Source organism: Brugia malayi (genome assembly GCF_000002995.4).
Source record: "Brugia malayi strain FR3 genome assembly, contig: Bm_v4_Chr4_scaffold_001, whole genome shotgun sequence".
Lineage (NCBI taxonomy): Eukaryota > Metazoa > Nematoda > Chromadorea > Rhabditida > Onchocercidae > Brugia > Brugia malayi.
This window is the reverse complement of record NW_025062478.1, coordinates 11,736,154-11,808,242: the sequence shown is the minus strand read 5'-3', so window position 1 is coordinate 11,808,242 and position 72,089 is coordinate 11,736,154. Positions and strand designations below refer to the sequence as shown.

Genomic DNA, 72,089 nt, shown 5'->3' with positions numbered 1-72,089 from the left:
ATAATAATAGTAATAATAATAAAATAATAAATGATAATAATATTAATAATAATAATTAACAGTGACAAATTATTTTCCCAACATTTTTCCATACTTTTCTCTCATTTTATTTGAAAAATTTGTGATAAATCTAATAAAAAAAAATTGTTAAATTTGTATTTAGAAAATTAAACTTCACCTAAGAAAGTTTTTAAAAAATCATTAATCATTTAAAAATTAATTAATGAATTTTTTTTTTTTTTTTTTAGGTGCATAGAAAAAGAAATTCAAATAAATTACACATCTGTTTCATAAAAAAAAAAATAGTTAATTTTTTTTTTTCTTTTTTTTTTTTTAGCAGCAATTATGAGAAAGTAAAACAAAAATGCATAAATTTTTTTCTTCGTTAAATCTTCAAATTTAATGAAAAATTATTTTCTTAGATAATTATTTTCAATTATTAATGGAATTTAAAAAAAAAAATTTTTGCTTTCGTTTTAAAGAAAAATAAAACGAACAAAAATTTAGTTCAAACATAAATGTGAAATTTTTGCTTTTTTTGTGTTTTTTTTTTTTTTATTTTTGGCATTTTGAAAAATGTTTTTATTTTCTTTAAAAGAGAGAAAAAAAGAAAAAAGAAACTAAAAGAAATAATATATTTTATTAGAAATGTTTGCATTGAATGAATACATTTTTTTTTTTTTTTTTAAAAAAAATTGATTTTTGCAAAAAATTTTCTAAACTATAAATTTAAAAAGTAAATTATAATTTAAAATTCTTTTGCGATCTATGAGTACAATATGAATAAGCCAGATGGCATTCAGGAAGTAAATTGTTAATAAAGGTTAGACAAATATTTAAACATTTCAAAAAAAAAAATAACACATACCACAAACAAATAGTATGTTCTTTTTCAGAAATTAAATTTTAATTTAAAAATAGTTTTATTAACTGAAAAAAGAAAATTATGACATAAAAATTAATTACACAATAATCATTACTACTTTTTTTTTTACTAAAAAAAAAAAAAAAAAGAAAAAGAAAAATAAAAATATGTTCAAACTAAAATTAAAATTCGAAATTAGCGAATTAATCATTTTATATAATTCATAAAAAAATAAATAAATATTGTAATTAATGACTGAGCATAAGAAATGATAAATAAATATGAAATTATATTAATGAATGTAATATGAGTAATCATTTCATAAATATTTGTTGAGTAATAATGATTGAAATAGGCAAGCATTTCATCTTAACTTTCATAATTTTTTAATTAAATAATAAATTTAATAATAAATCGATATTAGAAAAAACGATTATTGGAAAGAATTCGATTTTTAATTTAATTGCTAATTTCTTTTCTTATTTTTATTACTGATTTAAATTATTATCATCACTTAATTAAATATGAAACCAATCAATTAAGCAATCGATCAATCAATCAATCAATCAATCAACCGATCAATTCTGAACTATGTGTGATCTTTAATCATATTTACAATTTAACATTACTAAGTTATCAACGTAAATAATTTACAAAAATTTTCATTCTTTTCACTAAATTTCGAATTATTTTCGGATTAAATAATTTCACGCATAATTTTATCATTTTAATTGTTAAATATAATAGAAAGAAATTTATTTTCACATTTTTTTTTCCTTAATTAAATTAATTAACAGCATATATATATTATTAAATAAACATATTTAACTTATTTGGATAAATTTTTTTTCAATTTATTATACTATAAAATTTTATTTTATAATATTTCGAATAAACTTTTTTCTTTGTTATTTTAATATTTTGGTTTTTTTTTTTTTTTTTTCAATTTTTTCTCTATTATTTTCATAATTTCATATGAATATTTTATTTTAGTTAACTTATTTTAGTCTTTTCTCCTCCAATTTATTTGTTTCTTCTTTATAGTTTCACGTAAACGTGATTGCGCTGACGTGAAACCGAGTAATTTATATTAATAATACGCACTAATTTTTGTTTTGCCTCATCCTTTTTTGTCATTAATTTATTTTTAATTTCACATAAGTATGTGAATTTATTGAAAAAAAAATCATTTACAAAATTCTCATCGTAATTTTTATATAAATATGATAAGTAGTTGATAGTTTTATCAGTTTTTATCATTAAATCTTCTAACAGAACGTAAGAAATCTTTCCTCTAACACGTCTGACACGTGACGTCTGACGTGACGTAAACAACCATAATTTTTGAATTAATTTAAGATAATAATTGATATGAATTTATGCATGAAATTATTAAATAAATGAAAAAAAAAAAAAAAAATGCTATAATTACATTGTTGACAGAGGAAAAAAAAAAAAAACAAAAACAAAACAAAACAAAACAAAATGAATAAATTATTTCGAGAAATTGAATGAATGTGTTATATTTTTAATCAAAAATGGAAATAGAAATGAATTAAATTTCAAATATTTGAATTAAAATAAAATAAATGAAATGTTATCGATGACTTACTTATCATTGTCGTGTTTTTTTCTTTTTTTTTTTTTTTTTACTCTTTATTCAATTAAAATTAGCCATTATTTTAATTAATGATTTTGTAGCTTTTTTAAATTAAAATTTTCCACTCGTAATTTCGACGCTGCATCAACTAATCAACATAAAATTTAATTAAAAATAGGAATTACACTAATTACCATTCGTTTGTTATTGACATAATTATGACTTGAAGAAAAAAAAAAAAAAATGGAAAGCTAAGTGAAATATTGAAATTATTCAAAAAATATTATAGTTAAAAAAAAAAAGATTTTTTTTTTTGAAAATTCTAGAAAATAGAAAAAAAAAAAAAAACAAATAAACTAAAAATAGAATTAATAAAAATGACAAGAATATATATATTGATTATTTATTTATTTATTTAACTATTTGATTTATATACAATAAAAATTTGTATAATTTTTGATATTTTTATAATGATTAACAATAATTCTTATTGCTTAAATGCAAATATATAATTTACAAATTAAAATTTTTTATTTTTCAAATTTTATATTATATTTTCTTTTTCATTAAAAAAGAAAATAGAACGAAAGAATTACTTTTTTCGAAGACCATTCTCGTTTGTAATATTCAAAAAATAGTTACTTTCATTGTCAACTTCAATTTCTGCTCCAATACTATGATATGAATCAGTTGTAATAAGCCATTGACAACTAAGGAAGAAAAAAATTTTAATTTACAATAATTTCAAACTTTTTACACAAAAATTAGAGAAGGAATTGTTAAATTCATAAATAAGTAATTAGTATTGTTTAAAAAATGAAAAGTATTAATTATCAATTGAAAAATACCTTATAATTATATTATTTATTATTTATTAGTTGTTTTCTATCAGAAATTAAAATCTATTAATTAACCTTATTAATCATTCATTGATATTCTTTAGCTAACATTACATTTTCACAATTTTTTTAACAAAAAGAAAAAAGAAAAATTAATTAATTAATTAATTAATATTTGATAATATAAACACGCAGTAAATGTTTTTTTTTTTTTTTTTGTTTAAAAAACAAAAAAAAAATGTGAAATTAATTTATCTAATTCATATTAAACTAATTAATTACTAAAATTAAATAATTTATATTTTAAAAGGTTTGAAAAACAAAAAGTAACAAAGAAAATGTTTAACTTACTGAGACATTGAAATATCATTGTTAATATACAAATGCAATGGATAAGGAAGTTGAAATTGTTCGTTTTGCTTTTCCTCTGATACTAAATTGCTTCCTTTTGAATGCTTATAATCCGTATTATCAGAGGTTGATGCAGCCGGAAAACTGATTACGTATTCCGGATGCTTATAATCCAATATTATATGTCGTTTTCCGCACTGATTCGTTATTGTTTGATGATTTATTGACTGGGATGATGATGGTGATGATGTTGACGTCAATGATGATGATGATAAGGATGATGATGATGATAATGGCAGTGAAAGTGATAATGGTGAGGAAACGAGTGAAGATAGGATTAATGGTGATAGTGATAAGGATGGTGATGAAGTGATAATATTCATATTGTTGATTATCATCAAGAAATGAATGATAATGTTAATTTTGTTAGGAAATAAAAATTCAAACATCAATTTGATTTCTCAGAATAGCAATAATAGCTTTATCAGTAAATAATAGTAATTAAAAATACAATTTCCTTTTCTCTTTTTTTTTTTTCTCCTTTGATTTGATTTGTTTTTTTTTTTTCTTTTTAAATTAAAATGAAATAATTTTACAGAATAAATAATTAATTAATTAGTAATAATTGATAATAATTTATATTTCAAAATATAAACAATTCATAATACAGTTTTGCTAAGATAATTTTTTTTTATTGCTTAGCAAATTAATTAAAGAATAAGAAAGAAAATTGAGAAAATTTTTTTTGGAATAATTTCAGAATTTAATTAATTGAATAATTACAAAATTCTTTTCTCTTTTCTGTTTTAACGTAATAAAATTTAATTTTTTCGTTTTCCTTCCAGCATTTTCATTCAGAATTTCATTAATACCAATTAAATATCACATCGTTTCTGAAATTTTATAAATTCAAAACAAAAAAGAAAAAAAATATTTTTTAAAAAAAAAAATATTTTGTTAGAATGAAGAAAGAATGAAAATATCGATTAAAACATATAAAACTCATTCGTTATGGGCGGTAATTACTGAAATTTTTAGAATAAGCAAAATCAGGAGAGAGAGAGAGAGAGGGAGAGGGAGAGGGAGAGGGAGAGAGAGAGAAAGAGAGAGAGGGGAAAAGAAAGAATATATTTGAAAAGGAAATAAAAACATCTGCGATGATAAATTTAAAATTCAAATTATTATTTTTTGGTGTAAAAAAAAAAAAAAAAAAAAAAATTTTTTTTTTTTTATTGTTTATATGTAAGAATAAATTACATTGAAATAATTTAGAATGAAAAAAATATTAGCGAAAAGCTAAAATTGAATAAACAAAAAGAATAAATTTTAAAAAATTTAACTTTTGAAATATTACTAAAAGATTAATTTTATTAATAACTATTCATTTGATCCGAAAAAAGAGCGAAAAAAAAAAAAAAACGATGAAATGATCGTTTTAAAATTTAGAGAAAAAAAAATGGAATTTATAAAATTAATTATAAAAAAAAAAAAAATGGAAAGATAAAATTACCAAATTATGATAATCCCTTAAAAAATGTCAAATTGATCATTTTATGAGTCATTAATTCAATAGCAATTCAAAATTATTTAAAAGCAAATGAATAGTATTTGTTTTCTTTTCTTTTCTTTTTTTTTGAAATTAGTAAAAAATAAGTTATTATAAATTAATTATTCAATTTTAATCCAATCAATTATACGAATAATTATATCATTATGTTATTTTTTTTTTTTATTTTTAAATAAAAATTGGAGGAAAAAAAAAATTGATTACTACAAATATTTATTTTTGATAAATTTTTTAATGATATGTAAATTTAAAATTATATATTGCATAATATAATATTGTTAATATAAAAATTTCTAAAGAAAATTTTATTTGAAAAAAAAAAAAAAAAAAATAAAAAATAAAAATTTATTAAAAATATAAATTTATCAACAGACCAAAAAGTTATTTATTTGAGTGTTACAATGCTTTTCCTTATTTTTCATACTTTTCATAGATTAATTGATTAATTAATTAATTAATTATTTTTTGGTAATACTATCAATTTAACAAACATTTTTTTTTTTCTAATTGAATTTCTTCAATTAATAATATATAGTAGCTTAGCTACTATTTGTGTTATTTTTTAAAATTTTTAAATAAAAAAAAAAAAAAAAAAAAAGTGAAAAGCTAAGTTCAATATTTGTGGAAAAATGCTTGATTGATTACATAATTTATGATAGAAATTTCATTAAATTAATAAATTTTTAAAAAAATAAAAAAAATGTAATTTTTAATAAATAATTAAAATATAATTAAAAATAACATAAGATTGCATATAAATTGCAAGGAAAAAGTTTGGATAAATCCTTGGTAATTGTTAAATTTTTTTTTTTTTTTTTTTTAAATTTTAGTTAAAAGTTACTGTAATATTTCTTTTAAAAAAAAAAAAAAAAAAATTAAATTAAATTTTTTTTTTTTTTTTGCATCTCTCTTCTTCATTTCAAAAATTGTAATAATGATTTTCATGAAAGTTTAAATGTGACAATGATTGTCATAAAAACTTGAATATTATGATAATGTTTATCATAAAATAAAAAATATGATAGAAGGAAAGAAGGGAAAAGCACAAAAAAGCAAAAACGAAAAAAAAAAAATAAAATAAAATAAAAAGTAAATAAAGATGGAAAATAAAGATAAATGTATGTATGTATGTATATTGATTCATCATTTAAGAATAATAAACATTACAATAAAAAAAAAAAATAAACAAAAACTGAATTTTTTCATTTTTTTTTTTTAATTAAAAATTTAAAATCAAAAGAGGAAAGTAAGAAATAAAAATGAAATTAATGAATTTTCATGGCATCAATGAGAGAAAAATTTTAAATTTTACTATCATTTGAAGTCAAAATAATTTATTTATAATGAAACAATGCTGTTCGAAATTTTATGTTTCTTTCTTTTTTTTTTTATTAAAAAAAAGATACAATAGAGGAAAAATATTTGTAAATTTTATTTTGTTACTAATAGTTTCAATGTTTTTTTTTTTTTTATTATTATTATTAGTAATTTAATTCAATCGTATTTATTTAAATAATAATTCTTATATTTTCAAAATTTTAAATGCCTAGAATTTTTCAAAAAAAAGATTTTTTTTTTTTTTTTTCAAGCTGATCATTACCCATCATTGTTAATTTTGCTAATTTGTGCAAAAAATTTGTGTCGAGAACGATGTCGAGAATTGATATCTTTTTTTTTTTTTTTTTTCTTTTGCATTTTCTGCTTGTTTAAAAGGGAAAACAATCCTCTAAATTGCTTATATCTACTTGACTAATTTAATATTTCACTTTTTTTTTTTTTTTGAATAAACTTTTCTAACACTTACCATTTTGTCACTTTGCTTTAATATTTTATTTATACAATTGCTAAAAGTAAATGAAAATCAATTTATTATTAATTAAGTTAAGCACATTTCTACTTCAATTTAGCAAATGCATATTTAAATTTCTTTTAATGTCTAATTTTAAACTAAAAATTCAGACATCCAAATTCTCTGCTAACTTCATTTTTCAACCTTTTTTTTCATAAAACCTGGCAAATTTAATGATTTACTTAGTTGCAATTTACTTCACAGCAAATTTTTACACCAAAAACTTTTTTTTTTTTTTTTTTTTGTCAGTCAGAAAAAAAAAAAAGAAATGACACAAAGTCAAAAAATAAACATAACAATATCTTTTTCTACTATCATTCACTCTTTTATCATTTCATTTTATCACTTCTAAAAATGAAATTCATTGGTAAAAAAAAACAAAAACAAAAACGAAAAAAAAAAAATGACAAATGACGTCAAAAACAAAAAGAAAAAATAAAAATTTTTAAAAAATATTCAAAAGAAAAAGTTTTCATTTTTTTTTTTTCTTCGTTTTTATTGAATAAAAATTAACAAACAAACAAACAAACAAACAATTCTTTTTGTAAATTTTCTTTTTTTTTTTGTTAGTTTTAAGTGAAATTATAAAAATTTTCGCCTTGAAATGATAATAAAAACGATGGATGCGCGCAATGATAAAAATGAAAAAATGCGCAAAAATTTCACTGATAACAACAATATTTTGAAACAGAAATTCTTTTTCAAAAAAATTTTTTCTCCATTTTTTGTAATTTGCGCAATCTTATCGAAATCTTTTTTTTTTTGAAAGAAAAAGTTATTTGTCAATGTTTGAAAAAAATTTTTTTTTCATTTTTTTCTTTTTTTTTTTTTTTTTTATCATTAAGAGATAATTATTATTGATTATATCGATGATATCATTAAAATATATCAAATGGAATGCAATTGGCATATTTATTTAATAATAATAATAATAAAGTTTGTGGGATATGAATTATTTTTATTGTAAAAATAATTGATTCTCATGAAAATAAGATTTATTTTTATTCGAAAGATGCATATTTTATGCATGCGAAAAAAAAAAATATATTTTAATTAGTTTAATTAACAATTTTTTTTTTTTTAAATTCTATTAAAAAAATTACAAACTCGAATAATGATTCAAATTTTATAACAAATTCATTCTTTTTTTTTTTTTTTTTTCTTTTGTTTGTTTAAAATATATTTATTAGAAATAGTAATTTTTCTTACTTTTTTGTCTTATTCTTTAGAACATTACTTATTGTTGTAAAATTTAAAAATGAAAAAAAAAATTTTTTTTGTAAAAGTAGAAAAAATCGAATATTTTAGTAAAACGTTAATTAACAATTTAGTGCATTTGTTGTGAAGAAACAAAGTGGATAAATTTTTCAAAGTTTAATTTTTTTAAATACTTGAAAAAAAAGAATGTATTATTAAAATATATTACCAAAACAAGTATATTATTAAAATATAATATAATACAAAAATTTTATTCTATATTTTTTGGTATAATTATAAAAAATACAAATTATTGATTGATTGATTTATTGGAAGTTTACTGATTTGTTTTAGTTAAATCAGTAATTTTATAATTTAATAATTGATGAACATTCATTCTATCATCATATCATTACACATAGACAATTAATATTAATTTTAATTATTATAATTAATTGGAAAAATATACGATAAAATTTTATGAAATGAAATGAAATGAAATAATTGCAAATTATTAGATTCATATATTTTCATTATTTTAATTATATCTAATTAATTTTATTCAAGTTTATTTTTATTATTTCAAACATTAATTTTTCCACTTTTATTTCGAACATTTTTTTTTTAAGTGTACGAATTTACTATATGATAATCATATCATATCATAATCATAATCATACAATTTTAAGGAATTAATTGAACTTAATTAGTAACTGATATATTCCTTTTCAAATTTCTATTAAAAACAAAATTAAAATCAATGAAGGTGAAACGAAAGGAAGAGAGAAAATGAAATGGAATGAATTATTGAATGCTATTAAAACATCGAAAATGATGATCATTTCGCCGAGAAAATATTTCAACGGTCAAATTTACAAAATAATAAAAATATTTTGCAATTAATCAAAAATTAAACTTTTATTGATGCTTATCACAGCTGACGCTAACATTTATCATTTTGCATTAAATGCAGCATGCAAATAATAACAATAATCTATCAGATTTTTCGAATAAAAAATTTTAAATTTAAAATGCTTTAAAGCAAACAATGAGATAAACATATAATCGTCAAAACTTGGTGAAATGGAAAAAAAAAAAATAAGAAAGAGAAAGAAAAAATATTAAATAAATATGAATTAATCAATTTTAATCAAACTTATGATTCAGATGTCAATGAAAGTTTTTTTTTTTTTTTCTTGAATTTTTGATAATTTATTTTATTTTCTAATCATTTAACAAAAAAAAAAAAAAAAAAAAAACAATAAACAAAAGTTTACAAAAAAAAAAAAATGGATTATTCATAAAAAACATTGAAATTTTTTGATTGCTAATAAAATTAGAATATTTTAAAACTTTTTTATCTTCTTTACTCGAAAAAAAATCAAATTTCAATTCATGAAATAATGAAAAAATTTCACTCGTTACTTATTTAAATATTATTTAATACACATTACAAATGTTCAAGAGATGTTTTTTTTTTTTTTTTTTTTTTTTTTTTTTTTTTTTTTTTTTTTTTTTACTTTCTTTGAAATGATTTGAAAAAAAGAAAAACGAAATAAATTTCAATTTACTGAAAATTTGTAGTATCATTTACAAAATTAAATAATAGAGTAATAATAGATTTTTATTATAATAATAGCAAATTTTCCATCAAAATATTTTTGAAAAATCAAAAACAATTTTGAATTAATTAATTTCAAATTTAAACATTGTACGTTTATTTACTTACATACAAAAGTAATTGGATAATGTATGATAATGTTTATTGATAATATTAAAATCTTGAATTAAATTTTTTTTTTTTTAAAAAAAATGAGAAACTTTATAATTTACATTTTACATTGTAGGGTAGAAAAGCAACGGAAAGGATAAAAATTTTTTTCATCTTTAATCAGTGCACTTTTTTTTTTTTTAAGTTAATTATTTGAGAATATTTATTTAATGTATTATTGCTGAAGAAAGAGTAATTGAAAATTTGACAGAGTAATAATAAATTCAGTAGCTGTTTAATTAAATTTAATAATAACAGTTTAAAAAAAGATTGAGAGCTAAATTCCGATATGCTAGAAAATTCTACGAAAGTAACAAATTTATAATTCAAATAAATTACCAAATAAGGAAAGCAAATTGATGAATTAAATTTTTAATTAGTTGATGGTTAATTATAAAATAAAAATCATCAAATATTAACAATATACTACATCATATATGCTTGATTTTTTTTTCTTGAAAAAAAAAAAAAGTTTGGTAAAAATGAAAATTGAAAATTTTATTTATAATGAAAATAATTTCCGTTCTGTTAATGTGTTGTGTAAGAAATTTTTCCAAAAACTAATTATTTCTAAGATTATTTTCTAAAAGTTAAAAAAAAAAAAACATAGCATAATGCAATCCCTTAACTGAATTTTTTTCTTGAGAAAATCATTTCTGAATTTTTTTTCACTTATTTTTTTAAAAATTTTATTAAATTTCAAAATTACATTAATTAATGAAATGAGAGTAGGAGTAAAAAAGGATGATGTATGACATATATTTAAATATCTGATAATTAAATACTTAAATTGAATAAACTTTGGATTAATTTTGCTAATAATTACGAAATAAAATAAAACATAATAGAGCAAATAATTAGTATTTGAATTAAACTTTTGATATTTAGATCATTTCAACAAACAGATAACACTCATTTGTTTAACAAAATTTTTGAGTAGAAAATGAAATGGTTTGTTTGATCAATCATTTCCGATATATTAGTAAGTTCTGAAAGAATTAATTGTGCATTATGTATAATTACATTTTAATGAAATACTTATTATGAAAATAATAAAGTTAATAATAAAAATATGCATATGCCACATTTCTTTTATATCAATTAAATCTACGACGACTAATTTTTAAAATCATTTAAATTTACTTAAAAGTAAGAAAATTATTATGCATAATTGCGTATTATAGTTCATATAATAAATATAGTAAATATTCATCTAATCTGAAATTTGAAATAAACGTTTTACATTTTACAAATTTAAAATTAAAATTGAAATAAAATTGCAATACTATCGTGAACGTCAACTGTTTTAAATTATCTGTTACTTACATCATTTCATGTTAACAACTTCAATTAGTTTCTTAAGATGCTTTAAGCAACTAAATATCATTTAATTAGATGCTAATAGTAATTATATTTTGTTGATATTAAAGCGAATTTTGTTTATTCATCAAAGAATTCATCGATTTCACATTAAACAAACAAACATCCAATTCCAAATATAATTTTTAATTGCCAACTTTTGTCATGCATATTCAAAATACAAATACATCAAATCTATATATTCTCAACAAATCGTTGCCATATTTTAAAAAATAATTTAACTTAAATTTAAAGCAAAGAAAAAAGGTCAATTTAAAAGAAAATTTTTTGAAAGATAAAAACAAAAACAAAAATATAAATGAAATGTGGGATTTAAATTTTTTAAAAAATAAAAGATAAAAAGGAACAAGTGGTATCATACAAATTTGAATTGAAAAGTTAATGTAGCAGAAGTTGTTAGGGGAACAAAAAAAAAAAAAAAATGATTTATTGTTTATGCAAGATTTCTTTTCATTTGTTAAGTTTTTAATAAATTTTAATAAATTTTTAATTTTGGTGATTATGAAATTTTATGATAAGTTAATTTAACTGATACTGTTAAGGTTAATTGTTTGAGAAATTGACATTGAATAAAATTATCATTGGGAGAAAACACATATTATTATGATAACAGTGCAGGAGGAAATCTTTATCAATTTGAATATCAAGCGGGTTGAATTGAAATTTCAGAAAATTTCTAAAATTTATTAAAAAACATTTCACTTGAAGTAACAAAAATTTTAATCAAAAAAATAATGAATAAATAAATAAATAAATAGATAAATAAAAATGAAATGAAGTAAACAATTCAGACAAATATTAATAAGCAAACGAACGCATAAATAAGTAAACAAGGAAATAAATGAACAAATAAACAAATAAATAAGCAAACAATCAAATAAATAAAATGTAATCAATCCTATAGAGTAAATTTAGATTGTCATAAAAAAACATTTACTTTTGTACTATTCACATCAAAGGTAAAATAGCAGATTTTTTTTAATTGAATTGCAAATTGATTAAATAAAAATTTTTTACAAAACATTAAAAAATGTTTGAATTCAATTCTTATGCATACAATAATGAGAGACAAACGTAATAAATTTGATAAAAATTGCACTATAAAACTGAAATAGTTTAACAAATATCGGAAATCATTTTTGAGTGATACAAATCGAACAGTGTCACCGTCGTGTCACAGATGAAAAGTTAAACTGATAATGCATAAGGTTTCATTTATATTTAATCGAATTTCACAATTAATCAGTTTTTTTTTTTTTTTTTGCTTTCATTTCATCAAATTTAAATTTCAATACAAAATTATAATTATATGTGGCTAACAATAAATTCATTTATTACATTTATTTGATACATTCATTCAAATATTTGTTTGCAATAAATGAATGAAAAAAGAATAATTGTATTATAAACTTGAAGTAATATTCATCTGTTCCTTTTAATTTAAATTTTTAATTGTTATTATTAATTTTTCGTTTTATTTTTCTTGCATTCTTAATTAGTAATTTAACTTTATCTCTTCGTTTTCTACACTCGTCAATTCTAATTAAATTGCTCTCTGAAGTTTGATTACTTTCTGAATTTTTAATTATCAAATGTTATTTATAAAATTTTTCAAAAACTTTTAAATAATTCAAATTTTCAATGAACTGCCTTTCTTTCTTTGATCGCCTTTCTTTTTATTTCTTGAATTCTTCATTTCAAAAACTTGTCCTACCTTATAATAATCTTAATAATAATACAGGACAAATTTTTAGGTTTCTAAATAATCACTATAAAATGCTGAAATTAATTATGCGAAATGGAATTAAGCTTACCTTTTGGCGCAAAAATTTAAAACCAAAAAAAAAAAAAAACTAAAATATATTTCACTTTTTGCCAACATTTGGCTAAACTGATACTACTAATTACTAATAAAAATTTTTGCCTCCAATCAGTCAATCAATCAATCAATCAATCAATCGATAAATCAATAATTGATATCAAATCAATTCATACAATAGAAGATATTCCCTCACTGAATTATTTCAATCGATAGCAAATGACAAAATCAATTTGACAATTCAAATATTCTCTAATCAATCGATAATCAATATCCACGACAACCAAATGCTCCGCCAACCAATCGATAATTCACATTGCATTGGCACGTTTCCAGCATTTGTTCTGCATCTCTCATATTCTCTTCCATCGTATACTCACAATACTATTTCGCCATTGCTCTCATTCTATGCTGTTAAAATTGAGTTGAAAACGAAATGTCTCATTTCCAATATGAACAAGACATCTTTCGACCGATACTAACAAATTTTCAATCAATTTCCCTATTTTCTTCCTCTTTTTTCAATTTTAAATTTCAAATTTAAATTTTTTTTAAATTCGAACTCTCAATAGATGGAAGTTAGAGTTAATTTGATAAGAAAATTTAGATTCCATAGTCTAAATTTTGAATTAAAAGACTTGAATAAAAATTTGAAACTTCCTTTCTAAACTAGAATTTTGATGGATTTCATCTGAGACAATTTTATTCATTCACTGAAATGAGATTTGAGTGGTAAAGACGGTAAGCAAATACAAAGAGTACGATGTGACAACGTGAGAAAGCACTTATTTACCCGCGGGAAAAGACGATAAAAATAAGTGTGGGAGAGATATTTCAAACATACAGAGGAAGAAATGTGTCTAATTGATACAAAGGGATGAAAAAGCCCGAATACAGTAAGATTACGAGTTCATTTATGCGGGGTGTTATGAAGTTGGCCATTTCTACCGTAGCTGTCAAATTTTTATCATGAATTTGCTAGCTTGTGGGTTTTCATTATGAAATATTATAATTTTAAAATTTAAATTCATTATGAAATATTATAATTTTAAAATTTAAATAAAATTTCAAGTCTGGCTTCTTTTCTTTTTTTTTTTTCTGTTTTGATTAAAACATCTTATTGTTAAGTATAAACTGATGAATTCTGATTTTGATTTTTTATTTTAAAAAATTCTAATTTTGATTCTTTTGTTATAGGTATGGAAACAAAAAATGCTTCACAGCAGAAAATTTGTCGAAAGCGTGTGGTGACAAAGAATGAATTGAAAAGGGTTAGTGAAATAATTTTATGGTAAATTTCTATTCAAAGCATTACTTAGTTTTTTTGTGTTACATTTGCATATGTAAATTAGGTTTTCATATATTACATAACGTGTGAATAGGCTATAATTCAATAAATTAGGATAAATTTGTAAGCTGCAATTTTATATATTGATTGCATATGCCTTTCAAATTTTTGTATGCTTTGTGAGCAGTTCCATTTATATATTGTTACCAGATTTTTTCACATATACATATGGATATATATGGAATTCATACGTGATGAAATTTCCTTTGTGCTTTTATTTATTTAAACTTTTCTTAGAACTGTAATGCAAAGGAAACAAAAATTTTGTTAGGGTGAAAAAATATTTCTGTTGATTGTATTTCAGATTTTGACATATTATACCTCGCAGCTACCATGTGTCACTGAAGCTTGTAAAGTGGAAAAACGTGAATTAAATTCCTTGGTTAAAAACCTTCAGGAGGAGATCCGCGCTAAGGTCCAAATTTGACTGAATTTCGAAAAAAATTTCGTATCATTATTTCGAAAAAAAAAAAAAAAAAAAACTTTTGCCTAATCAAAAGCAAGTGTGAATGATTACAGGAAAGCAACGGCAAAATTTTCGCCATAAATTCGTTGTAATAACTAATTTACGCTTTAATTTACTGTCAGTTTCAAAGTTATCTTCAAATTACAGGATGCATCAATTAAAACTTTACGTGAAAATTTATCAACATTAAGGCTTGCAATTCGAGAATTCAGTTGCTTCATCGCTAGCAATCATCCCGGAACAAAGGTAAATCTTTCTATTGAATTAAAATATCTTTCTTTTATTGGTTATTCCTAATCCTCGATAGTTTTTTTACTCTATCATAATGTGATAGCAATAAAAACAAAGTGTTAAGTGCATATTATAGATGTTAAAATGAGCGGTTTCATATTATATCGTGCAAAATATCTCAGCATATATCGTAATCAATGAGCACGTAATGCTTATATTCTAAGATTTTCGTAGTTATGTCTTCAGAATCGTAAACTGATCGACACTGATGTTGTATATTATCATTCTCAGTTGTACTAACCCGCAATTGTTTAATGAACTTCGATGTAAGGACAAACAATAATTTCATCAGTGATAATTAAAAAGTTTACTTTTGTTGATATTCCTGTACCATTGTTCATTTCATTGTTTCACTAGCAGTTAACATTTTAGATTGCTATAGCAGCTCGAACATGGGAAAAACGGTGGAAAGCGGAAGATGAAGAGGGATTATGGAATATAGCAAAGTCACCAATAGTACAATCGGCAATGAATCGCCATCGGTCTACTAAACTGAATGCATCATCTGTTGAAAACATTTCCACTGCCAATACTACACAGCCTGAAAAGGCACAGTTTGTTTCATTGCAGCAGAATAATACATTTCATGAATTTGCACGGAAGAATGGTTAGTTTTGTTTTTAGATTTAAATATTAAAGCAAAATAAATAAAATGAGTAATAAAAAAAAAATTTGAAAAAATTTTCTTACATAATTTTCTTAACATTTTCTCTTTATTTAGTGTCAAGGAAAAAATATAATTGTTTTTTTACTGTATAATTTCATCATAATCTGTTTTGATTCCGAATGAATTCTAAAAATTCTTGTAAGAAAATGTCATCGTGTTAAATCTTTTCATTTCAGCGACAGCAGTATCACGTGTAACTAATTCGAGCATTTCACGTAAATCGTCAACAAATTTAAAGCAGGTTATTTCATCATCTCTTTCAACTTCAACTAATAAGGGTAATTCTTCAACGCCAAAAAATCACTCAGTGGCAACAGCTAAGGATAATTCTTCAACGCCAAAAAATCAGTCAGTGGCAACAGCTAAGGATAATTCTTCAACGCCAAAAAATCAGTCAGTGCCAACAGCTAAGGATAATTCTTCAACGCCAAAAAATCAGTCAGTGGCAACAGCTAAGGATAATTCTTCAACGCCAAAAAATCAGTCAGTGGCAACAGCTAAGGATAATTCTTCAACGCCAAAAAATCAGTCAGTGGCAACAGCTCATGTTTTAATTACTGTGAATCAGCCGTTGAATTTGGCTGTGTCATCGGTTGCTAATAATCGTATTTTGATGCTAACGAACTCCCAGTGTAAAACTACAGAGACTAACAATTCATTACAAATAAATGGACAAGGTATGACTTTTTTATTAACTGATTTGCTTGTATATATTAATCAAACTTTTGCTGGAATCATTTTCTTGTATTTCCTTCTGGAGTCTTTCAAATTTAGCTTAATTAAGTTTACCTGATATTATTAAATTTCATTTTTTTGTAAGCTCTCATTGATTTTCTATGCTGAACTGTATAAGAAAGGAATAGGAAATGAAAACGACGTTCTGGACACTGTTTAATTTAGTAGTAATCTTGCATAACTTTTTTGAAATCCTATTCTATAAATGATCGATGATATAAGAAAAAGTAATTAAAGCATAGTATTTTGATCTGAAGTTTTACTACTTTGTATTTAGTCCCCTACTAATAATAGGCGAAAACTTAGTTACAGGAGCCTAATTACAGTATATTTTTTATCGTAATAGGATAGAGGTTGATTATTTGCATTTTCAAAATTATTCAAAGTGTCTCAGCATTGTTATTTGGGAGATTATTTATTTTCATTTTTATTATTTTTATTTCTTAATGATAAATTGATGAGCGAATGTGAGGTTTAAAATTGCTTCTTGATTTGATAAATAGATGATAAATTCAGACAAATGCAAGTGAAATTATCGATTTAATTCCAGCAAGTATTTTATTACCAGAGTTATTTAGAAATTGATTCGATGATGTTTCTTTGTAATACCTTGGTGAATTATAGCTTGAAACAAAGTACTAAGCTACAATTCATCTAATTTTTACATAGGGACATTACTGATCATACTTGCTGCCAGATCGAGAATAAGAGTATCTTTGATGAGCGCTGCTTTGTTGCTACAGTCTTACTTCATTTCGTGGCTTTTATTTTGTATTTTGTAGTTTTATCATTAGTATCGTGTTATTTGAGTTGAATTATAGAGATAATAGAAAATGTTTTATATCAGTAACCAATCTTGAAACTAAAAACGCTAATTGCTAGAATTTTTGCCTCAAAAGTATCCTATTTTTTAGATATCGGTCATTCCTCGACAGTTAGATATTTAAGATTGAGTAGTGCGAAAACAAAGCGTAAAAATCCTAGTGAACCAGTTGGCATTAAAAAAATTCAAAGAAGTGAAACTGTTAGTGATGTGATTGTACTTAGCGATGATGAAAGTGATGAAATAGTGGATATTATTCCAGTAAGTTTTTAAATAGTTTTACTAATTTTTCAGATAAAATCTTAATCGTTTCATTAGGAAAAGCAATTGTTAATTTATCACGGTTTTTATGAGTTTCGAAAAAGATTCCTTAATGTTTTGATTAGGCTTTTTCATATTTGAATAATGTTTGTGATTTTTCTCATTGTCGGTTTATGTGAGTTGTTGAAATTACTTGCTAAACTGTTTGAGATAATTTATGTGCATACATAGTTGCGAATAAAGCTCAATTAGAGTTGAAGGAAAATGGAAACAAATGACACTGTAAATTATCTAGGAAAAGTATTTTCCTTAGTGAGGGAAAAAAAAATGATTTGGAAACGAGTAACTGTTAAGATTATATTTTGAAAATTTGCAGAGAGTTGCATTACTAAAAACGAATATAAAAATCTAAAAGAAACGAATCAAAATCATGCATATTGTAGAATACTAAAAAATTTTTTTAGGAAGATATAGTTACAATACCTCGTTATGATTCAATAAATTCATTACGTTGCAAAAAATCTCATCCATTAGTATATCCTAGGCTAAGGATTTATCCAGGTTTACGTATATCACGCCTTCATATTACATGGTTAAATTCATTTGAAGGTTTGTTTTTTTTTCAACATTTATTCACTCACTTTAGCAATGATTATAAAAGCGAATTTGATAATGACAATAAGTTCAATCATCTTTATATTTTATAATCACTATAATGTCAATGAATACTTTTTTTTCTCCAATTATTAACAAAATTTAGCAAATAATGATAGTGATTATCATCCAGTTACAGATATAACAAAGACAAAACATATTATACTAAATGTTCAATATGCTGGTGAATACTCGAAACAGGTTGTTAAATTACATCATAACATATCATAGACTTTTGTATATATCTTGGACTATATATGTAATATCATTGAATTTTATTTAAATAGTTCATTATGACCGCTAATGTAGATCTTCCTTGGGTTTTCTATGAAAACATTTTCAATGAATCAGTTAACATCCCCGTGTAATCCGCTTATTAAAAGAATTAACGTTAGGGTGAATTTTTCCTGCAAAAAAGTGATGGTGATTAATTCCGCCATATTTAGTTCTGTTATTCACCATTTTTCCCAAAGAAGGTGTTTCTTCATTCTTGTTTAAAGTACGTACACTAAATAAATGCTCAAAATTAGGACTTATTTGTAATTTGTTTAATTTATTAATTTTAGAAGTCGCTCTTCAAATTATTTCAGTTTGTTTTATGAGTTTTATGAATTATCTTCTTTAAGTTTCAGATTTTTCATATTTTGTATTATATACGATCGATGGTTGAAAGAGAGGAAGCTAAAGGATGGATAAGGATTTATTCAAAGGAATGTGTTGCTAGCGGGAAGAGTCGATTACGGATTCAATTTGATCATGGTAAATTTTTGAGATGCTTAGTTTTTTTTTTTTTTTTTTTTCTGATGAAGTTGGTATTTCAAACTAAAGTAGTATAATCGGCAAATATCTTTTCCCTCATACCGATATAAATCTTTGATTAAGATACATTTGGAATTTTGCTGAAGATTTATAAACTGAAAGAAGTTTTCTGTTTTTTAGATCAGACTTGGTTCAATGATGCAATCTATTTTACTGGATTTATCGAGTGTGGTTTGGAGAGATATGGTGCATATGCGGATGTATGCAAAGTGGAATTGGGTTCACAGAATAAACAGGTACTTATTTTTTCATTCAAATCATTATCGTTTTTCATTATCGCACTAACATTTAAAATTATTTTTTGTTCTTTTAAATTATTTTTGTTTTATTGGTGCATATGCGAGATATGGTTTAGATAATTGAATTGATTTAATTAATTGAAATAATCAAATTGTTAGTATTACGATTATTTCATTTTTTTTAATTTTTCCAGGTACCAAATAATTTTACAAGACGTCACTGGCCATAGTCTACGACATATCACTGCCACAGTTACATTTTGAGAAGTTTACTGGCTATCATTCGATTAGATGTCAGATATTTTTTTTTTTCTAATCTCCAAGATACCTGCTAAATAATATATATACTTAGGTTTCATTGATGTTTATAACTTTTTAACGATGCGTATAGTGAGTGAATCAGTCATTCAAATTTTTAAACTTTAGATATATATTTTTGACATTCACTTCTTTCTAAGCTAGTAAGTATTTGCATTCAGCATATTGCATGCTGCTAATTTTTAACTTCTCCAGTTCATTAGAAGCTTCCACAGATGTTTTTTTTTTTTTTTTTTCTTTTTAATGTATACTTAAAATCATCTTTATGATGAATTAACTGCTAATGAAATTTGTCGGTTTTTTCATTTTTAAGCTTCTAATAGAACCACTAATTGGATACATTAATGGACAAAGTTAATGATTTCCTGAAATCCTTATCTATGTACTATTGAGAAGATGCATTGATGCGTTACTGATTATGTTCAATCAATAGGAGTCAATTTGTATAAGCATGTATTTGTAAATTTATAGTTTATTTTTTAATTTTATAGTTTATATGAATGCTTATTGCTATTTTTCTATAGCAAATTTTTGCTCAAAAAGAAGTTTTTTTTTTTTTTTTTTTTTTATGAGTGATGAGAGTTCATTTGCTTTCAAATAGGTGACAGAAGCATTAACAAATGATAGTCACCTTTATAAAATTAGAAAAAAATTGTTTTATTATTATTAGAAAATTAAAAAAAGTGTTGTTAGTAAAATTATTAGAAAATTATTTATTGTTTATAAAATTATTGTACATTTTATGGTGCAAAATTTTTTCAGTCTTATTTTCTCAAACTTTTCATTGTGTTAAATTTGTAGAAAGGACTGATATGTGTGTTTATTCATGATAGTGATTGAGATAAACTGTAAGTAATTGTAATATTGCTAAAAAAACAAGAGTAATTGGTGCAATTTCATTTCTAATATGGACATGAAGTTTTATTTTCACTATAAATATAGAAAAAAAAAAAGAGAAAAAAGGAATGAAATAGGGAAGTTATAATTTTAGATGCTGTTAGATAATTTAATTGAATTCGACTAGAAAAAGACTATCAAACAATTTTGGTGCTAATTTTTAAAGTCTTTCGCTTTCAGTTTTAATTACTATTTGTATTAGAGTGGGCTTTCCTCTTTTTTTTTTGTTATTGATGGCAAAAGTGGTCAATATTGTTGCAATAAACTTTGATTCATATTTTTTGTTAGGTAAATTCATAATTTTCATAACTTATTAAAGATAAATCATTTAAACTTCGTGCCTTACTGAATCGCATGAAATTAAGTAATTGCATAAAGTTAAGGATGCTAAATTAAATCTTTACTTGTTTTAACTCTAAAATCAACATTGATTAAAAGTTTTAATTAGCGAAAAAGGAAAGAAGTTTGCTGCCTTATATAGTATTATAATTTTTGATGAAACTTTTCATAAAAATATACGTCTAAATTTAAACCAAAACAAAGTCATAATAATGATAAATTGAATATCATTCTCGATTTGCATATCTTTTAGATGTTGAAAAAGGCATAAGTTGTTGAGAATACAATGCTTAAAGATAAGAATGCAATTAAGTTTTCACTGAAGTAAGACGAATTATGATTACTTCTACATTTCTTTTCGTTTTTCTTTCGAGTATTAAATGAAAATTGGTATGAAAGTGATGAAAATTTAAAAGTTTTTTAATAAATCTTGCATGATTTTTCATTTTTCTTTTTTTCTTTTTTTGTCAAATTCTAATGTTATGTTATCTCTATTTAAAGATTTAAATTCTTTTTATTGAACTTGAATAAATTTAATTATCGAAATTTGAATTAGCCAATGACCAAATGAATCGTAAAACAAAATACATTAATTTTAGTGTTATAAATTATTGATACTATCTTTTTTTATTCTTGATAAATCTTGAACAAAATTATTCTATAATTTTAATCCAGAAATTTTGAAAAAGGTTGAAAATTTACAAATTTTTGCTCAAAAATTTTTCAAAAATGTTGGCATAAATTAAAAGGATATCTGATTAGTGACGAATGTTGAATGAGAAATTTTTTTTTTTACTTTTTTTTTTTGCATTATTTTTTTTAGAGAACAGATTGATATATTTCATAACTATTACTCTTACTTATTGAATTCATATTTAAGTTAAATTCCAAAAATTTCGGAATATCTTCCAGAATAAATTTCTTCCAATGTTAAAATATTGTCAAAATTTAAATTTTTTGTTTCTGAAAATTTTTTAAATTAATTAGAATCATAAGTTTGAATTCAAAAATTTCTTCTACATGCAAAATTTTCATATAGCCATCAATAACGACTATTCATTCAAAGTGTGGAAGTAATTATTTTAATTTTAGTACAATTAATACTTTTGATGGAACAATAACAAATGTAGTAGTAAATGGATAATGTTCAGCAATTATTATTGATAATTCATTTCAGTTAACTGAATTATAAACTTATCAGATATTTGTGTGGTAGTTTTGTTTAATATTAAAAAAAGAGAAAAAAAAAAAAAACAAAAACAATAATTGTACTAATAACAATTTCATTAAGGAACAAAAACTAATATTATAATTGTTGAATGATATAAATTTATAAAAATATTAAGCAAATAATTGTTTACTATATCAATAAATTAGTTCATAGATAATTTTTTATTAAACTAACTCAAATTCTCAAATAATCTTCTCTCATTTTAATTTATAATTGATCAAAGTATCAAATGATAATTATTTTTTTTTATTAATTATTTCACAATAAATGTTATAATTTGATTTTTCTTTTTTTTTTTAACCAACATTTTAAATTGCTTAAAATAAAATTAGCAAATTTAATTGGTGGCAGATAAAAAAAAAAATTGTTAATTAAATTTATTTACTTATTTTGCTATTTTGTTAAAGAAATCTTTAATTCATTACAATGAATGAAATCTCAGGAGATTTTAATGCTTTCTATAATAATAATAAAATGAATAAAATTGGAAAATGAAACTATTATTGCAACATATTATATTATTTAGTATTAGTAAGTAATTAATTTTATAATTTTATTGAAAAAAAAAAAACAAATTTAAATTAGCAAAATGTTAAACATTTTGTTATAAGCAATAAATGGTCACATTTGATAGATTTTTTTTTTTTTTTAATAAAATTATAAAATTAATAATTACTTATTAATATTATTATTATTACTAATTAATAACACTATTAAATTCAAAAATGCTTTTTACATTCTTATTTTTTTCTTTTTTAATATTATATATGTACATATATGTTAAATACTAAATTTGATAAATTAAAATTAATTTGTTATTTTTGCTTTTTTTTAAAAAAAAAAAAAAACCAAAAATAATTTTTTTTTTTTTTTTTTTTCTCTTATAAAAGTGATTAGCTAATTTTTTTTTTACTTTTAAATTTTTTCTCATTTTTAAGTAAAATTTTTGATTGAACAATTTTATTTTTAGCCCATTTAATAGATATTGTCATATTTACACAGCCAAATGCAGCAAATAAAACACATTAAATATGTTTTGCTGAAAATAAAAAGCCTTAACAAGTAACTAAGCCTTAAATATCATTTTTTTTTTCTTTTCTTTTCTTCTTTGTAAATGCTTACAATTTAATTTTTTTTTTTCTCTTTTCTTATTCCAAATAATAGGCCTAGGCCTAGTAATATTATACGAAATCATTTAATTCACTTCTTCTAGTTCACATGCATGCACATACACACATACACACACATACACACACATACATACATACATATAATTGTATTAAATTAATAATTTTGATATATTATTAAATATGAATGAATAAATTATATTGTTGATATAATAATTTTTTCCAAATTACATACATACATACATACATGTATGTACACAAATGTGTAAATATTCAATTATATAAAATATCTTTTTTAATTTTTCTAACAAATTTAACTAACTTTTCATTATTATTATTATTTTTTTTTTGATACTTAAAATTTTTATACTTTTCAATAAATTGATGCTTTTTTTTTTCTTCTTTTTTACACTTAATAAAAATGAAATTTTAAAAATGTAAATAAATAAAAGAAAAACAAAACTTTTATTTTTTTTTTTTTTCACAAAACGAATAAAAAATTTAATGATATCACTGAGTAAATATTTAATTTCTTGTCTTCACTAATCATTTATTCGAAGGCAATACTCTCTATAAGATATTTTCATTTTCTTTCTTCATTTTTTCTCTTTTAGCTTTTAGAAGCATTTTTATGCTTTCATTATTTTCCTTTTTTCTTTTTACAAACTATTTTTTCAGTTGTGTCAACCATTTTCCTAAAAATTCTATTTTCATAATTTGATTGATTGATGCTATCATTGAAATACTTAAGTTAATGCCTTTTTAGATTCGATATCATCAGATTAAATCATTCGATAAACAAAGCTGGAATAATTAAATTAGCTTAAGAAACTTGCTTATGATTTAATAAATCATGACAAATCATAGTGATAACGATAGCAGACAACTGATAATAATGATAATAAAATGTTGAAGATAATGATACTGAAAAATTACTTTAATTTTGGGTTTTCTTTTTTTTTTTTTTAATAAATCAAATGATTTAAAAGACAAATTTTAAAAATTTTAATTTTTGCGTTTTAAAATAGTAAGCTATTGCTACTTCCTTTTTTTTTTTTAATTAATTTATATTTTTATATGTTTTTTCTATATTTTTCCTGCATCACTGACATCTTTTTTCAACGTTTTTTTCCTTTTTTTTTTTTTTTTTTTTGATGATAATTTTTGATAATAATAAATAGAAAATTTACTTCTATTATCATAAAAAATTTTTCAAAAAAATTTTAATCATTTAATTTTTCCAGTGAAAAAAAAAAAAAAAAGAAAAAAAAAAACATAAAAAAATTCCTTCATTTTTATGCTAAAAATAATTCAAAACATTTTTTGCAAAAATTTATTTCAAATGAACAGAAACTTTTTTTTTTAAATGAAACTGAAATTTGCATCTAAACTTTTGCAATGTTAATAATTTAATCAAATTTCTCTTACATCGTGAAAATCAATGTTTGTTAGCTAAATTCTCTATGACGAAAAAAAAAAAAAAGAAAAGAAAAGAAAAGAAGCGTAAAGTTAAAATTCAATCAAAATTACTTAAATGATAATGTCAATTCCTTTTTCTAAAATATCTTAATTTATCTAAAAGTAATATGAGGCATTTTATTTTATTAAGTGAATATCACACTGTTATGTAATATAAATTTATATTTTAAATCAAAACTTATTAAATTTTTCACTAGAGTAAATTTTATAATTTTTTATAAAATCTTCCAAAACTTTTTTTTTTTTTTTTTGCAAATGATACTTATCTTATTTGAAGAATGAAATAATAAAGACTAAAAATAATCAATAAACTTTAACAAATTGAAAGGAAAACGATTAATCTAATATTTAATTAGCATTTAAGAAAACAAATATTGTTGTAGTAATTGAATATTTAACTGTTTATTTTCTTGTTTTTTTTTTTTTTTTGTTAAAATGAAAAATAATTTGTTTTATATCATTAAAGCGCTATTTATGAAAAGAATATTATTAATTGTAATACTTGTAGACTTATTTTCTACTATTATTGAAACCAAAAATTTAATAAGTAATTAAAATGTATCAAAACAAAACAAAAAAAAAAATAAATAAAATAGTTTAATCATTTTACTTAGCTTTTTTTTTTTCCGTTTATTCAAAGCAAAAGAGTAATATTTTCCGCTAAGCTATATCATTAAAAGCGCTATTTGTTAAAAAAGCTTAACAAAAAAAAAACAAAAAAGAAAGAAAGAAGGAGGGAAGCAAAAGATTACAATAAGATTTTTCTTGAAAAGAAATAAAAAAAAAAAGATAGAAAAAGCTTTTCTTGTTTAATTATCCTATCATTTTTCATTTAATTTCATTCTTCTCTCTCTCTCTCTCTCCCTCTCTCTCTCCCTCTCTCTATCTTCCTCTCTTTTAATGTAATGAATGAAAAAAAGAAAGATAACTCAAATATGATTTTCTTTCTTTTATGTAATATGCTAAAAAAATTCCTATTATTATTATTATTATTATTATTATTATTATTATTATTATTATTATCATTATTATTATTATCATTATTATTATTATTATTATTTATTATTATTATTATTATTATTATTATTATTATCATTATTATTATTATTATTATTATTATTATTATTATTATTATTATTATTATTATTATTATTATTATTGCTTGATAAGTTAAACTGTTATTATTGAAAAATTTAATAATTTATAAAATTTAGAAAATACAATTTTTTAAATACGCACTGAAAAGTTTCATAAATTATTAATTGTTGATTGTTGGCATATTTTTATCAATAATTTGCAAAATTTTCCTTTCATTTATTTATATATTTTAATAAGTTTTGCATTTAAATTGGAAAAAAAAAAAAAAAAAATGAAAGAAAGAAAGAAAAACTGTAAATAAATACAATGCAATCTTTGATTTTCTTTTTTTCATTTATTTATTTTATGGAATATTTCACACATATTTGTTTCATTTTTAATTTCTAATCGCTATTTTCATTTTATTAAATTTTTTTTTAAATATTATTTAATAATTGTATAAGAAACAAAAAATTAAAAATAAAAAAGTGAAAAAAAAAAACAAAAAACAAAATAGTCCTTTGAAAAAAAGAAAAGGAAGAAGAAAGGAATAAAAAAAAAAAACAAATCAATAATTAATATTAATTGCTAAAATGCAAAAAGCTTACATAATTAAATGACAGTTTTTTTTTTTTTTTAAGAAAAAACAAAATATTTGTGTGTTTTCTTTAAGAAAAAAGCGATGATTATTTTTTATGTATAATAAAAAATAATAATAATAATAATAATAATAATAATAATAATAATAATAATAATAATAATAATAATAATAATAATAATAATAATAATAATAATAATAGTGATAATAATAATTAATGTTAAATAAAAAATCAAATAATTTTTTATTAATTGATGAAAGTTATTTCTCTTTTTTTTTTCATACCTTTCCATTTTGTCTTTTTTTGTTTTTTGTTTTTTTCAGAAAAACAATTTTTTTTTTTTCACAGCATACGTTTATATTTCAAATTATTTAATACTGATAGAATTTTTCTTTTAAACGTAATAAATTATAATTTTAATAAGCTTTTTAGGCGTACATTTAAAAAAATGCAACTTGGAAATGTTTAAGCATCAATTTGCTCTTTTACGATTCGTCGTTTTTTCTTTTTAAATTTATTTTTTTTAATAATAATTAAAAATCAATTTCAAAATTTTTAAGTTTTAAAATAAATTAAAAGCAATATCATGAATTCTTTTACATGCTACACAGCAATCTTGATATCATAAATATTGATGTATTATCATTATTATTATTTTATTATTATTATTATTGTTTACAATTGTTACTATTTATTTTTATTTTTTACTATTGACATTTGAATTATTATTATTATTATTATTATCATCATCATTTTTCTAGAAAGTGCTGTGTAATTGAATGGTAGCTAAATAATTTTTATTATAATTCAAACTTCTATCTGAAACATTTAGTAAATTTAATTACTTATTCAATAAATTGAATGAATTTAATTACTTAAATTATTAGAATGATTTATTGTACGGTTATTACCATTTAGTAATTCAGTTCTCGAATAAATTAATTCTCACAACACTGTTCAGTTTTAATTCTCTCTTAACAGTTTCGAATTATATTCATATATTAAAATTAAAAATTGCAGTTGCGACAAATTTTATAAAAAAAAGAAAATATTGAAAAAAAATTAAACTTTTAAGATTCTTCGATTGAATTCTCATAATTTTTCATTTAATTATCATTTAAATAATAAATTGTAAATGTTTTGCTCATTAACGATATCACAAATAAATTTAAAACAAAAAAAAAAACTTAAAATTCTAAAAGACCATTGCATTTATTTATTTATTCAATATTTATTAAATTTTTTCGATTATTTTTACCAATTAAATTTCAACTAAATTAAGCGCACATATCGAAATTCAAAATTGTTGCTGATAACAACTTTTGAGAAGAAAAATAGCACAGAGATTTGTTATTTTTTGAGTTAATTTTTTCTTAAAAAAAAAAAGACTAATTTTAAAATAGCTGTAAAAAAAATAAATTTATCAATTTTTTAACAGTTTATTTAATCAAAAAAAATTTTTTTTTAAAAAAAAATAAGAAAACAAGGAATGCTCAAGTTTGAAAAATTAAAAAGCTAAAAATTTTAAATATTTTAGAATTTTAAATAATATTTGAGCATTCTTTTTAAGTTATTAATGCTCTGTTTCACAATAATATTAATAATAAATCAAAAAACATTTAAAGCATAAGCATTCTTTGCTGTTAAAACAAATTCCTTTCAATTAATTTATGATTTTATTTATAAATTTCTATTTTGCTTGCACTTTGCTTATTGTACCATTTTGTGATTATTTTCTTAGCAAAAAAAGAAAACAAAAACAAAAACAAATAGTATTTCATTTTGCTAATAAATATTGAAACATATTATAATAAGTGTTCAATACTTTTTTTTTTTTTTTTATAAAAACATTAAAAGCAATAAAACTTAATTTTCCAGCGTGAATAAAACAATAGTAACAATAGCATACAATAGCAAAAAGCAGAAACAATAATAGCAACAACAGTAAAATCAAAATAGAAACAACAAAAGTAAACAACAACAAACACAATAAACAACAACAACGAATAAAAACAAAATTAATTGGTTTTATCCATTTGTAATTGTTATTTTATTTAGATGAAATAATGTTTATTTATCAATTTCTGACCAAACTTTTGAAAATTTTTTTAAATAATTTTATTTCAAATTTTCAAGTTTTTTTTTTTTTTGAAATTGTTAATCTTTTTTTTCATACTCTTTTAATTCTTTTGGAATGCTTTTGATTGAAATTCACTTATCACATTGTAATTTAACTTTTTATTAGCATTAAGGAATCGAAAAGAAAATTGAAACTTTGCTTCCTTCATTAAATTTAACAGTTTTAAACTATTCACTCGAAACAAATTGTTCGAATTAAAAAGTTTTGTCAGACAATATTATCAGATATAATTTATATTATATATTTATTGCAAAATATTACAGCAAAATTTGAAATATTTTCACGCAACCATCATTTTATACATTTTCACGTATTACGTATTACGTATACATTTATGTATTTTAAATTATTTTACTATAAATGAAAATTACATTTCCAAAAGTTTGTTTTTCCGTATATTTTTTAATGTTTCAACAAAAAAAAAAGGCAGAACTTTAAACGCTTTTTATTATTACAAAGTTAAGTTAATAATTTTTTTTTTCTTTTTTTTATTGAAATTTCAAAATTTATTCAAAGAAAAAAAAAAACTATTTTTAATTTTACATATAGAATTTAGGAATCGAATTACATCCAATGATTAAATGTATTTGATTAATTGGAATATACCAGCACATAAATCAATGCTATCACTTTTATTGAGTACAATTATTTTTACTTTTATTCTATTTGATAAAGTAAGTGAAAGCTTATTAATTAATGTATTTTTTTTTCCCTTTCAATTATTTAAATAATAAAAGTTTTGCCAATATAATGTGTATTTTTTTTTTTTTTTTTGCTAATTAATCGAAAATTAATTGCTAAGCTAATGCTAACACTATGATTATTTATATTTTCTAATAACATTTCTTTTTTTTTTTTTAATTTTAAATGAGCACAAAAAAAAAAAATTTAAAAATTTTAGTTTTATTTCAGGCAACTGCTCGACGTCGAAAATGCCCAGATGGATTTTGGAAGGAAGATGCTATTATACAAGCGCTAATGGAAAATTATACTAAAATATTACCTGAAATTGAAGATGCTGTACAAGTAGATGTTGAAATACATGTACAGGTATCGAATAAATTTAATCAACATTTTGTAATTATAATTTTTAATTTGATTAAAATATTTGACAAAAAGGAAAAATGAAATTTTTATTTGAGATATTAATATTCATTCATTGTTAATTATTAGTATAACAAATCAATTAATTTATTTTTTATGACTTTTTTTTTAAAATGCAAATTGAAATTACTTAGTATTTATTAAAATTCATATAATTTCACCTCAAAAAAAGGAGTGCAAAAAAAAAAAAAAAAAAAAAAAACGAAGAAAAAAGGAAGAAAATTTGTTTAATAATTTACTTGATGAATCTCTCTCTCTCTCTCTCTCTCTCTCTCTCTCTCTTTCTCTCTATCAAAATATTTAATGTTTTATTTATTAAATATTTTAATAATTAAATTACATATTGTATTTAATACATATGCATTTTTATGAAATAAATATTTTTTCTTAATTCTTAATTACAATTAATTACTAACAGATAAGAATTAAACATTTGAAAAAAAAAAAAAAAAAAAAAAAAAAAAAAAAAAAAAAAAAAAAAAAAAAGAAAATGGCAAAAAGAAAAATTTTTTTTCAGGATGTTTCAGCATTGAATGAAATTACCGCTGATTTTAACGTTGACATTTTATACACACAATTATGGAATGATCAATCATTAAGTTTTGCTAATTATAATGCTTGCAAGCGAAATATAACAATGGAATCAAAGTAAATTAATTAATTAATTAATTAAATAAACAAAAATAAAAATTTATAAAATAATTTTTAATTATAAATCCAATTTTTCAATGCAATATTGTATTACATTTTGGAGAAAAAAAAAAAAAAAAAAAAAAACGAATTAAAAAAAGACATAACATTATTGTTTGTTTGTTTTTTTTTTTTCGATTTTATTTAAATTTTGTTTTTATTTTACATTTAATCACTAAAATTTTTACTTTATTAATTAAAGTTAATTTTTAGAAACTTTTCAATGATTTGCTTAATTTTAGAAAGAATAAAAAAAAAAAAAAAAAACTAATGCATAAAGGAAAAAAGAAACAGTCAATTAAAATATTAACATTTCTTAGTTATGAATTTTTTCTAAATTCAAAAAAAAAAAATAAATAAATAAAATTTTTAATTGAAATATTAAAATTAATTGAGCAGGTTTATAACACATATTTGGACACCAAATACATGTATAATTAATGCAAAACGAACAATGATACATGCTTCACCAACTGATAATATTATGGTTATCTTATATGAAGTAAGTAAATAATATTTATTAATTACTTTGTTTATTTATTATTTCTAATTTTAATAATCAATTTTGTATAAAAATAAAATGAATTATGATATGTGATATAAAACTTTTTAAAAATATTACAAATATATGATTGAATTTTTTCATTAGTGCAAATTAATTCAATGAATTATGCTAAAAATTAAAAAATAAATGATTGATTATCTTTCCCAATGATAAAGTAGTGATAAGGTTGAAAAATAAGGCAAAAAAAAAAAAAAGAAGAAACAATTTTTTAAATTTTTTAAAATTAAAAATGATTCATTTTTATTGATAAGCATTTTTGAAGTAGTAATTATTAATTTACATTATTCAAAAATGATTTAGACCTAATTTATTTGTATGATTTAAGCCAGATTGTCTATTAGTGTGAATAAATTTCATTGATTGCAGTATTTCATTCAATTATTTTAGAATTACTTTTAAAAATGTGTTTTTAACTTAAGCTTTGATGAAAATTTTCAAGAAGCAATAAAGTTTTGGAAAAAATAAAAAATTATTTTTTTGAGAGTAATTATTTTTTTTTTACATTGTTTTTTTTTTTTTTTTACATTAATTTTTTTTTTTTTTCATTTTATTTCAAATATTTTTTTTTTCTCCTCTTTTAAAATTTTTCTCCTTATATCCATTTCTAGTCAACATTTTATTATTTCAAAAAGAAAAAAGAAAAAGATTTATTTTGAGATTTTAATGGCATTAAGAAACTTTCAATCGCCTAAATATGAAAATCATGAAATATTACAAATGTTTTATAATAAATTTTGCTTAAAAAATGAAAAAAAAAAAAAAAAAAAAAATTTTTTTTTTTAAAAATTCCATTGCTTAGGTAAAATTTTTTATATGCAATTTATTATCCATTATCAAATTCCTTGAATTTTATCATTAAATTTAAAATATTTTTTGGTTTTTTCATTTTATTTCAAATCAAATATCACTACGGGTATATTTCTCAAACTATTTGTTTAACATTTATTAATCTTTTTTTTTTTTTTTTTTATGTCAAACATAAATTTAATCACATTTTGATTACTAATTTTTTCTTAAAAGTTTTCTTCTAAAATGTTTTTTCTTTTTTTTTTAGAAAAATTAATGTTGCTAAAAATACAAAAGAATTGATCTCTCAGTTAAAATTCATTATTTTCATTGTTTTTACAAAAAAATTTCTTTATATAAAAAATAGAGTAATATAAAGTTTGATTTAAAATGAGAAAATAAATCTCTTAGAATTTAATTACTGGAATTTGAATGATAGAAAAAAAAAAAAACATCCATTAAACAAACTTTGTATTTAAAAAAAGTGCTAACAAATTTGAAATGCATTTTTAAAAATAAAAAATAAAAACTAAATGCATTTTTTTAAAATTACTTCAAAATGAAAAAATCTTAGAATTTAATTTTAAATTGTGAAATTTTTAGAATGGTACTATATGGGTTAATTATCGAATGTCTGTCAAAGCACCTTGTGATCTTGACCTGAGAATATTTCCTTTTGATACTCAATCTTGGTAATAAAAAAATTTTACACTAATCATCTGAAAATATTTGAAATTCCTTATGAAAAAAAAAAAAAGAAGATTTTTTAACCTAAAAAAATTTTTTAATTTCAACTTTTTTTTTTTTTTCATTAAAAAATAAAGCTAAAAACAAAAGTGAATTTAAAAAAAAAAAAAGACAAATTAAATTTAATACTGAAATGTATTTTCTGTTCCTTTTTTTTTAAACATATAGCAAATAATTAATATAAATTTGAAATAATAAAATTTGTTTATTTTGTTTTTTGTTTTTTTTTTTTTTTGTTTTTTTTTGCAGTACTTTAAGATTTGAATCATATTCGCATAATAAAGATGAAGTAACATTACGATGGATGAAAAATGCGATTACATTAATGAAACCGGTTCAGTTACCGGATTTCGATTTAGTATGTTATAGGACAAATAATGAGACAATACTTTATCCAAATGGTTATTGGGATCAACTTCAGGTAAATATTACTGATAAAAAAATAAATGAAAATGATAAAGGTAGAATGTGATTCTATAATTGTTTTTTTTTTTTTTTTTTTTTCAATCATTTATTAAATAATTTTAATTTTTATTATTCAGTTCTTTTCTTTTTTTCTTTTTTTTTTGTTTCAGTTATTTACTAAATATAATTTCAATTTAATTAACAAATGAATAAATAAATAAGCAAATAAATAGTATAACTTTTATATATACATATATCATATTGTTTCTTTAAATATTATTTAACTCATTTTTTTTTTTTCTTGCAGTTCTAATTTTTTATTTCTTGATTATTTTTCTCAATTTTCAACCTTTTGATTTAAACATTTGTATAAATAAATAAACAAATAAGCAAAATAAATAAACAGATAAATAATATGTGAATAAATAAGTTAACACTGAATTACTTTTTTTTAATAAATATATATATAATAATAAGTTAACATTGAATATATATATATAATAATAAGTTAACACTGAATATATATATAATAATAAGTTAACATTGAAAATATATATATAATAATAAGTTAACATTGAATTACTTTTTAATAATATATATAATACATATGTCTAATAAATTAATTATTATAACATATAATTATTGTTAATTAAGTGAATTAAAATGAAAAGCAAATCAAAATTTAATTATTTAGCTTACTTAACAATTTAATGAATTTTACAAATTTCTCTCTTTTATAGGTTATTTTTACTTTTAAACGACGTTACGGATTTTATATTCTACAAGCATATATACCAACTTATTTAACAATTATTGTTAGTTGGGTTGGCTTTTGCATGGAACCTAAGGCATTGCCAGCACGCACAACGGTTGGTGTGTCATCTTTGCTTGCTTTGACATTTCAATTTGGTAATATTCTCAAAAATCTTCCACGAGTTTCATATATTAAAGCTATGGATGTTTGGATGCTCGGTAAGTTAAACTTTTCCTTTTTTTTTTAAATTATATTAATGCAATTTATTCATGTAATTAATATAACATTGTTTAATTATTTAATTGGAATAAATTTCTTGAAATAAATTTTAAAAAATTTAGATGAATTTGAAAATGAATTTTAAATTAATTTAAATTACTGAAATAAACCTTAATAAATTAGAATAAATTTTGAAACGAGAGAGAGAGAGAGAGAGAGAAGAAATCATTTTATTATTAATATTAATTATTATTAGTAATATTTGCAGGTTGTATTACATTTGTTTTTTGTACAATAGTTGAATTAGCATTTGTATGCTTCATAACACGTTGTTTTGGTGGAAATTTGAAGAAAAAAATAACAAGAAAACAACGACAATGTAAACAACATCGTTCACAACAATTATGCTTGTCATCAGTATCACCAAATACTAATGATATTTATCATCGTCCTGATTGCTTATCAAGAAGTAAGTTATCATTGGAAATAAATTAATGGTTTTCTTTTTAATTTTTTTTTTTTTTTAATAAAAATTATCTAATTAATCTTTTTAGAGAAAAGAAAAGTAGGTTTTTTTTTTTTTCTTCTTCCTTTTTTCTTCTATTTGTCTGTTTTTTTTTTTTTTTTGTATTATCGTTTATTTATTAAAATATTAAGAATGTAATTGAATTTATTAAAATTTTATTTACATTCATACAATTACATAATTACATGAAGAAAAAAAAAAAGAAAGAAAAAGGGAGAAAATAAATAAAAACATAATTAAAAAAAGGAAAAAATGAATTTTGTTAGATTCATTTTCTTTTTTTTTTTTTTTTTTTACTTCAAATTCTTTCGTTTTCTTTTTTAAATCGTTTAAAATCTTTTTCAAATTGCTATAAAATTAATTTGTTTTTCTTCTCTTTCCTTCTTTTTTTTTTCAGCTTACTCATTATTTCCATCAACAAATTTAATGCATGGAAGAAAACAAAAGGGAAAATTGCAAAATAATACGATGGAAGCATCAATCTTTCGAAAATTACCATCACCATCATTAAGTATACAAAATTTATCTCATCCTACTCATATTTCAGAGGTTACAAATTTCGATGTTGATGGATTATTTACATCTGAAAAGGTTAGTTAATTAATTAGCTGATTAAGTTAATTAGCTGACGAAGAGTTTTTAACAATTTTTCTATTTATTTTTGGTAATAAAAAATTATTCGATTTGCATATTGTGGTAAAATAAATATATGAGCTGTTGATTAATTTTATAAAGCAATACAAATTGCTAATAGTTTTTATTATGCTAAAAAATTAATTTATCATATTTTTCTTCTCTAAACCCTCAGGCCACTTATCCTAATCGATATTCCGGTAAACGAAGTTTATTAACAATTGATATTAGACCGGAAACGGTTGACAAATTATCACTTGTATGCTTTCCACTTGCATTTACTCTTTTCAATGTGAGTTTTAAATCTTCTTCATTTTAATTTATTCGTATAAATGAGTGATGGCATATATGTTTTACTTGTAAGTAACTTCATAAAAGTTATCCCAAAGGAAAAGTCAATTCAAATGTAATGATCAATTGTTCATTTTTCATTCAGCAACTAACATTAATTTAGATATGACACTAAAAGTTAGTTGAGAAATTTAAAAATTAACTATAGAAAAAGATAACATTAAGTCTACCAAATATTTTGTTCATTTTAGCTTGTATATTGGTGGTACTATTTATTCAGTACACTCGAACATAGTGGAGGAATGACAGAATAGTAAATTATTTTGAAAAATTTACGAATTTATTAGAATTTGTGTATTTTGTAAATATATTTTTCCTTTCACAACTAATCACTGACACTTTCATCCGATGATTTTGTTTTTGAATGTATGAGGAATAATTTAAACAATTAAAAGATATAATCTACGTCAAGATGGAATTGAAATGAAAGCAATTACTTCTAAACTTTCGTCAACTTTCAAAGACATAGCTGGAATTCCTCCTAAAAACCTATTATCAGTCATTTTTATCCGCTTTCGAACAGAGGAATATAAATTTATTATTCGGCATCATCAACAAACAAAACTAATGATCAGTGGAATATAAATAATAGTTAACGACAGCATCACTGAAAACATAACGAATTTTAAATAAGAAAAACAGTTATAAAGATTTATGTTGCCATCAATCTGATTAAAAACATCAAAAGAAAAAACTAAAAACAAAATATAATTCAAATTTCGCTGTCCCTTTTACATTATATCAAGATGCATAAAACATGATTTTTTCCAAACTGCTGACTTCTGGAAGAATGAACTTCGAGAAAAAACACAACATCAACAAATTACGATATATATTTAAAAATTTCGTCCATTTTCTTATCAATATTGTTTTGAAAATCCAACATATCAGATGAGATCTGCCACTGAAATCAATGGAAAATAATAATCGATTTTTTTGAGACAATATTTTCAGCTCGTAAGCAAGAAAATAGCAGCGAAAAATTATTCGCAAGACCAACGACAACAGCAGTATAATATCAGAAATGCATTCAAACAAATAAGGTCAAGTTCTACAAAATTCAGTGCAAGTTGTTTTATTGCTGTTTACTATATCAGAATAAACATATAAGAATGATTCTAGTATCGAGAAGCTTTAGCAAACTGAAAATTACTGGAGTAATAATTGCATTCCAGTATTTACTTATTCCTATTTTGCTACAAGAGATCCTAACATCTAACCAAATTTACTTAATAACGACAACTGCAATTGTTTGAAGTGTTCGAAAAGTGAGAATCAAACATGCAAATTGAATATAAAAGCAACTGTTGAAATTCTTAAACAACATAATAAAAAACAAAACCACCAACCATTCATTGGCATTTCATCAATTTGAGTGGCATAATATTGTTCAATATCACGCAAAATACGGATGTCATCAGATTTCACGAAATTAATGGCAACACCCTTACGACCGAAACGACCAGATCGTCCAATTCTATAAATGGTGTAAACTTGTTGCCGTCTTTTATTTAATGAATTAAAACAGGATGAAAGAATTTAAAGATTTTACTGTTCAACAAACTTACCGATGGATATACAATTCACGATTGTTTGGCAAGTCATAATTGACAACAAGTGACACTTGTGGTATATCCAATCCACGCGCAAATACATCCGTTGAAATCAATAAACGACTAAAAAATTTTATGTATGAAATTTAAATCAATTCAAAAATACCAAATTTGAAAACTGGAGTATTGCTAATAGCTGTTTAAAATACAAAAAGTAAAATGCTAGTCCCATATTATTCTTTAATGTTAAAAGCAACCTGGCGCCCCCACGGAATTCCTTCATAATTGCGTCACGCTCCTTTTGTTCCATTTCTCCATGCATAGATGACACTGTGAAATTTGCCTCTTTTAATTTCTCAGCCAACCAATCAACCTATAAATCACTCTTTTCGTTCTTGGAAACATCAAATTCGAATATTATTCGAGATATTGATATGTTGTCGCTACTAAATCAGCACGTGCAATCAGTTTGCATAACAACTCTTGCCAAACTAACGAAACATGTCACATGTACTGGAAAGTAAGCTTCCAACTATTCATATGCCAACAAACTTCGCCAGAAACTTCCCTTCTATCACATTTAAAAAATAACCTTTCTTCGAGTGTTGCAAAAAATTACTGCCTGTGTGATTGTAAGAGTATCGTATAAATCACACAATGTATCGAATTTCCATTCTTCTCGATCAACTGCTACAAAGAACTGCTTGATGCCTTCTAGTGTCAATTCATCACTGAAAAATATTTTTGTTAGCAATCATAAAGTCCTGTACATGTATTATCAGTTTACATTCATTAAACTCATTCGTTTTGCATTTATTATTCACCTTCTTATTTCCGTTAGATATTAAAACATGAAACCAAAATACTGATGATGCACTTTTTACAAATCACACAAAATAACTTTGATGAATCAACATTGCTGGCGAACTTAACAACTAAAATCGATTAAAAAAATTGTTAAAACTAACCGTTTTACGAGGATACGAATAGGATCAGTCATAAATTTGCTTGTCATCTCAAGAATTTCATGAGGAAGGGTTGCTGAAAGAAGTACAACTTGTGCACCAGGTGGAAGATAACGATAGATATCATAAAGTTGCTCCTTGAATCCTTTGTTAAGCATTTCATCGGCTTCATCGAGTACCAACATTTTTATGCTTCGAGTACGCAAATTGCGGCGTCTGATCATATCTAGAACAATAATCTTTCGTTTTGCTTTTAAAGATTTACTGAGCTTTTTTCAGCCATCCTAAGTTTTTTTTTCTGCCATCCTAAACAACCAATATTATATACCAATATTATAAAGCTTTATATACCAATATTATAAAGCTTTTTTCAGCCATCCTAAACAACCAATATTATATATTAAAAACTCTTGATTCCAACAGTAGCATTAAATGATTGCAAAAACATTGCCCCAAAACACTTTACTCAAACTTTTTAAAATTACTCACCAAAAACTCGTCCAGGAGTTCCCGAAACGACATGTTGACCATAGTCAAGTTTACGAATATCTTCACCAACATTTGTACCTCCTATGCATGCATGGCACTGCACGTTCAAGTAATCACCCAAAGCAAGTACAACCTAAAAGATTCAAAACTACTTTTGTAAGGTCTCAATTTCATGGCAAACGTGAATTAAATAAATACGCATACCTTTTGTATTTGCACAGCTAATTCTCGAGTTGGTGATAAGATAAGCGCCTGTGTTTCACGTAGCGATATATCCAACGATTGCAATACAGCAATACTAAATGTCGCCGTCTTTCCGGTACCAGATTGGGCTCTGAAATATTGTAATTGATGAAAATCAATCACTATGATTGAAAGTCAAATCTATCTTGCATATTGCCTAAACTTACAATCAACATGATCACATTTCCTCATCAAATTAATTTAGAATATAACTTACTGTGCGATAACATCCCGACCCTTGACAATTTGTTTGATAGCACGCTGTTGAATTGCAGACGGCTTTTCAAATCCTGCAGTATTACCAAGTATCAATATGAGTAAGTGACGAAACAACTAAAGTTATTTAAACAATTTTTATAGCGTGGAAATGCAAACAAAATGATTAGCCAATGGAAAATATATTTCAATGCCAATAAATTTTTTAAATCATAAACAAGCTGCAATACACATAAACAAGCTGCAATAGAACGAGGCTTGGAACAGAGTTTTCTTTACAATTATAGTTTTACTCACAACCGTCATGTTGGTAGTAGCGTACAACTGTTCCTTTGGGTAACTTTTTCACCGTCCTATTCTTCAAGCAAATTTTCCTTTTTTGTTTAAAAAAAAAAAAAGAACCAACCATATGAGTAGATTCCACGCAATAATTCTTCGCCCAGTCCCATACTATCAAAAGTATGCACAACATCAACCTCTTCCGATGTTTCAAACTCAACGTTTGACAGATCTTCCGCCGTTGGCTCGATCTGTTTTCGATTTCGCTTTGACATATCTTATGTCGTTGATACTATATCTGTCAGCTTTAGAATTCAAGAAATAAATCAAGAAGATGAGGGAAACCAGACTGAAATTAAGTTATTAGGTCAGAAAGTTTGTAAAAAAGATCTCATAAAATGAGTCGTCATTGGTTATAATGTAATGCCAATGTGATAAAAAGCAAACATAAAAAATTGTGATTTTAGTAGCAAATTCTAAAACTTTAACCAGAAGCAAACAATTTAGTACAATGTTTAGTAATACCACCCAGAAAAAAACTTTCAATGATTAAAATGCTAAAGAAAACTTTAACCAAGAGTTTGACAGGCTATACCGGCTAGTTTTACAGGCCAATAAATAATCGTTCATCTTTCAAGAAAGCTTACAACGGAAGTGACCTTTGTTACAAAATGCTATTAGAATTTAGAAGACTCATCAGAAATTCCACAAATTTAGCTAAACAATCTCAAATTTATTTATCAATCCTAGAAATCAACAATTAATCGAAAATTTGTCAATTTATTTGCCAATGCAAAAATGCAATCAGAAGAAAAGTTTAACCAAAAAATCGAATAAACTTAAATTCCTCTACGTGACACTACCGCGGTAGCAGAACAAAACGCAACCACACAAAGGTTATGACACGAACAGCAATAAATAGTACTAAGCAAATGTCTTCATAAACCATTAAATTGTGACTCGGCCGTGTTTAACTCCTATCTAAAATGCGACTCGGGCCGAGGATTATGAAATCAGAAAAAATTATGAGATTTTATCAGTTCAATGCAAGCAAATATTCCAAATATTCCATATTTATTTCATTTCGAATTAGAAAGAAGAAGAAAGAGAAGAAAGATCAAACAATGATTAGTAACACTTTCATTTTTAATTCTTACAAAATTTCAACAAAATAGAAGTCGTTTTTTCTTTTAATTTATCAAAATTTTCCATTTGTCATCTTTTTTTTTCCTCCTAAATTTTAACAAAAGTTTTCATAAGCTATATTACATATTACACACGAAAGTTATTATAACTTCGACATCATTACTCGAATATGTAAAATTTAACGTGGGAATGACCGAAATGTCGCATGCAAGGAAAGAGCCATATCACTTAATGATTAGATAATCAGGCATAAAGTGACTAAATGTCCCTTTCACCTATTTCCTATTGCAACCATATTAAAAGACACAAAGATAAATTTAGAAAAAAAGTTCGGAAGATAAAGAAGAAAATAATAATAAAGTCAACTAATTAAGCAACTCAAAATTCCACTAATAACTTTCCACTAATCAAAAAATACATCTTTTATCCACAAAGATATACATATATAAGATAGAAAAAAAAAAAAAAAAAAAAAAAAAAACATAAAAAACATGCTTACATTCATCAATTAAATTATATTTTTCAATATAATAAAAAAAAAAAAAAAAAGAAAAACGTAAATAGGGTGCAAATTTCCACAAAAAGCAATAAATATATCGAAATAATACATCTCAAATTATCCATGAATGCCAAATAGATTTGCATCAAATTAGGAAATAATTTTGATAAATGATAAATAAGTAAGTAGCAATTTAAGCTTAAACCTATCGCAAAATAATTTTGATGTATGTTTGTTGTAATTTTCCATTTTTTGTATCATTTGATATTTCATTTTGTATTTAAGAAATTATTCTAATTGTGAAATTATTTTCGTTTAGAATATGCCAGCAAGTGCTAAACAGGTATTATTTAGTTTTAGAATTTAAAATAATTAGGGTTAATTGATATCGTAACAGTAAATTACTAATCACTTATTTTTATACAATGAAGTTATTTTCATTAGATTGAACTTCAGTGAATTTTATCATTTTATTTTGTTGCACTTGAAATTAATCAAATTTTAGTGCTTCTTCGTTTTGATCAAATTACACGAATATATCTGATTTATTGGATTAGAAATGAAATTTGTCGGAAATTGCTAAATGGATACATTTCCTAAATGGGAAGCAATAACAAAAACGGAAGTGGACGAGAATTATATCAAAACTTTGGGTAAATCCAATTGTGATTAATTAAGATTAATTAAGTGAAGGAAATTTAACATAATGAAGATTAACTTAACATAATTTCAATGGATTTAGTAAGATAGTATTGGTAGTGAATAAGAATAATTATAGGAATCATAAGTAATTTTTCTTTTTTTTTTTTTTTTTAAGGAAGAAGTAAAAATTTTGTAAGTAAACTCAAGCTATTCTCTGGATGAATAAAATTTTAGTACTGTGCTTAGTCTAGAATGAATTGTTAATTCTAGTGTGCCTATATAAGAAACTCATATAGAAGTTAATTATGGAGTTAATTTGGAAAGTATTAAGAAAAATAAATAAAGATGATCACTCCAGTGATAACCTTTTTTCATGAAGTACGATTTGAAGCAGGAATTGATCAAATTGCAGTAGCACAGAACAGATTGAGAATTTTTATTAAATTATAAATTGTTTGCAGAAAATAAATTGCGAAAGTTACGCAAAGACGAAGCGCAGTTAAATTCCAAAGATATATTGAATGATTTGAAAAGTTATCGAGAAGATAAGGTTGGGTATCTTTTAACTAAGTCATATTTTATGTTTGAGAATTTTAGTTGCTCTGAAAAATAATTTTGTAAACTTTTAATCTCTTCATTGTGGTAAAGTATCAGAATAACAAAAAAGCAGTTGCACAACAACTGTAATTATAGTAAAATTCAGAATCTGTTATGTAAATATTATTAAGTAAAAATGAAGTGCGATAAATTGCACAGGCTGAAATCGGTTGAAGTAATCCATAATAAAATATCTGTTTGCAAATAGAATATTTCAAGTTAGGGAATTGAATTATTCAAAGAAATGTATTATAAGTGATTTTACTTAATTTTTTCCTTTTTTATCTTTCAGCTTTTCCATTTGTTGACAAAATCAGAGCATTGCTTCGAAGACAACTTTGCTGATCATCCAGTTGTAGTTTCATATTTACGACGCAAATTGGCACCGCAAACAGTTGCTTTATATTACAGTGAACTTACTGCTTTACTTGAGGCCGATGAGGTAGCACTGAAAAATTCAGGAACAAGTGAAGAAGTAACTCCAGCAAAGACATCGATCCCAAATACCGCCGAAGAATCCAAGCTGGTTATTTTATCTCGATAATTAAACTTCCAGAATATTTTAAGAATATGAAATATTTTAAGTTTTTGAAAAGTACTGCTGCAATACATTAGTCCTAAATACTGAAATTTCAAGGTTGTTTTTATTTATAATAATTGAACTGCTAGTAATTCCCTGTATTTCAGTAAGTTTTTTCTTTCATTGATAAATATTATATTTAAAAATGAATGTTGTCTATTAATAATGCAAATATAAAGATTTTTTTTTTTTGCAGACATTTCCGAAATTAGGTTTTTTTTTTTTTTTTTTTAACCGAGAAAAAAGTTTAGCAAAGAAAATTTCAGGTCGCGTACCAGGAATATCATTTAAACAAATAGAGAAAAGTGAATTAAAAGCAATAAAAATGAAGTGGAAGGAGCGGAGCTTTATTCCTCTTTTATATTGCAATACGTATAGTTTGCACCAATTATCAGGTGATTCGAAGAAATTGACTACTCACTAAATTTTCCTTAAAGTGTTACACTTTATCTTCCTACGAAAAAGATATAAAAGATATACGCTTCCTTGCAAACTGTTAAATAATTATTTCTTTCTAATTTCTGCAGTGTTACTGATCTTTTCTTTTGTTTTAAATTGAGAATTTTCTAGAGCATAACGTTATTTGTGTTACATTGTCCGGAAAAGTACATTGGACAAATGACACAGAACCAACAGATTTAGTTGTATTATTCAACGAAAATCTAGATAATGGTGAAAATTTGGAAATTGTTGCATCTGATTATACAAAACAAAGTGGCAGTGATGATGTAGCAGTTCTTGTTACATGGTTTGCTTTTCTTTCAATTTCTTAATATTTTTAGATCATTTTTAAATTATTATTATTTGTCAAAAAAAGAGTAAATACTTACTTAGCAAAAAAATTTTCGTTTTGCTTTTTTATTATGTTCTTATATTAAAATCAAATTTTCTTTGTAGTTGGGTATTATTTGATCAGTTTTGGCTACCAAAACGTTATTTTGCTGCAATGTTCAAAATAACAGCCGATTGTAAATTCAGTTTAAGTAAGTTATCGATTACAAATCATATTGTATTCTCAGATTTTTTTGAATTAAAAATTTTTTAGATTTATTATTTTTATTTGTCATTCTTTGGTTTGGATCTAAACATTATCTACGATTACTGTTACTTTTTAGATGTTTTTTTTTTTTCTTTTTCAGGTTATAAATTGGAACTTGATAATGTTCCTTCGTATACTCGAATAACAGCTGAGGCAGCGGTTGCTAATAATCGCCACTGCTGGCTTATATTTACCGCTTCACGTGCTGCTCGTTTATTTGTTGTCCAGGTTTCAATGAATAACTTTTTTATTTAGATTTTAATGAATAAAATAACAAATTAGCATTTATTTCCGATTTTATGAGTTTTACTTGAAGAAGTTGAAATTTCAGCCCGTATCACTTGAAGTAGAAGAGATTGATTCAGTTGGTGACATTTATCCAGGACTTGATTTGGGTGATCTACCAGGTTCTGCTATTAGGTCATTTATTTATTTTCGATTTCTTAGATAACAGTACGATTATTCGTAATATAATACTAATTCATAATCGTAATATAAATGATATTGAAGGTGTTATATTGCAGTTTTGCTATCAGCAATGATAGGAGCAATTAAAATAAATAATGTTGAAGATAATGTTTTGCAATTTTATCATTTCCATTTGCAGATCAAATTGTCTTCAAACATCAACATATCGATGGTCTGTACTTGGTTTTGATACAGGTTATGTGATTGTAACAGCATTATCGATGCGAACAAATTTTATAGAGGACAGGTATTTATTATTTTCTATTAACTTAATTATTCTTTTACTATTTATCTTTTTCCTGGAGATAATTTATTACTCCTTTATTGCAAGATTAATTTCATTTTCGATTATTTTTTGGGACGATTTGCAGGAGTAAATTGAAATTTTCTGGTGCCATATCAGTTCTGCTAATTTTGCAACACATTGGACGAGAGGATAAAATTTCGGTGCTAGTATCTTCAACGTTAGGACCAGCAGCCGTATGGATGCTATTTCTATCTCCGGATAAAAGTCATTTTGAGTGGAAAAGAATGACGGTATTGGAGGATACACGTGGCCATGATGCTGTTGTATGTTCTGCATCCGGTCATCAGTTGATTGCAATTGGAACATATGGTGGAGTAAGTTCTACTTTGAAATTTTCGAGCTAACAAAATTTTAAGTTGGGCTGTTCTTTTGGAAAAATTAAATAGTCTCGTAAATTGAAATGGCTTCTTAAGTTTACTTCTGTAATTCGATGAACCATACATAACTGTGATGAGTATTGTAATACTCCGTTCTTTGCATATCATTATTTACTTTTTGCATATTTGAAATTGATTATATTTTTAGCGTTTCGATGGTTAGAGATTTCAATTTTGATTTTCCTACTATTTTTTTTTTCAAAAATAAACCAATTTTAATTTCAAACCATTTATTGATTTCATTTAGGTCATTTTGATATATAAACGAGCAGATTTGTTATCAGATGATAATTATGCAGCTCCCTACTCAGTTATTGAAATGCATGTGTCAGTGATATCAATGATTTTTCTCAGAGATGATAAGTTAGCAGTTTTAACAACCAGTGGTTTGCATACTGTTGAATGCCAGAGGCAGAACGATAAAACTGCCATCGTTTATTGATTTTTATTGCTTCATTTCATTTATATTGTGTTAATGTAGTTATCGATTTTATTTGACAGATAAATTCTTTTTATAGTTACGATTTTCCGGATAATTTTGAGATCGTTAGGTTGATCTCTTAATTATCCTGAAGTGTTGTAAGCAAAATTTAATCATCCAAAACTCTGTTCCGAATTCTTTTTGTAATCTACTTATTTTTTGCGTGTGCTACATTTTTAATTTTGAATTTCAATACTTAACAACATAAGAATTTAATGTAATATAAAAAATTTCAGTCATTTGAAACTCTTTGTTGACAGTATTGCAAATCTTCAAGAGTAAAGAAGTTTAAAATATGAGTCAAAAAGTCGGACAGTTAATCGAATATTGAATTTTAGAAAAAGAAATGAAGTCCTGAAAAATCATCAGTCCATTATTCAAATTATTTAATTTGAGTTTTTCCCACTTTCCATTCATTCCTGATTCACCAGGACACTGTTGCTAACATGTCAGTAATGCAAAATAGTGTTCCTTTTAGACCTTATTTATGCAATTATCACCGAAGTGGAATAAACATTATGCAAGATCGAACGAATCGTATCATTCATAATCACAAAGATACGGACGGTATTTCCCTGATATGTACGGTACGGTTTGATTTTCCGGATATTTGTATCTGGATGAACATTCAGTAATTATCGAGCTACACTAATACTTATAGAATTCTATCATGTTTCACTGGCACAGTGATATTTTTATTTCATGCGATATATTTATACTAGTTTGTTGGAAGAAATTCAGAAGGTAATACAGAAATTGGGAAAAAAAAAATAATTATATAATATAGGTGAGATAATATTATCATAAAAATTTTTCAATTCTTTATGGCACTAATAATTAACTTGAATTCATTGATGATACTAATAATACTGACTTGTTTTATATATTTCTCATATAATAATTCAAGTTTAATTTGTTTTAAATTTAAAGTCTCAAAAATTTTTAATGTGCTAATATGTTTTCTACAAATTATCAGTTATATCATTCACAGAGCTATAAAAAAAACTTCTATGTGAAAATTTTTTTCAAAAGAATTTTTTCATGCTCACATTGCTTAATTTTCAAAAGTTACTGCTTTATCAAAAGACTTACAATTTATTTTAAACGATAAGATGAAATTTATACGCTTTGTTTGCAAATTTCGTTTAATCGTTAGTCCCAATTTATTTGTTATTTCAGCCCAATTTAGCCAAACAAATATTCATTTTTTCATTTGACAAAAGAAATCATTTAGGATCATTTAATCAGACAAAATTCATTAAACGAAGTTTTCGTGCAAAATTAGGACCCAATGGTAGCCAAGATTTGTGACTCATTCATGGTCAAAAAAAAAAATTTAAGTACTATTTAAAAAAAAAATAGAGATTAAATAAAAGTGAAATTTTGTGACATAAAACGAGCATAACAAATAACAAAAAAAGAAAATCTGAAAAGCATTTATATGAGGAATTTGTTAAATATAATATAACTTAAATTAAAAACTCAATAACTAACAAAAAGTGCATGTAACGAGATTTCCTGAAAGAATATGGTAATACTTTTGAAGAAATTCATATTGTTACCATTTTGATTACATAAAAATTTCGTGGCATTGGATTAGCTGAATTAAAAGTCTTTTAAGAAAGTTAGTATCAAATTCATTGAAAGATTTAAAAAATTTAAAAACAAAAAACTCAGTAAATATAAACTTTAATAATTTTGAATTGAAATTATATTCATTGCTTTTTCGCCAATTTTTCTTTTATTTTGAATAAACAAAGTCTTTTTGTCTTCGTAAAATTAATTAATTATTCTTCTAGGAAATTTCCGCTTCTTCCTTTTCTTTAACATTAAACTAAGCCAATAGGAATGAAAGGAAATTGTGGCAAAATGGGCAAAATTTTATGGCTAAAAGTTTTTCAAAAAATAAAATCAACTGAATATTGCTTCAGCACAATAAAACAGACGGAAGGAATAGGAATGTTTCCGTTTTTCCTGATATACCGAAAATATCGATTTCACATCCTTTTTCCCCTCATTAAAGTCCCATCTGGAAGATTTATTTTTTTTTTCTCCCTTTCATTGAAGAAAAAAGAGATCGCTGCATGCGAGTAACTATTACTAATTAAAAAAGATATGCGACGAGAAAATGGAATAGTTTGAAAGGAAAGAATTGAAATTGAAAGTTAAAAGTTTGAAGTAATTTGTTTGTAATGATGCATTGAACAAAAGAAAATTATTATTTGAATAATTTTAAGAATTAATTTCCTTAGTCCTTGAGAAATGCAATATTCAAATCATTCGTTTTCTCTCTAAATTTTTTCGGTTAGCTCAATAACTGAATAATATTAATTAGTGAAAGTTGAAAATTTGCAAGTGCACAGCATCTCATACATTTACTTACAATTTATAATTTCCATTTCACTATAACAGTTCGAAGATTAATTACATTGCAAACTTTTCGGAAACAAATTGAAAATTGTATTTGCTGTGATACATCTGACATAGTTAATCAACGTTTTTCACATATTTAATATATTTGACATTAATAACTTCATATAATTGATTGGCAATTTAATTAATAGTTTTGAATATTTGTGCAAAAATTTTTAATTTACTCATATGAAATGGAATATATTAAAAGAAATCTAATTATGTACAAATATTTCTTCAAGTTACTTTTTAGGTTAGCGAAAAATGACAAAAATATTTGCCAGCAAGAGAAAAACATCAAAAAAAGTTTTTTTTTTTTTTCAGTCATTTCTTTTTTTTTATCTCTCTCTCTCTCTCTCTCTCTCTCTCTCTCTCTCTCTTCTATTTCTTTGCTTGTTTATTTTCCGGAAATATCATTAAGTTTGATGAACTATTAACACATTATTTGATGTCAATCGTTTTAAATGCAATTTAGTTCTTCAAAAAAATGAAAAAGAAAAAAAGAAAGGATCTATGGAAGAGAAAAATGGATGACTTTGAGTTTAAATTAGCTTTTTTTCTTCTTGATTTGATTAATTTTGAATTGGCTTTTGTTAAATTTGAAATTTTGGATTATTCTAAATGAGTGAAATGATTTCACAAAGATTTAAAGCTAAGATAGGATTAATCTTTGAGATATGTTTATGATAATTCCCAGAGATATTTGCATTTGTGTGCTACCTTATCCGATACTAACAACTGTTATACCATTTGCTAATGAAACGAATAAGGTAAATTAATTGAAATGTTTCGATTGTTATTGCAAAAAACTATTTAACATTCAATTGTAGAATTAAACAGAAAGTAGTAGAATTAATTTTAATGATTCAATTGTAACAATGAGAAATTGAAAATAGCGATTTTTTAAAGAAAACATTCCGTCACAATAATCTTTTTCATTCGTTTCAAAAAAAGTTTGACATTTTTCACTGAATGTTTTACTTTCATCCGACTTTAAAATGCAAAATGTAAAAGTATAATAAGTAAGAATTTAAGAACTGGAAAAAATTTATCTAAAAATTTTTTTTTTCCATTTTCATTTCCCTTTTTTTTTTTGAATTTTTATAAAATCATGGAATTGTATACATAAAATCAATGCAAATACATTTTCTTATAAATATGAATTTTGTTGCATTCTCTGTTTATTTTCCATCTTTGATAATACAAATACGATTGAGTAATCATACCATTATCAATGCGATAAACAATTGTTATCCATTTCTGATTTTTATCTTTTCTGCAAATTTTTTCACTGAGAAAGTTTTTGTTTTATCCATTTTGTTTCTACGATTAGAATCTTAACAAATAATTTAGAAGACAACATATTATTAAATTGTCTGTTCGTATAGATTTCACTTATTTTTAAATTGTTTTTTCAGCTTACTCAAACTTCTTTCAAAATAAAGTGTGTTTTCTAGCAGTAGCTATTGTATTTGAAAGGAATTAAAAAATAAAATTTAGTGAAATAATTTCAAAGAATTATTTCAAGAAAAAAAAATTTTTTTGTTAAATTCCATAAGCAATAAATAATATATCTATTTTTTGCTCATTATGACATAATGAAATTTGCTTTAAAAAGCTCTAAATTAAATAAAAAAAATATTGCAAAAAAATTTGATTTATTAATAGAACTGTCATCCACTATTAATATAATAATATTTAATTAAGCTTTTGAATTTGTTCCAAAGATATGAGTGATCCATTTTCTATAAACTTTTTTATTTAGATAAATGTTGAAGTAAATTGTTTTTGTCAACAAAAGCAGATGAAATACCAAAAAAAAAAAAAAAAAAACAAAACCATTAAATTAATTGAAACATAATGCGATGAATTTGGCTTAATTAGCAGTAAATTTTTCCTTAAGAAACGTTTGGTTTTATGACAATTTGAAAGACAAATGAAAATTTCGGAAAGTTTTTCTACGAAAATGAAGAAAAGAATCAGATTGTATTCTAAGTGAAATAAATTTTGTATTATATTTTTCGTTTACTCAATTCTTATGTTAAAATTAGTTAATATAGATTTAATTTGAATTCAACTTTTTTTTTTCGATAATTTTTTCCTTTTTCCGATTCCTACTTGAATGCCATTTTTTGGTTTCTTTTTGGGAAAGCATAAGCTTATTCCAAAATTGATGGTTTAATTCAAATGAAAATAATATCCATCCATAAAGTTAGCTATTGATTGCTATTTATTTAATATTGTGAAGAGAAATATTTTTTAAATATTTAAAATTAGCAGAAAGAAATGAGCTTTTATCATTCGTTTCTTTGTCTTTTGATAAATAATTCTTTGTTTTATATTTTCATTCTTTTTTCTGACTTTTAGATATGTCAAACAATGCGACAAATATTTGTTTAACAAATCAACAAATGCGATTACACGGAAATGAATTGGAAAAATATCTGCAACGATTCCTGTATCCGTGTATCGTAATACTTGGCATTACCGGAAATGTACTAAATCTTACTGTTCTACTTAATCGTTCTATGCGGAGCAGGTCATACATGCTCTTCTATTATCAACAATTTGCAAAATATTATTTCTATGATAGCAATTTTTGATTAATTAGGCATACATGTGAATATAAATAAATCAGAAGTTAGGATTCAAAATTAAAACGAGTATTTGTGATAGCAAATAGAAATTTTTTTTTCTACTCAAATGTGAAAGTTGGAAATCTAATTTGAAATTTTACCAAATATTCTCTGATATTATTTCAGATCAAATATCTTTTTGTCGGCCTTAGCACTAGCTGATATTATATTTCTGTTACTTCTTCTACCCAATATTTTGGCCACTTATCCGATGTTTACGTCTAATTATATTTATCGTTACATCTATTTTCATATTAAAATTCACTTATTATCTTTAACTAATTGGGTTTCCAGTGCTGCCATTTGGTTTGTTATTTCATTTTTCTGATTTGCCAGACAGTTTGCAATCAGTGAATCTTTGCTTCCAAATTAGAAACATTTGAAATTGTAAACTTAACTTACCTCAATTTTCAGGTTAGTAGTAGCTGTATGCGCGGATCGCTTAATTGGTATTAGAAGACCATTGCATGCTAAAACTGATTGCAATAAATACCGCACACCGTTGCTAATTGTCGTAATCGTAACAGTCACTGGAATTGTCAACTTTTATCAGCATTTCCAGTACAAATGCTTTATGCGTAATTATTGTCACCGAACTCAGATCTATTCGAGATGCATTCCGATCAATAATGATGGGTTTGTCATTGATTATTAGTAAAAGTAACGGTAGCAGAATTTTAATTTTTCAGTTTAATTAATTCATTTAGTGAATTGTCCTAAATTCAGACGTTGGTTCTGGAATCGAACAAATCCTTACTCTGCAACATATCGTAATTTCATTGATATCAGTGTGACAGTAAATGCTGTCACAACAATCATTCTACCCATATTTCTATTATCCTTCCTAAACATTTTATTACTTTGTATACTGCGTAATCGTCGTGACTTATTACTCGTTTCTACCAATCAACGACGGTAAATACTACTATTTATTTTCATTATTTACTTTTTGTTCAATTACAATAATAACAATTACGGTAACATCCATTAGTGTTTGTCTATGGTTGAAGGAATTTAAGAAATTTGAAGTTTTAAAATTTAAAAGTAGTGAAATTTTTTGATGATATTTAGTGTTCAAAATTCATTCAGTTTGTTGACGCATTTGATAAAATTTCGGTAATTGAAACTGAAATTGCAAAATAAAGTCAATTAGTCAAATGAGTTGTCAATAAAAGATGTGCATGCCAGACATACAGATTATTAGTATGTAGGTTATAATAGTTTTAGCTTTAATCAAATTTAAATTACCAGATTTTTTTTTTTTTTTTTTAAAGGTTAATTATAAAACATTAACAAAATTATTTACAAATTTCACTTTTTAGTTTACCAAAGAAGAAGCGCAGTTTACAGTATCTAAAGATGGAACATCGTGTCACATTAATGGTTACATTGATTGTTACAACATTTATTATCTTAAATGGTCCATCAGCTGTAATACATTTGGTCAATTTAGCTCGTAAAAAGAAACTAAATTATAATTTTACACTTCTTGGAAAGTTTGTCTTTTTTTTTTTGAATTTCGTTAAGAAAAAATTTCTTTCTCTCTTGCTCTAAAATCCTAATAAAAGAAAGGGTAAAAACAAATTTATTTTTGCTAATTATTTTCATTTTCCTCCATCTAGAAGAAAAAAGATGAAAAAAAAAATGAAAAAAATTAAACTGCTGAAAATCTGTTTTCTGTAAAAATTTATTTTACATAGCTTTTAAATATATTTTTACAAAAACTAATAACACATTAATATTTTTATTATTATTCACAAGCACATGTTAGATTACAATTAATGTGACATTATTGTCGCATGTAAAGTGTTAAATTAACATTCATAATATTGCAAAAAAAAAAAAAAAAAAATAATAATAATAATTAATGCCCAAATTTAATTATTTATGAAGCTAATTAAAATTGCAAATTTTGAAAACATTGTTTCAGTACATTGGTAATAATTGATAAAGCTTGCAATTTCATTTTATTCTGCTTAACGAGCAGGCATTTTCGTGCGCGTTTATTTCAATTAACTCAACGAAAAGTTAGTCGATTTTCTGCAAGTTTCCTACAAATTGGTGATAGTATGCGACGAATTGGAAGTAAGTAAGTTTGGGAAAAGTAAATCTTAAATTTTCAAAGCAAAAAAATTATCAAGACAATAACTGTATCCACTGATTTTATAACTATTTTTTAAATATGTTAATTAATTTTGCAATATTATTATATTCCATTCAAAAAAGTGATTAAGTCAAGCATTACTAATAAACTGAATTACTGTGCACATGCATTGTAGCTAATACTATTAATTAAGTAACAATATTTTAATCACAAATTTGGTAATTAACACAAGTGGAAACTGAATAAATAAGAATTGATTATTGGTAGGAATACAAATAATGGTAAAATATAGGGAAGAAATTGAAGTGTAAACAATTGCTGAAATAAAATATATATGTATATAAAATTTTAGACGACAAAATAATCAATAATACGAATTATGAAAAAATAATAGCGAATTGAAGAACGATCAATAATTGTTGTAAGCTTAAGAAAATATTTTTGAATAATTTTGTAGGTTGCAAAGAAAAAGTTACAATTTTTCTCTTTTATTAGCTCAAATTTGACTGCAATTTCAGGCATCAATGATGATAGTTTGCAATTGAAACAATCAATGAAATTGGTTCAAAGAAATTACAATAACAACAATTAATAACGAAATATTGATTTAGCTATCACAGAAATTCGACCCACAAATTATTTTTGTTAATTTTTTTTTTTTGCTTTGTTTACTTGCAGGAAATATCACACAACAATATTATTCTGTGAGCAAAATGAGGAAATTTATAAAAAATATTAGGATGGATGGCAGGAAGGACAGTGAGAAATCTAATTAAAGTAAGAGGGAACTGGTTTGAAATTGATTGATTTAGTCTATCCATTTCCTAAAATTAGAAATTAAAAGTGTTACAAAAACTTTTGATGTAGAAATTTGTACCAATTAATTTGCTCATTTCTTAGAATTGAATTAAATGTCAATGGCTTTTATTTTATTTGTCATACAAAATAATAAAGTCTTGAAAAAAAAAAAAAAAAACTTGAAACGACATTAAAATCTTAGCGTTAACTTGATTTTGATTTATGAATTCTCATAAATAATTCTTTATATCAATCATGAAGCCTTTCAAATTTAATTAAAAAAAAAAGAAAGGAATTCCTGTGCCAAAGCATTTATAACTCAAAATTTTCGCTCTTATTGATTTTTTGAAACAATTAATTACAAAATAATTAACTGTACATTGATTATACCTCTGCAATTTTAATTCCTTTTCTTCTTTAATGTCATTTACTTTCAATTTCGAAAATTTAATAAGAAAAACACACGGTGGACTAATTGAGAACATAATAATATTATTAAGTATTTAAGGTAATAAATATGAAATATTAACACTTTGTAGAAACTTGTAGAAAAAACTCTTAATAAGTCAGCTCGCAGTACTCATTTTTACGGAACCAAAAGAAATTTGACTTTATAAAACGTAATAACCGTAAAAACGTTATAAGTGCAATTCAGTTGTGGCTCCAACTGATCGAAATCATAAATTCGGTTCACTAATTATCACTGATTTATCATACAACAATCAGATCTTATTTTTCCCTAATTGATAAATCGTTTTAAAATAATCAAATTTTCCTCATGAAATGATATGTATCGGAACTTTTAATTTAACCTATTTACGTTATTATTTGAAGAACGTAATCGAAAATAGACGTTTTATCAGCTTATCAGTCCTCGACTGTCTATTTAACTCATGTTTAGATGCAATATTACTTAAATATTTACAAAATTTTATTGTAAAATTAAGTTGCAAATCATTTGTTTCTGAAAAGTAAAATTGATTGATTTGTACACTTAAAAAAAAGAAAGAAAAGGCAAACTAAAACTAATCTCACTCAAAATAATTGCTATTAACCAAGTAATACTTATCTGTCACTATTTTATATTTCAAATTTTTGGCGCAAACAATTTTTATGAGAAATTGTTGCGAACCTCAAAATAAATTGCAATAACAAAATAATTTGATGTAAAAACTAATCATTCCAGTCCAATTGTATTTCGATGAATCATTTAAGCTTCCTCATTTAGCCAATTTCCCATCCCTTTTCTTTCTTTATTTGTCTTAAGCTTAATTAAATTTCCATTTTCTTCTATTTTTATCATCTTTATTTATAAGGTTAAAGAATATGTAGCTAACCAATTCTTTGATCAACTCAGAAATGGAGGGAGAAGCAGTGAAAGAAAATTTGAATAACATAGAATTAATTGTAAGTGTCAACTGAAAATTGAAAAAAAAAGTCACAAGAAATGTGAGGTAATGAAATGTAAATGAATGAAATCAATAGAGACGCATGCATTAAGGCATGCATGCAGTGAAACATGCAGTTAGCAAAAATGCAGTATTGCACATGAAAGCACATGGCGAAAGTATCCATCGAGAAATATGAAATAAAAATTGCTGAAATAAAATGGAGAGTATGTAAGATTATGGATGGATTAGATGAGAAGAATGCAAAAGGAACGAGTGATAGACATTTTCTAAGGAAAGATAAAATACCTTTAATCAAGAAAAATGCATTAAATCGAGAATGAACTTCAAAAGGGACAAATTTTCTGCGAATACTTCCACAATTTAATTGCAAAATTCATCCTGTTTTCCAGTTTCTTAACGAATTTGATAGAAATTCTCGTTTTCATCTAAAAATAAAGTGAAGTAGAAATGCCTCTTTGAAAACGAACCTTACGTAAGTTCACGTATTCAGCGCTATACAGTCAACTATAGCGCATTAAAGCTTGAAGGATTATTGGTTGTTCAATTGAGTAAGTAAATAATTCGTGAAAAATATTTGTCCTAAATGTTTAGAGCTAAGCTAATTTACAAATATTAGTGAACATTTTCTTACTTTTGATGTTTTATTGTGGAGGGAAAACAACTTAAATCAGTAAATAAATAAATGATTTGAAATTACTTAACCTATTTGTAATGCCAATTTCTGTTAAGAAGTTAACCTGCCGATAGCGAAATCAGCTTAATCTAACTGTTCATCTTATTTACAATCAAATCTAATTACTCGTTAACAAACTATGAAGAAGGTCAATCAGTTAAGAAAAAGTTGTTAACCTCATAGATTCAAACATAATTTACGATTAGTGACGAAACAACAATGAGGTCACCTAGACAGGAAGTTGTTACCGTGTAAACAACAAATTTTGAGCAAATAGCTTTTTCCTTTATTTATTATACTTTCTCACGGAAAACTACAAATCATTTGTTTGAGTTCTGGACGCATTTTACAATTTAGCGCAAATATTTACCTTCAAAATTTACGTTTCACTATCAGGTAGTATACCGTTCCCATATAATGTGGAATAACAAAAATTTACAATCTCATTTTAACATTGGAATTTTTCAAAACATTAAAAATTCAAATGCTAAAATAAGATTATAAATTAATTGCTGCATTCTGACGATAGTATGACGATACTACGAAAATATCTAATCCTTATGTTTGTCAAAAAATGCTCCAAACTGTTTATCGCTTCTGTAAAATCTGAAATGAAAATTTTTTAGATTTTTTTTTAGAACGCCAAAAGAATTGAATATTTGTTGCAGTTTGGCTCTGCGAATAGAATAATATATAAATGTATTTTATGAATTAAAAAAAATATAAAAAAAGAAACAATAGCAATGTAATCAAAAGTACAATGGAGTATTTGTTTCTCTATTAATATTTTCAAAGTTTATTTGATATATCATTAAAATGTTACTGTCACCAATTTTAACATTTTTTTTTTTTTTTTAAATCACTGAATTATTACGACATCAACAGTATTGACTGTATGTTATATGAAAGAAAAAAATATCACACAATCTAATGAATTTCACGATCACGAATATTTTACAACATATTTCACGTGCATCTTATTAATTAAATAGTTTGAAAAATTAATAAAATATTAGTCGTATCAAATAATCCATTTTAAATAACATAGATCATAAAAGCTATTCACATTCACATGTCTTACTACATATTTAAAGCAAAAATCTTATTTCTAATGAATCTTATTTCTAAAAAATCTTATTTCAAAAAAAAAAAAAAAAAAACTTATTTCCAAAGAAAAATTAATGAAGGATTTTCGTACTTCACCACGTGTTCGTGATTCTCGACAGTGCCACTTCTTGCTATATAGGTTTTTGCTATCAATGCCAATTATTGGCTTCAAATTGATGTGGCTGAGGATATTCTAGGAGAATATTCTAGCTATCTGAGCAGTTTATTCATTTTTCCTGTCATTTCAGCCAGAAAAGGAAGAATAAGTTTGACAAAAATAGATCGAAATAATATTTTAATCGAACAGAAAAATGCAATATCTAATCTAATTGTTATTGGTGTTGAAATTAAGTGAAAAGAGCTAAATTAAATGTAAAACAGAACTTTTTGTAAATATATACTAGCGGTGTAGTAGAGAACATAGTGAAATATCAAATTCATACAATGGCACAAACGCTCAAATAAACCTTTTTATTTCAAATTGATTAAAACGACCAAAGATCAGAAAGTTTTTAATCTGTATGTTTCGCATTATTTCTGATACTTTTCATTTTAAATTCTTACTGTTCTCTCTCTGAAATGATAAATTATAAGCACTGTTTTGAAAAATTTAGGATGACACGAATAATGTAATATTTGCATTCGTGAAAATTGATGAAAATGTTACTGAACTGTGAAATATTTAATCTGTATAGCACTGTATAATCCTTTCTATTATTTGGTAAAATATTGGAATTGAATTGCTCGCATACTATTATAAAAATTTTCAGTCTTTAATTTTAATGATATTGATAATTCTAAGTATATAAGTTTATTTCCGATGTATTTGCCCTTAGACATTAAATACTTGCCCGAAGACTTACACTAGGTCTTATCAATTTACAAATTTAGCAAATTTCAAACACGCATCTCGGCACGAGAGATGGAGCACGTAAAACGCGTCGTGAAATATTTGTGACCGTGAAATTCATTAGGTATTGTGACAATTTTCTTTCATATAATGCAATCAGCACTTAGTAGTTGGCGATGTCCTAATAATGCAATAATTTAAAATGATGTTGACAGTGGTGACAGTAACGTTTCAATGATACATCAACAAAATGGGCTATCATTAAATTTTCATAATTTCAAAAGCTACTTCAATCCTAACTTATCATTAGTAGAAATAATTTAGCATGAAATAAACATATGAAATGAATGAACTTGCATACTTACTGTATCACCGTAACAAAGGATTGCTCTGCTTATCCATTTTGTTCCGATACCTTACAGTCAGCTTTAAACCGAAGATTTTTTTACATATTTTTTAAAATCTTTTTTGAATTTGAAAATTTGATCATTTTCTATATTTTTATACTGCAACACTTTATTCAGCTTAATTTAATTTGAATAATGCAAAAATGAATCTTTTAAATCCTGCTTTTCTTGTTTGCCATATTCCATTAATTATTATTCTCTTCAAATTACCAAATGTTTTTACTTCTATCTTTGATGAATTCCTGTCTCTTCCCGTGCTTAGATAAAATGCAGAATTAGAGACTTTTTCAAAACTTTTCTCACTTCAAGTTGGATTCATCTGATTCTTCTCTTTAGCAATCCAAGGAGGAAAATAGTTCCAAAGAATTGAATATCGAACTAAATTACATTTGCTTTCTGCTATTGCATTTTTTATGAATTAGTATTGCTAAGGAATTGTGAAATATAAATCCTTAAACCCTAGCGGTAAAAGTTAATGGTTTCCTTCTTATCATTATGGACAAATTTATCACTTTCTGATCTCGGAATAAGTTGTTGAGCGCAGTTGTCGATAGTGAAATTAAATGATGAAAAGGTAGTAGAAATAAAGGTTGCTGAAGAAGTAGAATCAACTTTATGAATTGGATACAAGAAGAAGCTAGCTATGTGAACAAAAAAATAAAAAAAAAAACTATATTAAGGAATATCTGATCCATTAGGCTAAAAGATTGAAAATATTTGTGTGTATATTATTCGATATTTTAAACATTATAAATAAAGATGATAAAAATAGAAGAAAATGGAAATTTAATTAAGCTTAAGACAAATAAAGAAAGAAAAGGGATGGGAAATTGGCTAAATGAGGAAGCTTAAATGATTCATCGAAATACAATTGGACTGGAATGATTAGTTTTTACATCAAATTATTTTGTTATTGCAATTTATTTTGAGGTTCGCAACAATTTCTCATAAAAATTGTTTGCGCCAAAAATTTGAAATATAAAATAGTGACAGATAAGTATTACTTGGTTAATAGCAATTATTTTGAGTGAGATTAGTTTTAGTTTGCCTTTTCTTTCTTTTTTTTAAGTGTACAAATCAATCAATTTTACTTTTCAGAAACAAATGATTTGCAACTTAATTTTACAATAAAATTTTGTAAATATTTAAGTAATATTGCATCTAAACATGAGTTAAATAGACAGTCGAGGACTGATAAGCTGATAAAACGTCTATTTTCGATTACGTTCTTCAAATAATAACGTAAATAGGTTAAATTAAAAGTTCCGATACATATCATTTCATGAGGAAAATTTGATTATTTTAAAACGATTTATCAATTAGGGAAAAATAAGATCTGATTGTTGTATGATAAATCAGTGATAATTAGTGAACCGAATTTATGATTTCGATCAGTTGGAGCCACAACTGAATTGCACTTATAACGTTTTTACGGTTATTACGTTTTATAAAGTCAAATTTCTTTTGGTTCCGTAAAAATGAGTACTGCGAGCTGACTTATTAAGAGTTTTTTCTACAAGTTTCTACAAAGTGTTAATATTTCATATTTATTACCTTAAATACTTAATAATATTATTATGTTCTCAATTAGTCCACCGTGTGTTTTTCTTATTAAATTTTCGAAATTGAAAGTAAATGACATTAAAGAAGAAAAGGAATTAAAATTGCAGAGGTATAATCAATGTACAGTTAATTATTTTGTAATTAATTGTTTCAAAAAATCAATAAGAGCGAAAATTTTGAGTTATAAATGCTTTGGCACAGGAATTCTTTCTTTTTTTTTTAATTAAATTTGAAAGGCTTCATGATTGATATAAAGAATTATTTATGAGAATTCATAAATCAAAATCAAGTTAACGCTAAGATTTTAATGTCGTTTCAAGTTTTTTTTTTTTTTTTTTTTTTCAAGACTTTATTATTTTGTATGACAAATAAAATAAAAGCCATTGACATTTAATTAAATTCTAAGAAATGAGCAAATTAATTGGTACAAATTTCTACATCAAAAGTTTTTGTAACACTTTTAATTTCTAATTTTAGGAAATGGATAGACTAAATCAATCAATTTCAAACCAGTTCCCTCTTATTTTAATTAGATTTCTCACTGTCCTTCCTGCCATCCATCCTAATATTTTTTATAAATTTCCTAATTTTTTCCTCATTTTGCTCACAGAATAATATTGTTGTGTGATATTTCCTGCAAGTAAACAAAGCAAAAAAAAAAAAAAAATTAACAAAAATAATTTGTGGGTCGAATTTCTGTGATAGCTAAATCAATGTTTCGTCATTAATTGTTGTTATTGTAATTTCTTTGAACCAATTTCATTGATTGTTTCAATTGCAAACTATCATCATTGATGCCTGAAATTGCAGTCAAATTTGAGCTAATAAAAGAGGAAAATTGTAACTTTTTCTTTGCAACCTACAAAATTATTCAAAAATATTTTCTTAAGCCTACAACAATTATTGATCGTTCTTCAATTCGCTATTATTTTTTCATAATTCGTATTATTGATTATTTTGTCGTCTAAAATTTTATATACATATATATTTTATTTCAGCAATTGTTTACACTTCAATTTCTTCCCTATATTTTACCATTATTTGTATTCCTACCAATAATCAATTCTTATTTATTCAGTTTCCACTTGTGTTAATTACCAAATTTGTGATTAAAATATTGTTACTTAATTAATAGCATTAGCTACAATTCATGTGCACAGTAATTCAGTTTATTAGTAATGCTTGACTTAATCACTTTTTTGAATGGAATACAATAATATTGTAAAATTAATTATCATATTTAAAAAATACTTATAAAATCAGTGGATACAGTTATTGTCTTGATAATTTTTTTGCTTTGAAAATTTAAGATTTACTTTTCCCAAACTTACTTACTTCCAATTCGTCGCATACTATCACCAATTTGTAGGAAACTTGCAGAAAATCGACTAACTTTTCGTTGAGTTAATTGAAATAAACGCGCACGAAAATGCCTGCTCGTTAAGCAGAATAAAATGAAATTGCAAGCTTTATCAATTATTACCAATGTACTGAAACAATGTTTTCAAAATTTGCAATTTTAATTAGCTTCATAAATAATTAAATTTGGGCATTAATTATTATTTTTTTTTTTTTTTTTTGCAATATTATGAATGTTAATTTAACACTTTACATGCGACAATAATGTCACATTAATTGTAATCTAACATGTGCTTGTGAATAATAATAAAAATATTAATGTGTTATTAGTTTTTGTAAAAATATATTTAAAAGCTATGTAAAATAAATTTTTACAGAAAACAGATTTTCAGCAGTTTAATTTTTTTCATTTTTTTTTTCATCTTTTTTCTTCTAGATGGAGGAAAATGAAAATAATTAGCAAAAATAAATTTGTTTTTACCCTTTCTTTTATTAGGATTTTAGAGCAAGAGAGAAAGAAATTTTTTCTTAACGAAATTCAAAAAAAAAAAGACAAACTTTCCAAGAAGTGTAAAATTATAATTTAGTTTCTTTTTACGAGCTAAATTGACCAAATGTATTACAGCTGATGGACCATTTAAGATAATAAATGTTGTAACAATCAATGTAACCATTAATGTGACACGATGTTCCATCTTTAGATACTGTAAACTGCGCTTCTTCTTTGGTAAACTAAAAAGTGAAATTTGTAAATAATTTTGTTAATGTTTTATAATTAACCTTTAAAAAAAAAAAAAAAATCGGTATTTAAATTTGATTAAAGCTAAAACTATTATAACCTACATACTAATAATCTGTATGTCTGGCATGCACATCTTTTATTGACAACTCATTTGACTAATTGACTTTATTTTGCAATTTCAGTTTCAATTACCGAAATTTTATCAAATGCGTCAACAAACTGAATGAATTTTGAACACTAAATATCATCAAAAAATTTCACTACTTTTAAATTTTAAAACTTCAAATTTCTTAAATTCCTTCAACCATAGACAAACACTAATGGATGTTACCGTAATTGTTATTATTGTAATTGAACAAAAAGTAAATAATGAAAATAAATAGTAGTATTTACCGTCGTTGATTGGTAGAAACGAGTAATAAGTCACGACGATTACGCAGTATACAAAGTAATAAAATGTTTAGGAAGGATAATAGAAATATGGGTAGAATGATTGTTGTGACAGCATTTACTGTCACACTGATATCAATGAAATTACGATATGTTGCAGAGTAAGGATTTGTTCGATTCCAGAACCAACGTCTGAATTTAGGACAATTCACTAAATGAATTAATTAAACTGAAAAATTAAAATTCTGCTACCGTTACTTTTACTAATAATCAATGACAAACCCATCATTATTGATCGGAATGCATCTCGAATAGATCTGAGTTCGGTGACAATAATTACGCATAAAGCATTTGTACTGGAAATGCTGATAAAAGTTGACAATTCCAGTGACTGTTACGATTACGACAATTAGCAACGGTGTGCGGTATTTATTGCAATCAGTTTTAGCATGCAATGGTCTTCTAATACCAATTAAGCGATCCGCGCATACAGCTACTACTAACCTGAAAATTGAGGTAAGTTAAGTTTACAATTTCAAATGTTTCTAATTTGGAAGCAAAGATTCACTGATTGCAAACTGTCTGGCAAATCAGAAAAATGAAATAACAAACCAAATGGCAGCACTGGAAACCCAATTAGTTAAAGATAATAAGTGAATTTTAATATGAAAATAGATGTAACGATAAATATAATTGGACGTAAACATTGGATAAGTGGCCAAAATATTGGGTAGAAGAAGTAACAGAAATATAATATCAGCTAGTGCTAAGGCCGACAAAAAGATATTTGATCTGAAATAATATCAGAGAATATTTGGTAAAATTTCAAATTAGATTTCCAACTTTCACATTTGAGTAGAAAAAAAAATTTCTATTTGCTATCACAAATACTCGTTTTAATTTTGAATCCTAACTTCTGATTTATTTATATTCACATGTATGCCTAATTAATCAAAAATTGCTATCATAGAAATAATATTTTGCAAATTGTTGATAATAGAAGAGCATGTATGACCTGCTCCGCATAGAACGATTAAGTAGAACAGTAAGATTTAGTACATTTCCGGTAATGCCAAGTATTACGATACACGGATACAGGAATCGTTGCAGATATTTTTCCAATTCATTTCCGTGTAATCGCATTTGTTGATTTGTTAAACAAATATTTGTCGCATTGTTTGACATATCTAAAAGTCAGAAAAAAGAATGAAAATATAAAACAAAGAATTATTTATCAAAAGACAAAGAAACGAATGATAAAAGCTCATTTCTTTCTGCTAATTTTAAATATTTAAAAAATATTTCTCTTCACAATATTAAATAAATAGCAATCAATAGCTAACTTTATGGATGGATATTATTTTCATTTGAATTAAACCATCAATTTTGGAATAAGCTTATGCTTTCCCAAAAAGAAACCAAAAAATGGCATTCAAGTAGGAATCGGAAAAAGGAAAAAATTATCGAAAAAAAAAAGTTGAATTCAAATTAAATCTATATTAACTAATTTTAACATAAGAATTGAGTAAACGAAAAATATAATACAAAATTTATTTCACTTAGAATACAATCTGATTCTTTTCTTCATTTTCGTAGAAAAACTTTCCGAAATTTTCATTTGTCTTTCAAATTGTCATAAAACCAAACGTTTCTTAAGGAAAAATTTACTGCTAATTAAGCCAAATTCATCGCATTATGTTTCAATTAATTTAATGGTTTTGTTTTTTTTTTTTTTTTTTTTTTTGGTATTTCATCTGCTTTTGTTGACAAAAACAATTTACTTCAACATTTATCTAAATAAAAAAGTTTATAGAAAATGGATCACTCATATCTTTGGAACAAATTCAAAAGCTTAATTAAATATTATTATATTAATAGTGGATGACAGTTCTATTAATAAATCAAATTTTTTTGCAATATTTTTTTTATTTAATTTAGAGCTTTTTAAAGCAAATTTAATTATGTCATAATGAGCAAAAAATAGATATATTATTTATTGCTTATGGAATTTAACAAAAAAATTTTTTTTTCTTGAAATAATTCTTTGAAATTATTTCACTAAATTTTATTTTTTAATTCCTTTCAAATACAATAGCTACTGCTAGAAAACACACTTTATTTTGAAAGAAGTTTGAGTAAGCTGAAAAAACAATTTAAAAATAAGTGAAATCTATACGAACAGACAATTTAATAATATGTTGTCTTCTAAATTATTTGTTAAGATTCTAATCGTAGAAACAAAATGGATAAAACAAAAACTTTCTCAGTGAAAAAATTTGCAGAAAAGATAAAAATCAGAAATGGATAACAATTGTTTATCGCATTGATAATGGTATGATTACTCAATCGTATTTGTATTATCAAAGATGGAAAATAAACAGAGAATGCAACAAAATTCATATTTATAAGAAAATGTATTTGCATTAATTTTATGTATACAATTCCATGATTTTATAAAAATTCAAAAAAAAAAAGGGAAATGAAAATGGAAAAAAAAAATTTTTAGATAAATTTTTTCCAGTTCTTAAATTCTTACTTATTATACTTTTACATTTTGCATTTTAAAGTTGGATGAAAGTAAAACATTCAGTGAAAAATGTCAAACTTTTTTTGAAACGAATGAAAAAGATTATTGTGACGGAATGTTTTCTTTAAAAAATCGCTATTTTCAATTTCTCATTGTTACAATTGAATCATTAAAATTAATTCTACTACTTTCTGTTTAATTCTACAATTGAATGTTAAATAGTTTTTTGCAATAACAATCGAAACATTTCAATTAATTTACCTTATTCGTTTCATTAGCAAATGGTATAACAGTTGTTAGTATCGGATAAGGTAGCACACAAATGCAAATATCTCTGGGAATTATCATAAACATATCTCAAAGATTAATCCTATCTTAGCTTTAAATCTTTGTGAAATCATTTCACTCATTTAGAATAATCCAAAATTTCAAATTTAACAAAAGCCAATTCAAAATTAATCAAATCAAGAAGAAAAAAAGCTAATTTAAACTCAAAGTCATCCATTTTTCTCTTCCATAGATCCTTTCTTTTTTTCTTTTTCATTTTTTTGAAGAACTAAATTGCATTTAAAACGATTGACATCAAATAATGTGTTAATAGTTCATCAAGCTTAATGATATTTCCGGAAAATAAACAAGCAAAGAAATAGAAGAGCGAGAGAGAGAGAGAGAGAGAGATAAAAAAAAAAGAAATGACTGAAAAAAAAAAACTTTTTTAATGTCTTTTCTCTTGCTGGCAAGTATTTTTGTCATTTTTCGCTAACTTAAAAAGTAGCTTGAAGAAATATTTGTACATAATTAGATTTCTTTTAATATATTCCATTTCATATGAGTAAATTAAAAATTTTTGCACAAATATTCAAAACTATTAATTAAATTGCCAATCAATTATATGAAGTTATTAATGTCAAATATATTAAATATGTGAAAAACGTTGATTAACTATGTCAGATGTATCACAGCAAATACAATTTTCAATTTGTTTCCGAAAAGTTTGCAATGTAATTAATCTTCGAACTGTTATAGTGAAATGGAAATTATAAATTGTAAGTAAATGTATGAGATGCTGTGCACTTGCAAATTTTCAACTTTCACTAATTAATATTATTCAGTTATTGAGCTAACCGAAAAAATTTAGAGAGAAAACGAATGATTTGAATATTGCATTTCTCAAGGACTAAGGAAATTAATTCTTAAAATTATTCAAATAATAATTTCCTTTTGTTCAATGCATCATTACAAACAAATTACTTCAAACTTTTAACTTTCAATTTCAATTCTTTCCTTTCAAACTATTCCATTTTCTCGTCGCATATCTTTTTTAATTAGTAATAGTTACTCGCATGCAGCGATCTCTTTTTTCTTCAATGAAAGGGAGAAAAAAAAAATAAATCTTCCAGATGGGACTTTAATGAGGGGAAAAAGGATGTGAAATCGATATTTTCGGTATATCAGGAAAAACGGAAACATTCCTATTCCTTCCGTCTGTTTTATTGTGCTGAAGCAATGTTCAGTTTATTTTATTTTTTGAAAAACTTTTAGCCATAAAATTTTGCCCATTTTGCCACAATTTCCTTTCATTCCTATTGGCTTAGTTTAATGTTAAAGAAAAGGAAGAAGCGGAAATTTCCTAGAAGAATAATTAATTAATTTTACGAAGACAAAAAGACTTTGTTTATTCAAAATAAAAGAAAAATTGGCGAAAAAGCAATGAATATAATTTCAATTCAAAATTATTAAAGTTTATATTTACTGAGTTTTTTGTTTTTAAATTTTTTAAATCTTTCAATGAATTTGATACTAACTTTCTTAAAAGACTTTTAATTCAGCTAATCCAATGCCACGAAATTTTTATGTAATCAAAATGGTAACAATATGAATTTCTTCAAAAGTATTACCATATTCTTTCAGGAAATCTCGTTACATGCACTTTTTGTTAGTTATTGAGTTTTTAATTTAAGTTATATTATATTTAACAAATTCCTCATATAAATGCTTTTCAGATTTTCTTCTTTTTTTGTTATTTGTTATGCTCGTTTTATGTCACAAAATTTCACTTTTATTTAATCTCTATTTTTTTTTTTAAATAGTACTTAAATTTTTTTTTTTTGACCATGAATGAGTCACAAATCTTGGCTACCATTGGGTCCTAATTTTGCACGAAAACTTCGTTTAATGAATTTTGTCTGATTAAATGATCCTAAATGATTTCTTTTGTCAAATGAAAAAATGAATATTTGTTTGGCTAAATTGGGCTGAAATAACAAATAAATTGGGACTAACGATTAAACGAAATTTGCAAACAAAGCGTATAAATTTCATCTTATCGTTTAAAATAAATTGTAAGTCTTTTGATAAAGCAGTAACTTTTGAAAATTAAGCAATGTGAGCATGAAAAATTCTTTTGAAAAAAATTTTCACATAGAAGTTTTTTTTATAGCTCTGTGAATGATATAACTGATAATTTGTAGAAAACATATTTGCACATTAAAATTTTTGAAACTTTAAATTTAAAACAAATTAAACTTGAATTATCATATGAGAAATATATAAAACAAGTCAATATTATTAGTATCATCAATGAATTCAAGTTAATTATTAGTGCCATAAAGAATTGAAATATTTTTATTATTAAGTGATAATATTATCTCACCTATATTATATAATTATTTTTTTTTCCCAATTTCTGTATTACCTTCTGAAATTCTTCCAACAAACTAGTATAAATATATCGCATGAAATAAAAATATCACTGTGCCAGTGAAACATGATAGAATTCTATAAGTATTAGTGTAGCTCGATAATTACTGAATGTTCATCCAGATACAAATATCCGGAAAATCAAACCGTAGCGTACATATCAGGGAAATACCGTCCGTATCTTTGTGATTATGAATGATACGATTCGTTCGATCTTGCATAATGTTTATTCCACTTCGGTGATAATTGCATAAATAAGGTCTAAAAGGAACACTATTTTGCATTACTGACATGTTAGCAACAGTGTTCTGATGAATCAGGAATGAATGGAAAGTGGAAAAACTCAAATTAAATAATTTGAATAATGGACTGATGATTTTTCAGGACTTCATTTCTTTTTCTAAAATTCAATATTCGATTAACTGTCCGACTTTTTGACTCATATTTTGAACTTCTTTACTCTTGAAGATTTGCAGATTTGCAATACTGTCAACAAAGAGTTTCAAATGATTGAAATTTATTATATTACATTCTTAAAATCTTATCTTGTTAAGTATTGAAATTCAAAATTAAAAATGTAGCACACGCAAAAAATAAGTAGATTACAAAAAGAATTCGGAACAGAGTTTTGGATGATTAAATTTTGCTTACAACACTTCAGGATAATTAAGAGATCAACCTAACGATCTCAAAATAAAATCGATAACTACATTAACACAATATAAATGAAGTAAATGAAGCAATGAAGATCAATAAACGACAGCAATTTTATCGTTCTGCCGCTGGCATTCAAAGTATGTTGTTAAGAATGCTAACATATTTTTCGCTTAGTGTCATTGTTACTCGTTTCATTTATTTCAGCTAATTAGTAATGACAATAATGACATTAATGACAGTTGTAGCAGTAAATTATGACGTGTTATAAAACAGTATTGTGTAAAAGTTTTAAGATTTCTTCTGGTACTGCTAATTAGTTTTTTAAATAAAGGAAAGTGATAGGAAAGTGATGAGAAGACATATCTATGATCAGTTATTCATGGAATAACAAAATTGAATTTCCTTATCAGTTTGATTCCAATCTGATAAAAAAAAATAATCGAGTCGATTGTTGATATCTTGTATAAAAGAAAGGGGAAAATTGTAAAAAAAAAACTGAATCTCATTTTAGTTGAATTAATGGAACTGACATTACAAAATGTATATGTTAATTACTTGCATCGAAATGAGGAAAAACAGTATCAAGGAAAGATTATTTAATTAAAGATATTTGCCACAGATTAAATATGAATTTCAAGTAATATAAATATGACGGTTTGATGAATGATCGTCAAGCAGTATTCTGAATAATTTATTACGAAGAACAATAAAGAACAATAAGAATTTAGGGACTGTTTTTTAGATAACTGAAGTATTTTATTAAAAAAAAAAAAAACATATAAAGCTCTAAAATTTGTTTATGGAAATTTTTTAACAAAATTTTCCTCAGCAAATTCAAAAACTTTCCTTAGAGTCAGCATATAAGTTAGTTCACAAAAATCCATAAATACTATGTGAAGTATGAAAAATACACGCGCAGGAAGAGTTAAATTGAAAAAAATTTGACTACTTTTTTCGATTTGAATGCATTCAATTTAAATACATTTAATTTAAATGGACAAAATGTGAAAATGTTTATTCATCTATCTAAAAACTCATTATTTAATTAAAAATTATAATTAGAAACTAATTAATGATTAAAAACTCGTTAGTTAATTATTCCGTTTAATAAAGAGAAAATTATTGTATCAATAAAAAATAATTTTATTATTTAAAAAGCAAAATTTAAAAAAAAAGTGAAAAAAGATTCAAAACCAGCTTTAAATAGTCGATAGTAGAATTTAAAGATATACTGTATTCGTTTCATATTTGATCCATTTTCTTTGATAGATTACTCTGATCATACATTAACCATGCAATCATAGGAAAGAGACGGAAAGATTGCAGATTGCACGTAAATGGAAGAAAAAATAATATCGATTGGATAGATAATTCTTTTATAGTTAATTGTGTTGATAAGGTTGTTGTGTGAATGTGCTTAGCGTTTACAATAATAATTAGTCGTCTTTTTCTATGTGAAATGTTTATTTCTAATATCAGGTATGGGTGAATTATTGCATAGATATGGGTGAATTGTGCATTAGAGTCGTTGGAGTTTATCATTTTATGTTTTATTTTCAGTAAAAATGCTGTTTGATATCGTTGAGGTTACTATTTATTTGGCATACTTGAAAGCGCATCTGCATGACGAACTTTTTTACCTTCGGGTGTTGGAGGAGTTGAAGGTTATGCAGGGCATCTAATATGTTTAGTCGTAATTTCGGATTACATATCGTATTGTTTATTAAACTTGCTGTTGGCAACCGTGACTGGTATGGTTTTTTAGATAATGTACTGAGAGACAGAAACGGATGCAGCAGCAGATACAGGTAAAAAAACTATTGGTCAACGAAGCAGTACCTTGGAGGAGGAAGAAGAAGAAGAGGAAGAAATGGCGGAGTGGGAACTACTATCACATGAACTGTTGCTCAACGAGAACAGTTTTGACACGGCATCAACAATCGCAGAACATAGGTAAAGCACGGGAAAGTAAGGCGATGTATGTTCCATTTCTACTGTACAAATGTGGTGAGAAGTTTAGTTCGTATATCAGTATGAACTCTTTAACAAATGAAGATGTTAAATGAAAAAGTAAGCTCATAACAGCTAGTGGAAAACTTCCAAAGAGTTAATAAAGTGCGCAAAACATTAACTTCTATTAGTAGTATTCTTGGTAAGAATAAAAACGGTTTTTGAAAGTTTCGTTGATCAAAAATTAACTTTAAAAAAAATTCTTTCTATAGAATTATTTATTAATGATGAGTTCTGCTTGAAAAATTTGATATATATGATATTTTAAATATATTTCAGACTTTTGTCAAAGATGTGGCCATTTTAAGATGTCAGTTCACTCGAGGAAATAACAGCCACAATGGAGCATTGGAAATTTCCCTGAAATTTCCCTCGTATTCCCTGGAATGGTGCCCTAAGGCAACGAAGACTGTTATGAATGAAAGATTCGTCAAGCAACGTAGATAAAAGCGAAGAACCTAAGCATTATTACATCGATGGTAGGCGAAAAAAAAATTTTTTTTTTTGATGCCAAGTGCAAGATACTATTGTCTGAAACATTGAATTTATTTTCCACCTGGTTAATCTTATCTTTTTTTCAGATGCACTGCAATAAGACAAATTCTACCCATGCGCCAATGAAAATATTTTTTCGCGATTAAACGAAGAGCCATCTTTCTACAGTTGATCTCTGCCTCGCTCCGATATTGAAGTACGTTACTATATCACTTCATGCAAATAGCCTAGCAAATTTACTACTAACTAATTAATCTAATCTAGACCTTTGCAATTTTTTTGCCAGTTTTTTCTTTTTTTTCAATTATGCCAATAATAAATCTTTTTTTTTCTTTCGTAATTTTTCAAATCGAACAAAAATATTGACTTCTTCAATCTTTTTGCATGTTAATAATAAAATATTTTCGGAAAATCATTTCCTCACATGGTTTGATCTTTAAAAAATTTCGAACAAGACTAACTATACTTCTTGTCCCATTGCAATTTTTGTTTTTGTTTAGCAATTTCGTTTTTTCTACTTTATTATAAAATGGTTATTTGCTTCTGACTTTATTTCTGTTTGCTTTTTTATTATCAGTGTTGACTTTTACATTACATGATGCTTTTTGTATAGCTCATCCATATCAATTTTTGTTTTTAAGTTTATTTCAACGATTATGAACGAAAATAAAGTAGAGAAAAACAAGACCACCCAACAAAAACAAAAATCGCAACAGAACAATAAGGACAGCCGAAACACTAAACTACTATATGAGAGTAAGAAATATTGTATGAAATTTTACAAGTAACCTTTTATTTGAGACCGATTATTCTCATGTAATATTTTTTATCTACTACATATATTTTGTTTGTTCATATTGCTTGCTATAAGGAGATCACTAATAAGGCGGCATTGTTTTCACCAGGCGCCAAAAAGGGGAGCATTGTTTTTTTGATCTCAGAACAAAGAGAGGTCAAAAAGAGATGATTACCTGTTTGCCTCTCGACAAGTTTGTGTACAACTACGATTCGTCTCTGTTAAATTATTGTATTATTATTTCTGTTAATAAAAGAATTATTATGTTCCTCTATTATTTCACAACTCATCCAGCGAATCTCCCCGAAATCAATACGTCTCCCAAAAAATAATATTTTTAAATCTTCAAAAATTTTCACTACACAGCCAGCCCATATATATATATATTATTATAATCGAAATTTTTTAAAGATCAAACCATGTGAGGAAATGATTTTCCGAAAATATCTTTATATTAACATGTAAAAAGATTTGAAGAAGTCAATATTTTTGTTCGATTTGAAAAATTACGAAAGAAAAAAAAAAGATTTATTATTGGCATAATTGGAAAAAAAAAATGGCAAAAAAATTTCAAAGGTCTAGATTACATTAATTAGTTAGTAGTAAATTTGCTAGGCTATTTGCATGAAGTGATATAGTAACGTACTTCAATATCGGAGCGAGGCAGAGATCAACTGTAGAAAGATGGCTCTTCGTTTAATCGCGAAAAAATATTTTCATTGGCGCATGGGTAGAATTTGTCTTATTGCAGTGCATCTGAAAAAAAGATAAGATTAACCAGGTGGAAAATAAATTCAATGTTTCAGACAATAGTATCTTGCACTTGGCATCAAAAAAAAAAATTTTTTTTTCGCCTACCATCGATGTAATAATGCTTAGGTTCTTCGCTTTTATCTACGTTGCTTGACGAATCTTTCATTCATAACAGTCTTCGTTGCCTTAGGGCACCATTCCAGGGAATACGAGGGAAATTTCAGGGAAATTTCCAATGCTCCATTGTGGCTGTTATTTCCTCGAGTGAACTGAGATGCGACATCTTAAA

General features: G+C 24.1%; 8 protein-coding genes across 10 annotated transcripts in view; 5 read left to right on the top strand and 3 right to left on the bottom strand.

Moving 5' to 3' along the window:
• The window catches only part of Bm230 (Uncharacterized protein), a gene marked incomplete at both ends in the record, with an annotated part of 10,823 nt that extends 6,785 nt beyond the window's left edge, over positions 1-4,038 (bottom strand). The window contains 2 exons of the mRNA XM_043082490.1: positions 3,062-3,175; positions 3,656-4,038. Of these exons, the coding sequence (XP_042938424.1) occupies positions 3,062-3,175; positions 3,656-4,038 (497 nt within the window). The remainder of the gene's footprint in view (positions 1-3,061; positions 3,176-3,655) is intronic.
• Positions 4,039-14,207: 10,169 nt separating this feature from the next.
• Bm8764 (KMQK697, putative) lies at positions 14,208-19,771 on the top strand (the record flags this gene model as incomplete). Its single annotated transcript, XM_043082489.1, has 12 exons — positions 14,208-14,223; positions 14,436-14,509; positions 14,891-15,001; positions 15,200-15,298; positions 15,716-15,950; positions 16,187-16,687; positions 17,660-17,829; positions 18,294-18,438; positions 18,623-18,684; positions 19,116-19,242; positions 19,423-19,538; positions 19,736-19,771. The coding sequence occupies 12 exons, from the start codon at positions 14,208-14,210 to the stop codon at positions 19,769-19,771; spliced, it is 1,692 nt and encodes a 563-aa protein (XP_042938423.1).
• A 9,597-nt stretch (positions 19,772-29,368) lies between these two features.
• On the top strand, positions 29,369-35,782 carry Bma-mod-1 (Uncharacterized protein; the record flags this gene model as incomplete). Of its 2 annotated transcripts, none has more annotated exons than XM_043082488.1 (11): positions 29,369-29,422; positions 29,661-29,798; positions 30,370-30,500; positions 30,942-31,044; positions 32,497-32,585; positions 32,890-33,061; positions 33,786-34,017; positions 34,287-34,487; positions 35,092-35,135; positions 35,353-35,469; positions 35,720-35,782. In XM_043082488.1, 11 exons carry the CDS (start codon positions 29,369-29,371, stop codon positions 35,780-35,782), a joined length of 1,344 nt encoding a protein of 447 aa, XP_042938422.1. The 2 variants fall into 2 exon arrangements, with proteins under 2 accessions (XP_042938422.1, XP_042938421.1); XM_043082487.1 differs by having other exon boundaries at positions 34,942-35,135.
• Positions 35,783-36,415: 633 nt separating this feature from the next.
• On the bottom strand, positions 36,416-39,548 carry Bm13697 (ATP-dependent helicase DDX48, putative; the record flags this gene model as incomplete). 2 transcript variants are annotated; one of them, XM_001894333.2, is made up of 10 exons in its annotated part: positions 36,416-36,432; positions 36,878-37,005; positions 37,097-37,204; positions 37,339-37,454; positions 37,674-37,812; positions 38,050-38,272; positions 38,536-38,668; positions 38,740-38,869; positions 38,996-39,068; positions 39,401-39,548. In XM_001894333.2, the coding sequence occupies 10 exons, from the start codon at positions 39,546-39,548 to the stop codon at positions 36,416-36,418; spliced, it is 1,215 nt and encodes a 404-aa protein (XP_001894368.2). The 2 variants fall into 2 exon arrangements, with proteins under 2 accessions (XP_001894368.2, XP_042938420.1); XM_043082486.1 differs by having other exon boundaries at positions 39,401-39,443.
• Positions 39,549-41,501: 1,953 nt separating this feature from the next.
• Positions 41,502-43,036, top strand: Bm8818 (Uncharacterized protein; the record flags this gene model as incomplete). Its single annotated transcript, XM_043082485.1, has 4 exons — positions 41,502-41,571; positions 42,022-42,110; positions 42,450-42,683; positions 43,004-43,036. 4 exons carry the CDS (start codon positions 41,502-41,504, stop codon positions 43,034-43,036), a joined length of 426 nt encoding a protein of 141 aa, XP_042938419.1.
• A 26-nt stretch (positions 43,037-43,062) lies between these two features.
• Positions 43,063-45,370, top strand: Bm9279 (Uncharacterized protein; the record flags this gene model as incomplete). The annotated part of the gene is made up of 8 exons (XM_043082484.1): positions 43,063-43,132; positions 43,308-43,485; positions 43,635-43,720; positions 43,877-44,004; positions 44,108-44,196; positions 44,384-44,491; positions 44,616-44,865; positions 45,176-45,370. 8 exons carry the CDS (start codon positions 43,063-43,065, stop codon positions 45,368-45,370), a joined length of 1,104 nt encoding a protein of 367 aa, XP_042938418.1.
• Positions 45,371-50,190: 4,820 nt separating this feature from the next.
• Positions 50,191-52,550, top strand: Bm3954 (G protein-coupled receptor F59B2.13, putative; the record flags this gene model as incomplete). Its single annotated transcript, XM_043082483.1, has 6 exons — positions 50,191-50,360; positions 50,584-50,763; positions 50,872-51,093; positions 51,184-51,372; positions 51,780-51,953; positions 52,388-52,550. The coding sequence occupies 6 exons, from the start codon at positions 50,191-50,193 to the stop codon at positions 52,548-52,550; spliced, it is 1,098 nt and encodes a 365-aa protein (XP_042938417.1).
• A 7,545-nt stretch (positions 52,551-60,095) lies between these two features.
• On the bottom strand, positions 60,096-63,047 carry Bm17829 (Uncharacterized protein; the record flags this gene model as incomplete). The annotated part of the gene is made up of 7 exons (XM_043082482.1): positions 60,096-60,169; positions 60,707-60,861; positions 61,289-61,462; positions 61,866-62,054; positions 62,145-62,366; positions 62,475-62,654; positions 62,878-63,047. 7 exons carry the CDS (start codon positions 63,045-63,047, stop codon positions 60,096-60,098), a joined length of 1,164 nt encoding a protein of 387 aa, XP_042938416.1.
• Positions 63,048-72,089: the final 9,042 nt, after the last annotated feature.